Below are 72,089 nucleotides of genomic sequence, written 5' to 3'. Positions count from 1 at the left end.
AAGTTTCTTTTCAGTTGCATACTTCACTATACACATATATAAGTGAGGTACTAACTCCAACATGGTTTTTCCATGTAAACAGCAGGATCTTTAAACCGGCACGAGGAAACACACTGAGAAATCAGAGTAAGTATTTCTCCTGCAACCCATTCCCTTCTTGAAAGATGAATGAAAGTCTCTCCACATGCTCATTTTGAGAAAAATTTTTGTGTGAAAGCCGACCTTCACCTAGCTGGTTGGGAACACTAAGTTTCTTTTAAGTTGCAAAATACACTAAATACATATAAACGGGGAGATACTCACTCCAACTCGGTTTTACAGTGAAAATTGCAGGAACGTCAATCCGGCACTAGGAAAAATACTGAGAAACCAGAGTAAGTGTTTTTCCTTCAACCCATTCACTTTGTGCTAGATACAGGTACGACTCTCCACATACTCAGTTCTGAGAGATAATTGTGTATGAATGCCATCCTTTAACTACACTGTTGGGAACAGAAAAATTCTTTAAATATGCAAACTACACTTCATAGATATATGTTGGGATGTAATAACTCCAACTCGGCTTTACAGTGAAAACTGCAGGAACTTCAAACCGGCACTTGGAACAGACAGATACCAGAGTAAGTGTTCCTCCTGTAAACCGTTCCATTTGTGCAAGATGAACGAACGTGTCTCCACATGCACAGTTCTCATAGAAAAATGTGTGTGAAAGTCGTCCTTCCCTTGGATTAGGGAACACAAATATTTTTTCAGATGCAAATTACACTACATATATATACAAGGGGTGGTATTAGTTCCAACTCGTTTTTACTGTTAAATCTGCAGGAATTTCAAACGGCCACTAGGAAACAGATTGAGTAACCACAGTAAATGTTTCTCCTGCTAACCTTTCCCTTGGTACTAGATGAACGAACGTCTATCCACATGCTCTGTTCTGAGAGATAAGTGTGTGTGAAAGACGACCTTAACCTAGCTTGTTGGGAACACATAGTTTCATTTCAGTTACATACTACGCTACATACAGATATATATGGAGCTATATTCTCCAACAAGTTTACAGTGAAAATTGCAGAAATTTGAAATCGGCACAGGGAAACAGACTGAGAAACCAGAGTTAAAATTTTCCGTCACTACATTCTTTTTTTCTAGATGAACGAACGTCTCTACACATGCTCAGTTCCCAAAGATAAGTGTGTGTGAAAGCCGTATTCCACCTAGCTTTTTGGGAACACATAGATTGTTTTCATTTGCAAAATACACTAAATAAATGTATATGGGGATTTACAAGCACCTCCTCGTGTTTACAGTGAAAACTGCAGGAACTTAATACCGGAACTAGGAAACTGACTGAGAAACTACTGTAAGTATTTCTCTTGTACCCCGTTCCCTTTGTGCTAGGTTAACGAACATCTCCCCACATGCTTATTTTTGAGTGATAATTGTGTGTGAAATCCGTCTTTCACTTAGCTTGTGGGGAACACAAAGTTTCTTTTCAGTTGTAAATTACACTGCATGTATGTATATGGTGAGTTACAAGCTCCAACTCGGATTTACTGTGAAAACTGCAGAAACTTCAAACCGGCACTACGAAACAGACTGAGAAACCAGAGTAAGAATTTGCCCTACAGCCCATTCACTTTGTGCTTGATGAATGAACGTCTCTCCACATGCTCATTTCTGAGAGTTACTTGTGTTTGAAATCTGTCCGTCACCTAGCTTGTTGGGAACACACAGTTTCTTTTCTGTTGTAAATTACACTATATACATATATATAGGGGGGTACTTTCTCCAACTCGGTTTTACTGTGAAAAATGCAGGAACTTGAAAACGGCACTGGGAAACATCCTGAGAAAACTGGGTCATATTTACTCCTGAAATCCTTTCCTTTTGTGCTAGATGAACGCTAGTCTCTACACTTGCTCAGTTCTGAGAAACAATTGTGCGTGAAAACATTCCTTCACCTAGCTTGTTGGGAACACAATGTTTCTTTCCATTTGCTAACAAATTTACACACATATATATGGTGAGGTAAAATCTCAAACTCGACTTTACAGTGAAAACTGTAGGAACTTAAATCCGCCACTTGGAAACAGAGTGAGAAACCAGAGTAAATTTTTCTTCTGTAACCGCTTCCCTTTGTGCTAGATGAACGAAAGTCTCTCCACATGCTCAGTTCTGAGAGATAAGTGTGTGTGAAACCCGTACTTCACCTAGGTTGTTCAGAACACAAAGATTCTTTTTCTTACAAACTACACTCCTTACATATATATGGGGAGGTAAAAGCTCCAAATCGGTTTTACAGTGAAAACTGCACGAACTTCAAACCGGGACTAGGAAACAGACTGAGAAACCAGAGAAAGTATTTCAACTGCAACCCATTTCCTTTGAGCTCGACGAAGAAACGTCTCTCCACATGCTCAGTTCTGAGAGAAAACTGTGTGTGAAAGCCGTTCTTCACCTAGCTTGTATGGAATACAAATTTTATTTCTGTTGCAATCTACACTACATACATATATATAAGTATTACATTCTCCAACTCGGTTTTTGAGTGAAAACAGCAGGCACTTCAAACCGGCACTAGGAAACAGACTGAGAAACCGAGTAGTTGTTTCTCCTGCAACCGTTCCTTTTGTACTAGGTGAACGAATGTCTCTCCTCATGCTCAGTTTTGAGAGATAAGTGTGTGTGAAAGCCTTCCTTCAACTAGCTTGTTAAAAAACAATGTTTTTTAAGTTGGAATCTACACTCTCACCATATATATGGGGAGGTAGTAGCTCCATCTCGGTTTACAGTGAAAACTACCGGAACTGAAACCCGGCACTAGGAAACAGACTGAGAAAGCTGACGAAATTTTTCTCCTGCTACACTTTCCTTTGTACTAGATGAATGTAATTCTCTCCACGTGCTCAGATCTGAGAGATAAGTGTGTGTGAATGACTTCCTTCACTTAGCTTGTTGGGAACACAAAGATTCTTTCGAGTTGCAAACTACACTACATACATATATATGGGGTGGTGTTAGCTCCAAATCGGTTTTACAATGAAAACTGCAGGAATTTCAAACTGGCACTAGGAAACAGACTGAGAAACCAGAGAAAGTATTTCTCCTGCTACCCGTGCCCTTTGTACTAGATGAACGAATGTCTATCCACATGCTCAGTTCTGAATGATAAGTGTGTGTGAAATCCGTCTTTAAAAATCTTCTTGGGAACAAAAAGTTTCTTTTCAGGTGCAAAATACACTACGTAAATATATACAGGTAGTTACATTCTCCAACTCGGTTTTAGAGTGAAAACTGCAGGAAATTCAATCCGGCACAACAAAACGTACTGAGAAACCAGAGAACATAATTCTCCTGCAATCCATTCCCTTTGAGCTAGATGAAGGAACGTCTCTCCACGTGCTCACTTCTGAGAGATAAGTGCGTGTGAAAGAAGTCCTTCACCTAGCTTGTTGGGAACACAATGATTCTTTTCAGTAGCAAACTACACTACGTACATATATATGGGGAGGTACAAGCTCCAACTCGATTTTACACTGAAAACTGCAGGAATTTCCAACCGGCACTGGGAAACAGACTGAGATACCAGAGACAAAGTTTATCCTGCTATCTATTCATTTTGTGCTAGATGAATGAAATTCTCTCCACATGCTCAGTTCTGATACATAAGTGTGAGTGAAAGCTATCCTTCAAATAGCTTGTTGGGAACACATAGATTCTTTTCAGTTGCAAATTACACTGCATAATTATATATGGGTTTGTACTATCTCCAAGTAGGTTTTACAGTGAAAAATGACAGGAAATTCAAACCGGCACTAAAAAAACAGACTGAGAAAGCAGACTAAGTTTCTCTACTGCTACAATTTCCCATTGTAGTAGATGAACGAGCTTCTCTCCACATGCTCAGTTCTGAGAGAAAAGTGTGTGTGAAAGCCTTCCTTCACTTAGTTTGTTGGGAACACAAAGTTTCTTTTCAGTTGCATACTTCACTATACACATATATAAGGGGAGGTACTAGCTCCAACATGGTTTTTCCTTGTAAACAGCAGGATCTTTAAAACGGCACGAGGAAACAGACTGAGAATTCAGAGTAAGTATTTCTCCTGCAACCCATTCCCTTCTTGAAAGATGAACGAACGTCTCTACACATGCACATTTTGAGAAAAAATTTTGTGTGAAAGCCGACCTTCACCTAGCTTGTTGGGAACACTAAGTTTCTTTTAAGTTGCAAAATACACTAAATACATATAAACGGGGAGATACTCACTCCAACTCGGTTTTACAGTGAAAATTGCTGGAACTTCAATCCGGCACTAGGAAAAATACTGAGAAACCAGAGTAAGTGTTTTTCCTTCAACCCATTCAATTTGTGCTAGATCCAGGTACGACTATCCACATACTCATTTCTGAGAGATAATTGTGTATGAATGCCATCCTTTAACTACCCTGATGGGAACAGAAAAATTCTTTAAATATGCAAACTACACTTCATAGATATATGTTGGGATGTAATAACTCCAACTCGGCTTTACAGTGAAAACTGCAGGAACTTCAAACCGGCACTTGGAACAGACAGATACCAGAGTAAGTGTTCCTCCTGTAAACCGTTCCATTTGTGCAAGATGAACGAACGTGTCTCCACATGCACAGTTCTCATAGAAAAATGTGTGTGAAAGACGTCCTTCCCTTGGATTTGGGAACACAAATATTCTATTCAGATGCAAATTACACTACATATATATACAAGGGGTGGTATTAGTTCCAACTCGTTTTTACTGTTAAATCTGCAGGAATTTCAAACGGCCACTAGGAAACAGATTGAGTAACCACAGTAAATGTTTCTCCTGCTAACCTTTCCCTTGGTACTAGATGAACGAACGTCTATCCACATGCTCAGTTCTGAGAGATAAGTGTGTGTGATAGCCGTCCTTCACCTAGCTTGTTGGGAACACATAGTTTCATTTCAGTTACATACAACGCTACATACATATATATATGGGGCTCTATTCTCCAACAAGTTTACAGTGAAAATTGTAGAAATTTGAAATCGGCACAGGGAAACAGACTGAGAAACCAGAGTTAAAATTTTCCCTCACCACATTCTTTTTTTCTAGATGAACGAACATCTCTACACATGCTCAGTTCTCAAAAATAAGTGTGTGTGAAAGCCATATCCCACCTAGCTTTTTGGGAACACATACATTGATTTCATTTGCAAAATACACTAAATACATCTATATGGGTATTTACAAGGACCTCCTCGGGATTACATTGAAAACTGCTGTAACTTTAAACAGGAACAAGGAAAGAGTCTGAGAAACTACTGTAAGTATTTCTCTTGTACCCCGTTCCCTTTGTGCTAGGTTAACGAACATCTCCCCACATGCTTATTTCTGAGTGATAATTGTGTGTGAAATCCGTCTTTCAATTAGCTTGTTGGGAAAACAAAGTTTCTTTTCAGTTGCAAATTACACTGCATATATGTATATGGTGAGTTACAAGCTCCAACTCGGAATTACTGTGAAAACTGAAGAAACTTCAAACCGGCACTACGAAACAGACTGAGAAACCAGAGTAAGAATTTGTCCTGCAGCCCATTCACTTTGTTCTTGATGAATGAACGTCTCTCCACATGCTCATTTCTGAGAGTTACTTGTGTTTGAAAGCTGTCCTTCACCTAGCTTTTTGGGAACACACAGTTTCTTTTCTGTTGTAAACTACACTACGTACATATATATAGGGGGGTACTTTCTCCAACTCGGTTTTACTGTGAAAAATGCAGGAACTTGAAAACGGCACTGGGAAACAGTCTGAAAAACCTAGTTCATATTTACTCCTGCAATCCTTTCCTTTTGTGCTAGAAGAACGCAAGTCTCTACACTTGCTCAGTTCTGAGAAATAATTGTGCGTGAAAACAGTCCTTCACCTAGCTTGTTGGGAACACAAAGTCTCTTTCCATTTGCTCACAAATTTACACACATATAGATGGTGAGGTAAAATCTCCAACTCTTCTTTACAGTGAAAACTTTAGGAACTTCAATCTGCCACTTAGAATCAGAGTGAGAAAACATAGTAAGTTTTTCTCCTGTAAACCCTTCCTTTTGTGCTAGATGAACGAAAGTCTCTCCACATGCTCAGTTCTGAGAGATAAGTGTGTGTGAATACCGTCCTTCAGCGAGCTTGTTCGGAACACAAAGATTCTTTTAGTTGCAAACTACACTACATACATATATAAGGGGTGGTACTAGCTCCAAATCGGTTTTACAGTGAAAACTGCACGAACTTCAAACCGGGACTAGGAAACAGACTGAGAAACCAGAGAAAGAATTTCTACTGCAACCCATTCCCTTTGAGGTAAATGAAGAAACGTCTCTCCTAATGCTCATTTCTGAGAGAAAAATGTGTGTGAAAGCCGTCTTTCACCTAGCTTGTTTGGAATACAAATTTTATTTCTCATGCAATCTACACTACATAAATATATATAAGAATTATATTCTCCAACTCGGTTTTTGAGTGTAAACAGCAGGAACTTCAAACAGGCACTAGGAAACAGACTGAGAAACAGAGTAGTTGTTTCTCTTGCAACCGTTCATTTTGTACTAGATGAATGAATGTCTCTCCACATGCTCAGTTTTGAGAGATAAGTGTGTGTGAAAGCCTTCCTTCATCTAGCTTGTTAAAAAACAATGTTTTTTATGTTAGAATCTACTCTCTCAACATATATATGGGGAAGTACTAGCTTCATCTCGGTTTTGTAGTGAAAAATACCGGAACTGTAACCCGGCACTAGGAAACAGACTGAGAAAGCTGCCGAAATTTTTCTCCTGCTTCCATTTCCATTTGTACTTCATGAACGTAATTCTCTATACGTGCTCAGTTCTGAGGGATAAGTGAGTGTGAAAGCCTTCCTTCACGTAGCTTGTTGGGAACACAAAGATTCTTTCGAGTTGCAAACTACACTACATACATATATATGGGGTGGTGCTAGTTCCAAATCGGTTTTACTGTGAAAACTGCAGGAATTTCAAACCAACACTAGGAAACAGACTGAGAAACCAGAGAAATTATTTCTCCTGCTACCCGTTCCCTTTGTACTAGATGAAAGAACTTCTCTCCACATGCTCAGTTCTGAGACATAAGTGTGTGTGAAATCCGTCTTTAACTATCTTGTTGGGAACACAAAGTTTCTTTTCCGATGCAAAATAAACTACTTAGATATATACGGGTAGGTACATTCTCCAACTCGGTTTTAGAGTGAAAAATGCAGGAAATTCAAACCGGCACAACGAAACGTACTGAGAATCCAGAGAACATAATTCTCCTGCAATCCATTCCCATTGAGCTAGATGAAGGAACGTCTCTCCACGTGCTAACTTCTCAGAGATAAATGCGTGTGAAAGAAGTCCTTCACCTAGCTTATTGGGAACACAATGATTTTTTTCAGTAGCAAATTACACGAGGTACATATATACGGGGAGGTACCAGCTCCAACTCGATTTTACAGTGAAAACTGCAGGAATTTTAAACTGGCACTGTGACACAGACTGACATAAAAGAGACAAAGTTTATCCTGCTATCTATTCATTTTGTGCTAGATGAATGAAATTCTCTCCACATGTTCAGTTCTGATATATAAGTGTGAGTGAAAGCTATCCTACAAATAGCTTGTTGGGAACACATAGATTCTTTTCAGTTGCAAATTACACTGCATAATTATATATGGGTTTGTACTATATCCAAATAGGTTTTACAGTGAAAAATGGCAGGAAATTCAAACCGGCACTAAAAAAACAGACTGAGAAAGCAGACTAAGTTTCTCTACTGCTACAATTTCCCATTGTAGTAGATGAACCACCTTCTCTCCACATGCTCAGTTCTGAGAGATAAGTGTGTGTGAAAGCCTTCCTTCACTTAGTTTGTTGGGAACACAAAGCTTCTTTTCAGTTGCATACTTCACTATACACATATATAAGGGGAGGTAGTAGCTCCAACATGGTTTTTCCTTATAAACAGCAGGATTTTCAAACCGGCACGAGGAAACAGACTGAGAAATCTGAGTAAGCATTTCTCCTGCAACCCATTCCTTTCTTGAAAGATGAACGAACGTCTATCCACATGCTAATGTTGAGAAAAAATTTTGTGTGAAAGCCGACCTTCACCTAGCTTGTTGGAAACACAAAGTTTCTTTTCATTTGCAAATTACACTAAATACATGTATACGGTGAGTTACAAGCTCCAACTCGGATTTACTGTGAAAACTGCAGAAACTTCAAACCGGCCCTATGAAACAGACTGAGAAACCAGAGTAAGAATTTGTCCTGCAGCCCATTCAATTTGTGCTTGATGAATGAACGTCTCTCCACATGCTCATTTCTGAGAGTTACTTGTGTTTGAAAGCTGTCCTTCACCTAGCTTGTTCGGAACGCACAGTTTCTTTTCTGCTGTAAACTACACTACATACATATATATAGGGGGGTACTTTCTCCAACACGGATTTACTGTGAAAAATGCAGGAACTTGAAAACGGCACTGGGAAACAGGCTGAGAAACCTGGGTCATATTTTCTCCTGCAAACCTTTCCTTTTGTGCTAGATGAACGCAAGTCTCTAAACTTGCTCAGTTCTGAGAAATAATTGTGCATGAAAACAGTCCTTCACCTAGCTTGTTGGGTACACAAGTTTCTTTCTATTTGCTAACAAAATTACACACATATATATGGTGAGGTAAAATCTCCAACTCGTCTTTACAGTGAAAACTGAAGGAACTTCAATCCGCCACTTAGAAACAGAGTGAGAAACCAGAGTAAGTTTTTCTTCTGTAACCCCTTCACTTTGTGCTAGATGAACGAACGTCTCTGCAAATGCTCAGTTCTGAGAGGTAAGTGTGTGTGAAACCCGTCCTTCACCTAGCTTGTTCAGAACACAAAGGTTCTTTTTGTTGCAAACTACACTCCATACATATATATGGGGATGTACTAGCCCAAATCGGTTTTACAGTGAAAACTGCACGAACTTCAAACCGGGACTAGGAAACAGACTGAGAAACCAGAGAAATTATTTCTAACGCAACCCATTCCCTTTGAGCTAGATGAAGAAACGTCTCTCCACATGCCCATTCTGAGAGAAAACTGTGAGTTAAAGCCGTCCTTCATCTAGCTTGTTTGGAATACAAATTTTATTTCTGTTGCAATCTACACTTCTTACATATATAAAAGAATTACATTCTGCAGCTCGGTTTTTGAGAGAAAACAGCAGGAACTTCAAACCGGCACTAGGAAACAGACTGAAAAACCGAGTAGTTGTTTCTCCTGCAACAGTTCCTTTTGTACTAGATGAACGAATGTCTCTCCACATGCTCAGTTTTGAAAGATAATTGGGTGTGAAAGCCGTCCTTCACCTAGCTTGTTAAAAAACAACGTTTTTTAATTTGGAATCTACACTCTGACCATATAAATGGGGAGGTACTAGCTCCATCTCGGTTTTACAGTGAACACTACCGGAACTGAAACCCGGCACTAGGAAACAGACTGAGAAAGCTGCCGAAATATTTCTCCTGCTACATTTTCCCTTTGTACTAGATGAATGTAATTCTCTCCACGTGCTCAGATCTGAGAGATAAGTGTGTGTGAATGCCTTCCTTCAATTAGCTTGTTGAGAACACAAAGATTCTTTCGAGTTGCAAATTACACTACATACATAAATATGGGGTGGTGCTAGCTCCAAATCGGTTTTATAGTGAAAACTGCAGGAATTTCAAACCGGCTTTTGAAACAGACTGAGAAACCAGAGAAAGTATTTCCACTGCTACCCGTTCCCTTTGTACTAGATGAAAGAACTTCTCTCCACATGCTCAGTTCTGAGACATAAGTGTGTGTGAAATCCGTCTTTAACTATCTTGTTGGGAACACAAAGTTTCTTTTCAGGTGCAAAATACACTATGTAGATATATACGGGTAGGTAAATTCTCCAACACGGTTTTAGAGTGAAAACTGCAGGAAATTCAAACCGGCACAACGAAACGTACTGAGAATCCAGAGAACATAATTCTCCTGCAATCCATTCCCTTTGAGCTAGATGAAGGAACGTCTCTCCACGTGCTCACTTCTGAGAGATAAGTGCGTGTGAAAGCCGTCCTTCACCTAGCTTGTTGGGAACACAATGATTCCTTTCAGTAGCAAACTACTCTACGAACATATATATGGGGAGGTACAAGGTCCAACTCGATTTTACAGTGAAAACTGCAGGAATTTCCAACCGGTACTAGGAAACTGATTGAGAAACCAGAGACAAAGTTTATCCGGCTATCTATTCATTTTGTGCTAGATGAATGAAATTCTCTCCACATGCTCAGTTCTGGTACATAAGTGTGAGTGAAAGATATACTTCAAATAGCTTGTTGGGAACACATAGATTCTTTTCAGTTGCAAATTACACTGCATAATTATATATGGGTTTGTACTACCTCCAACTAAGTTTTAAAGTGAAAAATGGCAGGAAATTCAAACCGGCACTAAAAAAACAGACTGAGAAATCCGACTAAATTTCTCTACTGCTACAATTTCCCATTGTAGTAGATGAACGACCTTCTCTCCACATGCTCAGTTCTGAGAGATAAGTGTGTGTGAAAGCCTTCCTTCACATACTTTGTTGGGAACACAAAGTTTTTTTCAGTTGCATACTTAACTATACACATATATAATGGGAGGTACTAGCTCCAACATGGTTTTTCCTTGTAAACAGCAGGATCTTCAAACCGGCACGAGGAAACAGACTGAGAAACCAGAGTAAGAATTTGTCCTGCAGCCCATTCACTTTGTGCTTGATGAATGAACGTCTCTCCACATGCTCATTTCTGAGATTTAATTGTGTTTGAAAACTGTCCTTCACCTAACTTGTTGGGAACACACAGTTTCCTTTCTGTTGTAAATTACACTACATATATATATATAGGGGGGTACTTTCTCCAACTCGGTTTTACAGTGAAAAATGCAGGAACTTGAAAACAGCACTATGGAAACAGGCTGAGAAACCTGGGTCATATATACTCCTGAAATCCTTTCCTTTTGTGCTAGATGAACGCAAGTCTCTACACTTGCTCAGTTCTGAGAAATAATTGTGCGTGAAAAGATTCCTTCAACTAGCTTGTTGGGAACACAAAGTTTCTTTCCATTTGCTCACAAAATTACACACATATATATGGTGAGGTAAAACCTCCAACTCGTCTTTACACTGAAAACTAAAGGAACTTCAATCCGCCACTTGGAAACAGAGTGAGAAACCAGAGTAAATTTTTCTCCTGTAACCCCTTCCCTCTGTGCTAGATGAACGAACGTCTCTCCACATGCTCAGTTCTGAGAGATAATTGTGTGTGAATCCCGTCCTTCACCTAGCTTGTTCAGAACACAAAGATTCTTTTTGTTGCAAACTACACTCCATACATATACATGGGGAGGTACTAGCTCCAAATCGGTTTTACAGTGAAAACTGCACGAACTTCACACCGGGACTAGGAAACAGACTGAGAAACCAGAGAAAGTATTTCTAATGCAACCCATTCCCTTTGAGCTAGATGAAGAAACGTCCATCCACATGCTCAGTTCTGAGAGAAAACTGTGTGTGAAAGCCGTCCTTCAACTAGCTTGTTTGGAATACAAATTTTATTTCTGTTGCAATCTACACTACATACATATATATAAGAATTACATTCTCCAACTCGGTTTTTGAGTGAAAACTGCAGGAACTTCAAACCGTCACTAGGAAACTGACTGAGAAACCGTGTATTTGTTTCTCCTGTAACCGTTCCTTTTGTACTAGATGAACGAATGTCTCTCCACATGCTCATTTTTGAGGGATAAGTCTGTGTGAAAGCCGTCCTTCACCTTGCTTGTTAAAAAACCATGTTTTTTAAGTTGGAATTTACACTCTCACCATATATATGGGGAGGTACTAGCTCCATCTCGGGTTTACAGTGAAAACTACCGGAACTGAAACCCGGCACTAGGAAACAGACTGAGAAAGCTGCCGAAATTTTTCTCCTGCTACACTTTCCCTTTGTACTAGATGAATGTAATTCTCTCCACGTGCTCATATCTGAGAGATAAGTGTGTGTGAATGCCTTTCTTCAATTAGCTTGTTGGGAACACAAAGATTCATTCGAGTTGCAAACTACACTACATACATTTATATGGGGTGGTGCTAGCTCCAAATCGATTTTACAGTGAAAACTGCAGGAATTTCAAACCGGCACTAGGAAACAGATTGAGAAACCAGAGAAAGTATTTCTCCTGCTACCCGTTCCTTTGTACTTGATGAACGAACTTCTCTCCACATGCTCAGTTCTGAGAAATAAGTGTGTGTGAAATCCGTCTTTAACTATCTTGTTGGGAACACAAAGTTTCTTTTCAGGTGCAAAATACACTACATAAATATACATGGGGTGGTATTAGCTCCAAGTCTTTTTTATTGTTAAATCTGCAGGAATTTCAAACGGCCACTAGGAAACAGATTGAGTAACCACAGTAAATGTTTCTCCTGCAAACCGTTCCCTTGGTACTAGATGAAAGAACGTCTATCCACATGCTCAGTTCTGAGAGATAAGTGTGTGTGAAAGACGCCCTTCACCTAACTTGTTGAGAACACAAAGTTTCTTTTCAGTTACAAACTACGCTACATACATATATATAGGGAGCTACATTCTCCAACAAGTTTACAGTGAAAATTGCAGAAAATTGAAATCGGCACAGGGAAACAGACAGAGAAACCAGAGTTAAAATTTTCCCTCACTACATTCTTTTTATTCTAGATGAACGAACGTCTCTACACATGCTCAGTTCTCAAAGATAAGTGTGTGTGAAAGCCGTATTCCACTTAGCTTTTTTGGAAAACATAGATTGTTTTCCGTTGCAAACTACACTACATACATGTATAAGGGGAGGTACAAGCACCTCCTCGTGTTTACATTGAAAACTGCAGGAACTTCAAACCGGAATTAGGAAAAAGACTGAGAAACTACTGTATTTGTCTTGTACACCGTTCCCTTTGTGCTAGGTTAACGAACCTCTCCCCACATGCTAATTTCTGAGTGATAATTGTGTGTGAAATCCGTCTTTCACTTAGCTTGTTGGGAACACAAAGTTTCTTTTCAGTTGCAAATTACACTGCATATATGTATATGGTGAGTTACAAGCTCCAACTCGGATTTACTGTGAAAACTGCAGAAACTTCAAACCGGCACTATGAAACAGACTGAGAAACCAGAGTAAGAATTTGTCCTGCAGCCCATTCACTTTGTGCTTGATGAATGAACGTCTCTCCACATGCTCATTTCTGAGAGTTACTTGTGTTTGAAAGCTGTCCTTCACCTAGCTTGTTCGGAACGCACAGTTTCTTTTCTGCTGTAAACTACACTACATACATATATATAGGGGGGTACTTTCTCCAACTCGGTTTTACTGTGAAAAATGCAGGAACTTGAAAACGGCACTGGGAAACAGGCTGAGAAACCTGGGTCATATTTTCTCCTGCAATCCTTTCCTTTTGTGCTAGATGAACGCAAGTCTCTACACTTGCTCAGTTCTGAGAAATAATTGTGCATGAAAACAGACCTTCACCTAGCTTGTTGGGTTCACAAAGTTTCTTTCTGTTTGCTAACAAAGTTACACACATATATATGGTGAGGTAAAATCTCCAACTCGTCTTTACAGTGAAAACTGTAGGAACTTCAATCCGCCACTTGGAAACAGAGTGAGAAACCAGAGTAACTTTTTCTCCTGTAACCCCTTCCCTTTGTGCTAGATGAACGAACGTCTCTCCACATGCTCAGTTCTGAGAGATAAGGGTGTGTGAAATCCGTCCTTCACCTAGCTTGTTCAGAACACAAAGATTCTTTTTGTTGCAAACTACACTCCATACATATATATGGGGATGTACTAGCCCAAATCTGTTTTACAGTGAAAACTGCACGAACTTCAAACCAGGACTAGGAAACAGACTGAGAAACCAGAGAAAGTATTTCTAATGCAACCCATTCCCTTTGAGCTAGATGAAGAAACGTCTCTCCACATGCTCAGTTCTGAGAGAAAACTGTGTGTGAAAGCCGTCCTTCATCTAGCTTGTTTGGAATACAAATTTTATTTCTGTTGCTATCTACACTACATACATATATATAAGGATTACATTCTCCAGCTCGGTTTTTGAGAGTAAACAGCAGGAACTTCAAACAGGCACTAGGAAACAGACTGAGAAACCGAGTAGTTGTTTCTCCTGCAACCGTTCCTTTTGTACTAGATGAACGAATGTCTCTCCACATGCTCAGTTTTGAGAGATAAGTGTGTGTGAAAGCCGTCCTTCACCTAGCTTGTTAAAACACAACGTTTTTTAAGTTGGAATCTACACTCTGACCATATATATGGGGAGGTACTAGCTCCGTCTCGGTTTTACAGTGAAAACTACCGGAACTGAAACCCGGCACTAGGAAACAGACTGAGAAAGCTGACGAAATTTTTCTCCTGCTACACTTTCCCTTTGTACTACATGAATGTAATTCTTTCCACGTGCTCAGATCTGAGAGATAAGTGTGTGTGAATGCTTTCCTTCACTTAGCTTGTTGAGAACACAAAGATTCTTTCGAGTTGCAAATTACACTACATACATAAATATGGGGTGGTGCTAGCTCCAAATCGGTTTTATAGTGAAAACTGCAGGAATTTCAAACCAGCTTTAGGAAACAGACTGAGAAACCAGAGAAAGTTATTCCCCTGCTACCCGTTCCCTTTGTACTAGATGAAAGAACTTCTCTCCACATGCTCAGTTCTGAGACATAAGTGTGTGTGTAATCCGCCTTTAAAAATCTTGTTGGGAACACAAAGTTTCTTTTCAGGTGCAAAATACACTACGTAGATATATAAAGGTAGGTACATTCTCCAACACGGTTTTAGAGTGAAATCTGCAGGAAATTCAAACCGGCACAACGAAACGTACTGAGAATCCAGAGAACATAATTCTCCTGCAATCCATTCCCTTTGAGCTAGATGAAGGAACGTCTCTCCACGTGCTCACTTCTGAGAGATAAGTGCGTGTGAAAGCCGTCCTTCACCTAGCTTGTTGGGAACACAATGATTCCTTTCAGTAGCAAACTACACTACGTACATATATATGGGGAGGTACAAGCTCCAACACGATTTTACAGTGAAAACTGCAGGAATTTCAAACCGGCACTGGGAAACAGACTGAGATACTAGAGACAAAGTTTATCCTGCTATCTATTCATTTTGTGCTAGATGAATGAAATTCTCTCCACATGCTCAGTTCTGATACATAAGTGTGAGTGAAAGCTATACTTCAAATAGCTTGTTGGGAACACATAGATTCTTTTCAGTTGCAAATTACACTGCATAATTATATATGGGTTTGTACTACCTCCAACTAAGTTTTAAAGTGAAAAATGGCAGGAAATTCAAACCGGCACTAAAAAAACAGACTGAGAAATCCGACTAAATTTCTCTACTGCTACAATTTCCCATTGTAGTAGATGAACGACCTTCTCTCCACATGCTCAGTTCTGAGAGATAAGTGTGTGTGAAAGCCTTCCTTCACATACTTTGTTGGGAACACAAAGTTTTTTTCAGTTGCATACTTCACTATACACATATATAAAGGGAGGTACTAGCTCCAACATGGTTTTTCCTTGTAAACAGCTGGATCTTCAAACCGGCACGAGGAAACAGACTGAGAAACCAGAGTAAGAATTTGTCCCGCAGCCCATTCACTTTGTGCTTGATGAATGAACGTCTCTCCACATGCTCATTTCTGAGATTTAATTGTGTTTGAAAGCTGTCCTTCACCTAACTTGTTGGGAACACACAGTTTCTTTTCTGTTGTAAACTACACTACATACATATATATAGGGGGGTACTTTCTCCAACTCGGTTTTACTGTGAAAAATGCAGGAACTTGAAAACAGCACTATGGAAACAGGCTGAGAAACCTGGGTCATATTTACTCCTGAAATCCTTTCCTTTTGTGCTAGATGAACGCAAGTCTCTAAACTTCCTCAGTTCTGAGAAATAATTGTGCGTGAAAACATTCCTTCAACTAGCTTGTTGGGAACACAAAGTTTCTTTCCATTTGCTCACAAAATTACACACATATATATGGTGAGGTAAAATCTCCAACTCGTCTTTACACTGAAAACTGTAGGAACTTCAATCCGCCACTTGGAAACAGAGTGAGAAACCAGAGTAAGTTTTTCTTCTGTAACCCCTTCCCTTTGTGCTAGATGAACGAACGTCTCTCCACATGCTCAGTTCTGAGAGATAAGTGTGTGTGAAACCCGTTCTTCACCTAGCTTGTTCGGAACACAAAGATTCTTTTTGTTGCACACTACACTCCATACATATACATGGGGAGGTAGTAGCTCCAAATCGGTTTTACAGTGAAAACTGCACGAACTTCAAACCGGGACTAGGAAACAGACTGAGAAACCAGAGAAAGTATTTCTAATGCAATCCATTCCCTTTGAGCTAGATGAAGAAACGTCCATCCACATGCTCATTTCTGAGAGAAAACTGTGTGTGAAAGCCGTCCTTCAACTAGCTTGTTTGGAATACAAATTTTATTTCTGTTGCAATCTACACTACATACATATATATAAGAATTACATTCTCCAACTCGGTTTTTGAGTGAAAACAGCAGGAACTTTAAACCGTCACTAGGAAACTGACTGAGAAACCGTGTATTTGTTTCTCCTGCAACCGTTCCTTTTGTACTAGATGAACGAATGTCTCTCCACATGCTCATTTTTGAGGGATAAGTCTGTGTGAAAGCCGTCCTTCACCTTGCTTGTTAAAAAACCATGTTTTTTAAGTTGGAATCTACACTCTCACCATATATATGGGGAGGTATTAACTCCATCTCGGGTTTACAGTGAAAACTACCGGAACTGAAACCCGGCACTAGGAAACAGACTGAGAAAGCTGCCGAAATTTTTCTCCTGCTACACTTTCCCTTAGTACTAGATGAATGTAATTCTCTCCACGTGTTCAGATCTGAGAGATAAGTGTGTGTGAATGCCTTCCTTCAATTAGCTTGTTGGGAACACAAAGATTCATTCGAGTTGCAAACTACACTACATATATAAATATAGGGTGGTGCTAGCTCCAAATCTTTTTACAGTGAAAACTGCAGGAATTTCAAACCGGAACTAGGAAACAGATTGAGAAACCAGAGAAATTATTTCTCCTGCTACCCGTTCCCTTTGTACTAGATGAACGAACTTCTCTCCACATGCTCAGTTCTCAGAGATGAGTGTGTGTGAAATCCGACTTTAACTATCTTGTTGGGAACACAAAATTTCTTTTCAGTTGCAAATTACACTGCATATATGTATATGGTGAGTTACAAGCTCCAACTCGGATTTACTGTGAAAACTGCAGAAACTTCAAACCGGCACTACGAAACAGACTGAGAAACCAGAGTAAGAATTTGTCCTGCAGCCCATTCACTTTGTGCTTGATGAATGAACGTCTCTCCACATGCTCATTTCTGAGATTTACTTGTGTTTGAAAGCTGTCCTTCACCTAGCTTGTTCGGAACGCACAGTTTCTTTTCTGCTGTAAACTACACTACATACATATATATAGGGGGGTACTTTCTCCAACTCGGTTTTACTGTGAAAAATGCAGGAACTTGAAAACGGCACTGGGAAACAGGCTGAGAAACCTGGGTCATATTTTCTCCTGCAATCCTTTCCTTTTGTGCTAGATGAACGCAAGTCTCTACACTTGCTCAGTTCTGAGAAATAATTGTGCATGAAAACAGACCTTCACCTAGCTTGTTGGGTTCACAAAGTTTCTTCCTATTTGCTAACAAAGTTACACACATATATATGGTGAGGTAAAATCTCCAACTCGTCTTTACAGTGAAAACTGTAGGAACTTCAATCCGCCACTTGGAAACAGAGTGAGAAACCAGAGTAAGTTTTTCTCCTGTAACCCCTTCCCTTTGTGCTAGATGAACGAACGTCTCTCCACATGCTCAGTTCTGAGAGATAAGGGTGTGTGAAATCCGTCCTTCACCTAGCTTGTTCAGAACACAAAGATTCTTTTTGTTGCAAACTACACTCCATACATATATATGGGGATGTACTAGCCCAAATCTGTTTTACAGTGAAAACTGCACGAACTTCAAACCGGGACTAGGAAACAGACTGAGAAACCAGAGAAAGTATTTCTAATGCAACCCATTCCCTTTGAGCTAGATGAAGAAACGTCTCTCCACATGCTCAGTTCTGAGAGAAAACTGTGTGTGAAAGCCGTCCTTCATCTAGCTTGTTTGGAATACAAATTTTATTTCTGTTGCTATCTACACTACATACATATATATAAGGATTACATTCTCCAGCTCGGTTTTTGAGAGTAAACAGCAGGAACTTCAAACAGGCACTAGGAAACAGACTGAGAAACCGAGTAGTTGTTTCTCCTGCAACCGTTCCTTTTGTACTAGATGAACGAATGTCTCTCCACATGCTCAGTTTTGAGAGATAAGTGTGTGTGAAAGCCGTCCTTCACCTAGCTTGTTAAAACACAACGTTTTTTAAGTTGGAATCTACACTCTGACCATATATATGGGGAGGTACTAGCTCCGTCTCGGTTTTACAGTGAAAACTACCGGAACTGAAACCCGGCACTAGGAAACAGACTGAGAAAGCTGACGAAATTTTTCTCCTGCTACACTTTCCCTTTGTACTACATGAATGTAATTCTTTCCACGTGCTCAGATCTGAGAGATAAGTGTGTGTGAATGCTTTCCTTCACTTAGCTTGTTGAGAACACAAAGATTCTTTCGAGTTGCAAATTACACTACATACATAAATATGGGGTGGTGCTAGCTCCAAATCGGTTTTATAGTGAAAACTGCAGGAATTTCAAACCAGCTTTAGGAAACAGACTGAGAAACCAGAGAAAGTTATTCCCCTGCTACCCGTTCCCTTTGTACTAGATGAAAGAACTTCTCTCCACATGCTCAGTTCTGAGACATAAGTGTGTGTGTAATCCGACTTTAAAAATCTTGTTGGGAACACAAAGTTTCTTTTCAGGTGCAAAATACACTACGTAGATATATAAAGGTAGGTACATTCTCCAACACGGTTTTAGAGTGAAATCTGCAGGAAATTCAAACCGGCACAACGAAACGTACTGAGAATCCAGAGAACATAATTCTCCTGCAATCCATTCCCTTTGAGCTAGATGAAGGAACGTCTCTCCACGTGCTCACTTCTGAGAGATAAGTGCGTGTGAAAGCCGTCCTTCACCTAGCTTGTTGGGAACACAATGATTCCTTTCAGTAGCAAACTACACTACGTACATATATATGGGGAGGTACAAGCTCCAACACGATTTTACAGTGAAAACTGCAGGAATTTCAAACCGGCACTGGGAAACAGACTGAGATACTAGAGACAAAGTTTATCCTGCTATCTATTCATTTTGTGCTAGATGAATGAAATTCTCTCCACATGCTCAGTTCTGATACATAAGTGTGAGTGAAAGCTATACTTCAAATAGCTTGTTGGGAACACATAGATTCTTTTCAGTTGCAAATTACACTGCATAATTATATATGGGTTTGTACTACCTCCAACTAAGTTTTAAAGTGAAAAATGGCAGGAAATTCAAACCGGCACTAAAAAAACAGACTGAGAAATCCGACTAAATTTCTCTACTGCTACAATTTCCCATTGTAGTAGATGAACGACCTTCTCTCCACATGCTCAGTTCTGAGAGATAAGTGTGTGTGAAAGCCTTCCTTCACATACTTTGTTGGGAACACAAAGTTTTTTTCAGTTGCATACTTCACTATACACATATATAAAGGGAGGTACTAGCTCCAACATGGTTTTTCCTTGTAAACAGCTGGATCTTCAAACCGGCACGAGGAAACAGACTGAGAAACCAGAGTAAGAATTTGTCCCGCAGCCCATTCACTTTGTGCTTGATGAATGAACGTCTCTCCACATGCTCATTTCTGAGATTTAATTGTGTTTGAAAGCTGTCCTTCACCTAACTTGTTGGGAACACACAGTTTCTTTTCTGTTGTAAACTACACTACATACATATATATAGGGGGGTACTTTCTCCAACTCGGTTTTACTGTGAAAAATGCAGGAACTTGAAAACAGCACTATGGAAACAGGCTGAGAAACCTGGGTCATATTTACTCCTGAAATCCTTTCCTTTTGTGCTAGATGAACGCAAGTCTCTAAACTTCCTCAGTTCTGAGAAATAATTGTGCGTGAAAACATTCCTTCAACTAGCTTGTTGGGAACACAAAGTTTCTTTCCATTTGCTCACAAAATTACACACATATATATGGTGAGGTAAAATCTCCAACTCGTCTTTACACTGAAAACTGTAGGAACTTCAATCCGCCACTTGGAAACAGAGTGAGAAACCAGAGTAAGTTTTTCTTCTGTAACCCCTTCCCTTTGTGCTAGATGAACGAACGTCTCTCCACATGCTCAGTTCTGAGAGATAAGTGTGTGTGAAACCCGTTCTTCACCTAGCTTGTTCGGAACACAAAGATTCTTTTTGTTGCACACTACACTCCATACATATACATGGGGAGGTAGTAGCTCCAAATCGGTTTTACAGTGAAAACTGCACGAACTTCAAACCGGGACTAGGAAACAGACTGAGAAACCAGAGAAAGTATTTCTAATGCAATCCATTCCCTTTGAGCTAGATGAAGAAACGTCCATCCACATGCTCATTTCTGAGAGAAAACTGTGTGTGAAAGCCGTCCTTCAACTAGCTTGTTTGGAATACAAATTTTATTTCTGTTGCAATCTACACTACATACATATATATAAGAATTACATTCTCCAACTCGGTTTTTGAGTGAAAACAGCAGGAACTTTAAACCGTCACTAGGAAACTGACTGAGAAACCGTGTATTTGTTTCTCCTGCAACCGTTCCTTTTGTACTAGATGAACGAATGTCTCTCCACATGCTCATTTTTGAGGGATAAGTCTGTGTGAAAGCCGTCCTTCACCTTGCTTGTTAAAAAACCATGATTTTTAAGTTGGAATCTACACTCTCACCATATATATGGGGAGGTATTAACTCCATCTCGGGTTTACAGTGAAAACTACCGGAACTGAAACCCGGCACTAGGAAACAGACTGAGAAAGCTGCCGAAATTTTTCTCCTGCTACACTTTCCCTTAGTACTAGATGAATGTAATTCTCTCCACGTGTTCAGATCTGAGAGATAAGTGTGTGTGAATGCCTTCCTTCAATTAGCTTGTTGGGAACACAAAGATTCATTCGAGTTGCAAACTACACTACATATATAAATATAGGGTGGTGCTAGCTCCAAATCTTTTTACAGTGAAAACTGCAGGAATTTCAAACCGGAACTAGGAAACAGATTGAGAAACCAGAGAAATTATTTCTCCTGCTACCCGTTCCCTTTGTACTAGATGAACGAACTTCTCTCCACATGCTCAGTTCTCAGAGATGAGTGTGTGTGAAATCCGACTTTAACTATCTTGTTGGGAACACAAAGTTTCTTTTCAGTTGCAAATTACACTGCATATATGTATATGGTGAGTTACAAGCTCCAACTCGGATTTACTGTGAAAACTGCAGAAACTTCAAACCGGCACTACGAAACAGACTGAGAAACCAGAGTAAGAATTTGTCCTGCAGCCCATTCACTTTGTGCTTGATGAATGAACGTCTCTCCACATGCTCATTTCTGAGAGTTACTTGTGTTTGAAAGCTGTCCTTCACCTAGCTTGTTCGGAATGCACAGTTTCTTTTCTGCTGTAAACTACACTACATACATATATATAGGGGGGTACTTTCTCCAACTCGGTTTTACTGTGAAAAATGCAGGAACTTGAAAACGGCACTGGGAAACAGGCTGAGAAACCTGGGTCATATTTTCTCCTGCAATCCTTTCCTTTTGTGCTAGATGAACGCAAGTCTCTACACTTGCTCAGTTCTGAGAAATAATTGTGCATGAAAACAGACCTTCACCTAGCTTGTTGGGTTCACAAAGTTTCTTCCTATTTGCTAACAAAGTTACACACATATATATGGTGAGGTAAAATCTCCAACTCGTCTTTACAGTGAAAACTGTAGGAACTTCAATCCGCCACTTGGAAACAGAGTGAGAAACCAGAGTAAGTTTTTCTCCTGTAACCCCTTCCCTTTGTGCTAGATGAACGAACGTCTCTCCACATGCTCAGTTCTGAGAGATAAGGGTGTGTGAAATCCGTCCTTCACCTAGCTTGTTCAGAACACAAAGATTCTTTTTGTTGCAAACTACACTCCATACATATATATGGGGATGTACTAGCCCAAATCTGTTTTACAGTGAAAACTGCACGAACTTCAAACCGGGACTAGGAAACAGACTGAGAAACCAGAGAAAGTATTTCTAATGCAACCCATTCCCTTTGAGCTAGATGAAGAAACGTCTCTCCACATGCTCAGTTCTGAGAGAAAACTGTGTGTGAAAGCCGTCCTTCATCTAGCTTGTTTGGAATACAAATTTTATTTCTGTTGCTATCTACACTACATACATATATATAAGGATTACATTCTCCAGCTCGGTTTTTGAGAGTAAACAGCAGGAACTTCAAACAGGCACTAGGAAACAGACTGAGAAACCGAGTAGTTGTTTCTCCTGCAACCGTTCCTTTTGTACTAGATGAACGAATGTCTCTCCACATGCTCAGTTTTGAGAGATAAGTGTGTGTGAAAGCCGTCCTTCACCTAGCTTGTTAAAACACAACGTTTTTTAAGTTGGAATCTACACTCTGACCATATATATGGGGAGGTACTAGCTCCGTCTCGGTTTTACAGTGAAAACTACCGGAACTGAAACCCGGCACTAGGAAACAGACTGAGAAAGCTGACGAAATTTTTCTCCTGCTACACTTTCCCTTTGTACTACATGAATGTAATTCTTTCCACGTGCTCAGATCTGAGAGATAAGTGTGTGTGAATGCTTTCCTTCACTTAGCTTGTTGAGAACACAAAGATTCTTTCGAGTTGCAAATTACACTACATACATAAATATGGGGTGGTGCTAGCTCCAAATCGGTTTTATAGTGAAAACTGCAGGAATTTCAAACCAGCTTTAGGAAACAGACTGAGAAACCAGAGAAAGTTATTCCCCTGCTACCCGTTCCCTTTGTACTAGATGAAAGAACTTCTCTCCACATGCTCAGTTCTGAGACATAAGTGTGTGTGTAATCCGCCTTTAAAAATCTTGTTGGGAACACAAAGTTTCTTTTCAGGTGCAAAATACACTACGTAGATATATAAAGGTAGGTACATTCTCCAACACGGTTTTAGAGTGAAATCTGCAGGAAATTCAAACCGGCACAACGAAACGTACTGAGAATCCAGAGAACATAATTCTCCTGCAATCCATTCCCTTTGAGCTAGATGAAGGAACGTCTCTCCACGTGCTCACTTCTGAGAGATAAGTGCGTGTGAAAGCCGTCCTTCACCTAGCTTGTTGGGAACACAATGATTCCTTTCAGTAGCAAACTACACTACGTACATATATATGGGGAGGTACAAGCTCCAACACGATTTTACAGTGAAAACTGCAGGAATTTCAAACCGGCACTGGGAAACAGACTGAGATACTAGAGACAAAGTTTATCCTGCTATCTATTCATTTTGTGCTAGATGAATGAAATTCTCTCCACATGCTCAGTTCTGATACATAAGTGTGAGTGAAAGCTATACTTCAAATAGCTTGTTGGGAACACATAGATTCTTTTCAGTTGCAAATTACACTGCATAATTATATATGGGTTTGTACTACCTCCAACTAAGTTTTAAAGTGAAAAATGGCAGGAAATTCAAACCGGCACTAAAAAAACAGACTGAGAAATCCGACTAAATTTCTCTACTGCTACAATTTCCCATTGTAGTAGATGAACGACCTTCTCTCCACATGCTCAGTTCTGAGAGATAAGTGTGTGTGAAAGCCTTCCTTCACATACTTTGTTGGGAACACAAAGTTTTTTTCAGTTGCATACTTCACTATACACATATATAAAGGGAGGTACTAGCTCCAACATGGTTTTTCCTTGTAAACAGCTGGATCTTCAAACTGGCACGAGGAAACAGACTGAGAAACCAGAGTAAGAATTTGTCCCGCAGCCCATTCACTTTGTGCTTGATGAATGAACGTCTCTCCACATGCTCATTTCTGAGATTTAATTGTGTTTGAAAGCTGTCCTTCACCTAACTTGTTGGGAACACACAGTTTCTTTTCTGTTGTAAACTACACTACATACATATATATAGGGGGGTACTTTCTCCAACTCGGTTTTACTGTGAAAAATGCAGGAACTTGAAAACAGCACTATGGAAACAGGCTGAGAAACCTGGGTCATATTTACTCCTGAAATCCTTTCCTTTTGTGCTAGATGAACGCAAGTCTCTAAACTTCCTCAGTTCTGAGAAATAATTGTGCGTGAAAACATTCCTTCAACTAGCTTGTTGGGAACACAAAGTTTCTTTCCATTTGCTCACAAAATTACACACATATATATGGTGAGGTAAAATCTCCAACTCGTCTTTACACTGAAAACTGTAGGAACTTCAATCCGCCACTTGGAAACAGAGTGAGAAACCAGAGTAAGTTTTTCTTCTGTAACCCCTTCCCTTTGTGCTAGATGAACGAACGTCTCTCCACATGCTCAGTTCTGAGAGATAAGTGTGTGTGAAACCCGTTCTTCACCTAGCTTGTTCGGAACACAAAGATTCTTTTTGTTGCACACTACACTCCATACATATACATGGGGAGGTAGTAGCTCCAAATCGGTTTTACAGTGAAAACTGCACGAACTTCAAACCGGGACTAGGAAACAGACTGAGAAACCAGAGAAAGTATTTCTAATGCAATCCATTCCCTTTGAGCTAGATGAAGAAACGTCCATCCACATGCTCATTTCTGAGAGAAAACTGTGTGTGAAAGCCGTCCTTCAACTAGCTTGTTTGGAATACAAATTTTATTTCTGTTGCAATCTACACTACATACATATATATAAGAATTACATTCTCCAACTCGGTTTTTGAGTGAAAACAGCAGGAACTTTAAACCGTCACTAGGAAACTGACTGAGAAACCGTGTATTTGTTTCTCCTGCAACCGTTCCTTTTGTACTAGATGAACGAATGTCTCTCCACATGCTCATTTTTGAGGGATAAGTCTGTGTGAAAGCCGTCCTTCACCTTGCTTGTTAAAAAACCATGATTTTTAAGTTGGAATCTACACTCTCACCATATATATGGGGAGGTATTAACTCCATCTCGGGTTTACAGTGAAAACTACCGGAACTGAAACCCGGCACTAGGAAACAGACTGAGAAAGCTGCCGAAATTTTTCTCCTGCTACACTTTCCCTTAGTACTAGATGAATGTAATTCTCTCCACGTGTTCAGATCTGAGAGATAAGTGTGTGTGAATGCCTTCCTTCAATTAGCTTGTTGGGAACACAAAGATTCATTCGAGTTGCAAACTACACTACATATATAAATATAGGGTGGTGCTAGCTCCAAATCTTTTTACAGTGAAAACTGCAGGAATTTCAAACCGGAACTAGGAAACAGATTGAGAAACCAGAGAAATTATTTCTCCTGCTACCCGTTCCCTTTGTACTAGATGAACGAACTTCTCTCCACATGCTCAGTTCTCAGAGATGAGTGTGTGTGAAATCCGACTTTAACTATCTTGTTGGGAACACAAAGTTTCTTTTCAGTTGCAAATTACACTGCATATATGTATATGGTGAGTTACAAGCTCCAACTCGGATTTACTGTGAAAACTGCAGAAACTTCAAACCGGCACTACGAAACAGACTGAGAAACCAGAGTAAGAATTTGTCCTGCAGCCCATTCACTTTGTGCTTGATGAATGAACGTCTCTCCACATGCTCATTTCTGAGAGTTACTTGTGTTTGAAAGCTGTCCTTCACCTAGCTTGTTCGGAACGCACAGTTTCTTTTCTGCTGTAAACTACACTACATACATATATATAGGGGGGTACTTTCTCCAACTCGGTTTTACTGTGAAAAATGCAGGAACTTGAAAACGGCACTGGGAAACAGGCTGAGAAACCTGGGTCATATTTTCTCCTGCAATCCTTTCCTTTTGTGCTAGATGAACGCAAGTCTCTACACTTGCTCAGTTCTGAGAAATAATTGTGCATGAAAACAGACCTTCACCTAGCTTGTTGGGTTCACAAAGTTTCTTCCTATTTGCTAACAAAGTTACACACATATATATGGTGAGGTAAAATCTCCAACTCGTCTTTACAGTGAAAACTGTAGGAACTTCAATCCGCCACTTGGAAACAGAGTGAGAAACCAGAGTAAGTTTTTCTCCTGTAACCCCTTCCCTTTGTGCTAGATGAACGAACGTCTCTCCACATGCTCAGTTCTGAGAGATAAGGGTGTGTGAAATCCGTCCTGCACCTAGCTTGTTCAGAACACAAAGATTCTTTTTGTTGCAAACTACACTCCATACATATATATGGGGATGTACTAGCCCAAATCTGTTTTACAGTGAAAACTGCACGAACTTCAAACCGGGACTAGGAAACAGACTGAGAAACCAGAGAAAGTATTTCTAATGCAACCCATTCCCTTTGAGCTAGATGAAGAAACGTCTCTCCACATGCTCAGTTCTGAGAGAAAACTGTGTGTGAAAGCCGTCCTTCATCTAGCTTGTTTGGAATACAAATTTTATTTCTGTTGCTATCTACACTACATACATATATATAAGGATTACATTCTCCAGCTCGGTTTTTGAGAGTAAACAGCAGGAACTTCAAACAGGCACTAGGAAACAGACTGAGAAACCGAGTAGTTGTTTCTCCTGCAACCGTTCCTTTTGTACTAGATGAACGAATGTCTCTCCACATGCTCAGTTTTGAGAGATAAGTGTGTGTGAAAGCCGTCCTTCACCTAGCTTGTTAAAACACAACGTTTTTTAAGTTGGAATCTACACTCTGACCATATATATGGGGAGGTACTAGCTCCGTCTCGGTTTTACAGTGAAAACTACCGGAACTGAAACCCGGCACTAGGAAACAGACTGAGAAAGCTGACGAAATTTTTCTCCTGCTACACTTTCCCTTTGTACTACATGAATGTAATTCTTTCCACGTGCTCAGATCTGAGAGATAAGTGTGTGTGAATGCTTTCCTTCACTTAGCTTGTTGAGAACACAAAGATTCTTTCGAGTTGCAAATTACACTACATACATAAATATGGGGTGGTGCTAGCTCCAAATCGGTTTTATAGTGAAAACTGCAGGAATTTCAAACCAGCTTTAGGAAACAGACTGAGAAACCAGAGAAAGTTATTCCCCTGCTACCCGTTCCCTTTGTACTAGATGAAAGAACTTCTCTCCACATGCTCAGTTCTGAGACATAAGTGTGTGTGTAATCCGCCTTTAAAAATCTTGTTGGGAACACAAAGTTTCTTTTCAGGTGCAAAATACACTACGTAGATATATAAAGGTAGGTACATTCTCCAACACGGTTTTAGAGTGAAATCTGCAGGAAATTCAAACCGGCACAACGAAACGTACTGAGAATCCAGAGAACATAATTCTCCTGCAATCCATTCCCTTTGAGCTAGATGAAGGAACGTCTCTCCACGTGCTCACTTCTGAGAGATAAGTGCGTGTGAAAGCCGTCCTTCACCTAGCTTGTTGGGAACACAATGATTCCTTTCAGTAGCAAACTACACTACGTACATATATATGGGGAGGTACAAGCTCCAACACGATTTTACAGTGAAAACTGCAGGAATTTCAAACCGGCACTGGGAAACAGACTGAGATACTAGAGACAAAGTTTATCCTGCTATCTATTCATTTTGTGCTAGATGAATGAAATTCTCTCCACATGCTCAGTTCTGATACATAAGTGTGAGTGAAAGCTATACTTCAAATAGCTTGTTGGGAACACATAGATTCTTTTCAGTTGCAAATTACACTGCATAATTATATATGGGTTTGTACTACCTCCAACTAAGTTTTAAAGTGAAAAATGGCAGGAAATTCAAACCGGCACTAAAAAAACAGACTGAGAAATCCGACTAAATTTCTCTACTGCTACAATTTCCCATTGTAGTAGATGAACGACCTTCTCTCCACATGCTCAGTTCTGAGAGATAAGTGTGTGTGAAAGCCTTCCTTCACATACTTTGTTGGGAACACAAAGTTTTTTTCAGTTGCATACTTCACTATACACATATATAAAGGGAGGTACTAGCTCCAACATGGTTTTTCCTTGTAAACAGCTGGATCTTCAAACTGGCACGAGGAAACAGACTGAGAAACCAGAGTAAGAATTTGTCCCGCAGCCCATTCACTTTGTGCTTGATGAATGAACGTCTCTCCACATGCTCATTTCTGAGATTTAATTGTGTTTGAAAGCTGTCCTTCACCTAACTTGTTGGGAACACACAGTTTCTTTTCTGTTGTAAACTACACTACATACATATATATAGGGGGGTACTTTCTCCAACTCGGTTTTACTGTGAAAAATGCAGGAACTTGAAAACAGCACTATGGAAACAGGCTGAGAAACCTGGGTCATATTTACTCCTGAAATCCTTTCCTTTTGTGCTAGATGAACGCAAGTCTCTAAACTTCCTCAGTTCTGAGAAATAATTGTGCGTGAAAACATTCCTTCAACTAGCTTGTTGGGAACACAAAGTTTCTTTCCATTTGCTCACAAAATTACACACATATATATGGTGAGGTAAAATCTCCAACTCGTCTTTACACTGAAAACTGTAGGAACTTCAATCCGCCACTTGGAAACAGAGTGAGAAACCAGAGTAAGTTTTTCTTCTGTAACCCCTTCCCTTTGTGCTAGATGAACGAACGTCTCTCCACATGCTCAGTTCTGAGAGATAAGTGTGTGTGAAACCCGTTCTTCACCTAGCTTGTTCGGAACACAAAGATTCTTTTTGTTGCACACTACACTCCATACATATACATGGGGAGGTAGTAGCTCCAAATCGGTTTTACAGTGAAAACTGCACGAACTTCAAACCGGGACTAGGAAACAGACTGAGAAACCAGAGAAAGTATTTCTAATGCAATCCATTCCCTTTGAGCTAGATGAAGAAACGTCCATCCACATGCTCATTTCTGAGAGAAAACTGTGTGTGAAAGCCGTCCTTCAACTAGCTTGTTTGGAATACAAATTTTATTTCTGTTGCAATCTACACTACATACATATATATAAGAATTACATTCTCCAACTCGGTTTTTGAGTGAAAACAGCAGGAACTTTAAACCGTCACTAGGAAACTGACTGAGAAACCGTGTATTTGTTTCTCCTGCAACCGTTCCTTTTGTACTAGATGAACGAATGTCTCTCCACATGCTCATTTTTGAGGGATAAGTCTGTGTGAAAGCCGTCCTTCACCTTGCTTGTTAAAAAACCATGATTTTTAAGTTGGAATCTACACTCTCACCATATATATGGGGAGGTATTAACTCCATCTCGGGTTTACAGTGAAAACTACCGGAACTGAAACCCGGCACTAGGAAACAGACTGAGAAAGCTGCCGAAATTTTTCTCCTGCTACACTTTCCCTTAGTACTAGATGAATGTAATTCTCTCCACGTGTTCAGATCTGAGAGATAAGTGTGTGTGAATGCCTTTCTTCAATTAGCTTGTTGGGAACACAAAGATTCATTCGAGTTGCAAACTACACTACATATATAAATATAGGGTGGTGCTAGCTCCAAATCTTTTTACAGTGAAAACTGCAGGAATTTCAAACCGGAACTAGGAAACAGATTGAGAAACCAGAGAAATTATTTCTCCTGCTACCCGTTCCCTTTGTACTAGATGAACGAACTTCTCTCCACATGCTCAGTTCTCAGAGATGAGTGTGTGTGAAATCCGACTTTAACTATCTTGTTGGGAACACAAAGTTTCTTTTCAGTTGCAAATTACACTGCATATATGTATATGGTGAGTTACAAGCTCCAACTCGGATTTACTGTGAAAACTGCAGAAACTTCAAACCGGCACTACGAAACAGACTGAGAAACCAGAGTAAGAATTTGTCCTGCAGCCCATTCACTTTGTGCTTGATGAATGAACGTCTCTCCACATGCTCATTTCTGAGAGTTACTTGTGTTTGAAAGCTGTCCTTCACCTAGCTTGTTCGGAACGCACAGTTTCTTTTCTGCTGTAAACTACACTACATACATATATATAGGGGGGTACTTTCTCCAACTCGGTTTTACTGTGAAAAATGCAGGAACTTGAAAACGGCACTGGGAAACAGGCTGAGAAACCTGGGTCATATTTTCTCCTGCAATCCTTTCCTTTTGTGCTAGATGAACGCAAGTCTCTACACTTGCTCAGTTCTGAGAAATAATTGTGCATGAAAACAGACCTTCACCTAGCTTGTTGGGTTCACAAAGTTTCTTCCTATTTGCTAACAAAGTTACACACATATATATGGTGAGGTAAAATCTCCAACTCGTCTTTACAGTGAAAACTGTAGGAACTTCAATCCGCCACTTGGAAACAGAGTGAGAAACCAGAGTAAGTTTTTCTCCTGTAACCCCTTCCCTTTGTGCTAGATGAACGAACGTCTCTCCACATGCTCAGTTCTGAGAGATAAGGGTGTGTGAAATCCGTCCTGCACCTAGCTTGTTCAGAACACAAAGATTCTTTTTGTTGCAAACTACACTCCATACATATATATGGGGATGTACTAGCCCAAATCTGTTTTACAGTGAAAACTGCACGAACTTCAAACCGGGACTAGGAAACAGACTGAGAAACCAGAGAAAGTATTTCTAATGCAACCCATTCCCTTTGAGCTAGATGAAGAAACGTCTCTCCACATGCTCAGTTCTGAGAGAAAACTGTGTGTGAAAGCCGTCCTTCATCTAGCTTGTTTGGAATACAAATTTTATTTCTGTTGCTATCTACACTACATACATATATATAAGGATTACATTCTCCAGCTCGGTTTTTGAGAGTAAACAGCAGGAACTTCAAACAGGCACTAGGAAACAGACTGAGAAACCGAGTAGTTGTTTCTCCTGCAACCGTTCCTTTTGTACTAGATGAACGAATGTCTCTCCACATGCTCAGTTTTGAGAGATAAGTGTGTGTGAAAGCCGTCCTTCACCTAGCTTGTTAAAACACAACGTTTTTTAAGTTGGAATCTACACTCTGACCATATATATGGGGAGGTACTAGCTCCGTCTCGGTTTTACAGTGAAAACTACCGGAACTGAAACCCGGCACTAGGAAACAGACTGAGAAAGCTGACGAAATTTTTCTCCTGCTACACTTTCCCTTTGTACTACATGAATGTAATTCTTTCCACGTGCTCAGATCTGAGAGATAAGTGTGTGTGAATGCTTTCCTTCACTTAGCTTGTTGAGAACACAAAGATTCTTTCGAGTTGCAAATTACACTACATACATAAATATGGGGTGGTGCTAGCTCCAAATCGGTTTTATAGTGAAAACTGCAGGAATTTCAAACCAGCTTTAGGAAACAGACTGAGAAACCAGAGAAAGTTATTCCCCTGCTACCCGTTCCCTTTGTACTAGATGAAAGAACTTCTCTCCACATGCTCAGTTCTGAGACATAAGTGTGTGTGTAATCCGCCTTTAAAAATCTTGTTGGGAACACAAAGTTTCTTTTCAGGTGCAAAATACACTACGTAGATATATAAAGGTAGGTACATTCTCCAACACGGTTTTAGAGTGAAATCTGCAGGAAATTCAAACCGGCACAACGAAACGTACTGAGAATCCAGAGAACATAATTCTCCTGCAATCCATTCCCTTTGAGCTAGATGAAGGAACGTCTCTCCACGTGCTCACTTCTGAGAGATAAGTGCGTGTGAAAGCCGTCCTTCACCTAGCTTGTTGGGAACACAATGATTCCTTTCAGTAGCAAACTACACTACGTACATATATATGGGGAGGTACAAGCTCCAACACGATTTTACAGTGAAAACTGCAGGAATTTCAAACCGGCACTGGGAAACAGACTGAGATACTAGAGACAAAGTTTATCCTGCTATCTATTCATTTTGTGCTAGATGAATGAAATTCTCTCCACATGCTCAGTTCTGATACATAAGTGTGAGTGAAAGCTATACTTCAAATAGCTTGTTGGGAACACATAGATTCTTTTCAGTTGCAAATTACACTGCATAATTATATATGGGTTTGTACTACCTCCAACTAAGTTTTAAAGTGAAAAATGGCAGGAAATTCAAACCGGCACTAAAAAAACAGACTGAGAAATCCGACTAAATTTCTCTACTGCTACAATTTCCCATTGTAGTAGATGAACGACCTTCTCTCCACATGCTCAGTTCTGAGAGATAAGTGTGTGTGAAAGCCTTCCTTCACATACTTTGTTGGGAACACAAAGTTTTTTTCAGTTGCATACTTCACTATACACATATATAAAGGGAGGTACTAGCTCCAACATGGTTTTTCCTTGTAAACAGCTGGATCTTCAAACCGGCACGAGGAAACAGACTGAGAAACCAGAGTAAGAATTTGTCCCGCAGCCCATTCACTTTGTGCTTGATGAATGAACGTCTCTCCACATGCTCATTTCTGAGATTTAATTGTGTTTGAAAGCTGTCCTTCACCTAACTTGTTGGGAACACACAGTTTCTTTTCTGTTGTAAACTACACTACATACATATATATAGGGGGGTACTTTCTCCAACTCGGTTTTACTGTGAAAAATGCAGGAACTTGAAAACAGCACTATGGAAACAGGCTGAGAAACCTGGGTCATATTTACTCCTGAAATCCTTTCCTTTTGTGCTAGATGAACGCAAGTCTCTAAACTTCCTCAGTTCTGAGAAATAATTGTGCGTGAAAACATTCCTTCAACTAGCTTGTTGGGAACACAAAGTTTCTTTCCATTTGCTCACAAAATTACACACATATATATGGTGAGGTAAAATCTCCAACTCGTCTTTACACTGAAAACTGTAGGAACTTCAATCCGCCACTTGGAAACAGAGTGAGAAACCAGAGTAAGTTTTTCTTCTGTAACCCCTTCCCTTTGTGCTAGATGAACGAACGTCTCTCCACATGCTCAGTTCTGAGAGATAAGTGTGTGTGAAACCCGTTCTTCACCTAGCTTGTTCGGAACACAAAGATTCTTTTTGTTGCACACTACACTCCATACATATACATGGGGAGGTAGTAGCTCCAAATCGGTTTTACAGTGAAAACTGCACGAACTTCAAACCGGGACTAGGAAACAGACTGAGAAACCAGAGAAAGTATTTCTAATGCAATCCATTCCCTTTGAGCTAGATGAAGAAACGTCCATCCACATGCTCATTTCTGAGAGAAAACTGTGTGTGAAAGCCGTCCTTCAACTAGCTTGTTTGGAATACAAATTTTATTTCTGTTGCAATCTACACTACATACATATATATAAGAATTACATTCTCCAACTCGGTTTTTGAGTGAAAACAGCAGGAACTTTAAACCGTCACTAGGAAACTGACTGAGAAACCGTGTATTTGTTTCTCCTGCAACCGTTCCTTTTGTACTAGATGAACGAATGTCTCTCCACATGCTCATTTTTGAGGGATAAGTCTGTGTGAAAGCCGTCCTTCACCTTGCTTGTTAAAAAACCATGTTTTTTAAGTTGGAATCTACACTCTCACCATATATATGGGGAGGTATTAACTCCATCTCGGGTTTACAGTGAAAACTACCGGAACTGAAACCCGGCACTAGGAAACAGACTGAGAAAGCTGCCGAAATTTTTCTCCTGCTACACTTTCCCTTAGTACTAGATGAATGTAATTCTCTCCACGTGTTCAGATCTGAGAGATAAGTGTGTGTGAATGCCTTCCTTCAATTAGCTTGTTGGGAACACAAAGATTCATTCGAGTTGCAAACTACACTACATATATAAATATAGGGTGGTGCTAGCTCCAAATCTTTTTACAGTGAAAACTGCAGGAATTTCAAACCGGAACTAGGAAACAGATTGAGAAACCAGAGAAATTATTTCTCCTGCTACCCGTTCCCTTTGTACTAGATGAACGAACTTCTCTCCACATGCTCAGTTCTCAGAGATGAGTGTGTGTGAAATCCGACTTTAACTATCTTGTTGGGAACACAAAGTTTCTTTTCAGTTGCAAATTACACTGCATATATGTATATGGTGAGTTACAAGCTCCAACTCGGATTTACTGTGAAAACTGCAGAAACTTCAAACCGGCACTACGAAACAGACTGAGAAACCAGAGTAAGAATTTGTCCTGCAGCCCATTCACTTTGTGCTTGATGAATGAACGTCTCTCCACATGCTCATTTCTGAGATTTACTTGTGTTTGAAAGCTGTCCTTCACCTAGCTTGTTCGGAACGCACAGTTTCTTTTCTGCTGTAAACTACACTACATACATATATATAGGGGGGTACTTTCTCCAACTCGGTTTTACTGTGAAAAATGCAGGAACTTGAAAACGGCACTGGGAAACAGGCTGAGAAACCTGGGTCATATTTTCTCCTGCAATCCTTTCCTTTTGTGCTAGATGAACGCAAGTCTCTACACTTGCTCAGTTCTGAGAAATAATTGTGCATGAAAACAGACCTTCACCTAGCTTGTTGGGTTCACAAAGTTTCTTCCTATTTGCTAACAAAGTTACACACATATATATGGTGAGGTAAAATCTCCAACTCGTCTTTACAGTGAAAACTGTAGGAACTTCAATCCGCCACTTGGAAACAGAGTGAGAAACCAGAGTAAGTTTTTCTCCTGTAACCCCTTCCCTTTGTGCTAGATGAACGAACGTCTCTCCACATGCTCAGTTCTGAGAGATAAGGGTGTGTGAAATCCGTCCTGCACCTAGCTTGTTCAGAACACAAAGATTCTTTTTGTTGCAAACTACACTCCATACATATATATGGGGATGTACTAGCCCAAATCTGTTTTACAGTGAAAACTGCACGAACTTCAAACCGGGACTAGGAAACAGACTGAGAAACCAGAGAAAGTATTTCTAATGCAACCCATTCCCTTTGAGCTAGATGAAGAAACGTCTCTCCACATGCTCAGTTCTGAGAGAAAACTGTGTGTGAAAGCCGTCCTTCATCTAGCTTGTTTGGAATACAAATTTTATTTCTGTTGCTATCTACACTACATACATATATATAAGGATTACATTCTCCAGCTCGGTTTTTGAGAGTAAACAGCAGGAACTTCAAACAGGCACTAGGAAACAGACTGAGAAACCGAGTAGTTGTTTCTCCTGCAACCGTTCCTTTTGTACTAGATGAACGAATGTCTCTCCACATGCTCAGTTTTGAGAGATAAGTGTGTGTGAAAGCCGTCCTTCACCTAGCTTGTTAAAACACAACGTTTTTTAAGTTGGAATCTACACTCTGACCATATATATGGGGAGGTACTAGCTCCGTCTCGGTTTTACAGTGAAAACTACCGGAACTGAAACCCGGCACTAGGAAACAGACTGAGAAAGCTGACGAAATTTTTCTCCTGCTACACTTTCCCTTTGTACTACATGAATGTAATTCTTTCCACGTGCTCAGATCTGAGAGATAAGTGTGTGTGAATGCTTTCCTTCACTTAGCTTGTTGAGAACACAAAGATTCTTTCGAGTTGCAAATTACACTACATACATAAATATGGGGTGGTGCTAGCTCCAAATCGGTTTTATAGTGAAAACTGCAGGAATTTCAAACCAGCTTTAGGAAACAGACTGAGAAACCAGAGAAAGTTATTCCCCTGCTACCCGTTCCCTTTGTACTAGATGAAAGAACTTCTCTCCATATGCTCAGTTCTGAGACATAAGTATGTGTGTAATCCGACTTTAAAAATCTTGTTGGGAACACAAAGTTTCTTTTCAGGTGCAAAATACACTACGTAGATATATAAAGGTAGGTACATTCTCCAACACGGTTTTAGAGTGAAATCTGCAGGAAATTCAAACCGGCACAACGAAACGTACTGAGAATCCAGAGAACATAATTCTCCTGCAATCCATTCCCTTTGAGCTAGATGAAGGAACGTCTCTCCACGTGCTCACTTCTGAGAGATAAGTGCGTGTGAAAGCCGTCCTTCACCTAGCTTGTTGGGAACACAATGATTCCTTTCAGTAGCAAACTACACTACGTACATATATATGGGGAGGTACAAGCTCCAACACGATTTTACAGTGAAAACTGCAGGAATTTCAAACCAGCACTGGGAAACAGACTGAGATACTAGAGACAAAGTTTATCCTGCTATCTATTCATTTTGTGCTAGATGAATGAAATTCTCTCCACATGCTCAGTTCTGATACATAAGTGTGAGTGAAAGCTATACTTCAAATAGCTTGTTGGGAACACATAGATTCTTTTCAGTTGCAAATTACACTGCATAATTATATATGGGTTTGTACTACCTCCAACTAAGTTTTAAAGTGAAAAATGGCAGGAAATTCAAACCGGCACTAAAAAAACAGACTGAGAAATCCGACTAAATTTCTCTACTGCTACAATTTCCCATTGTAGTAGATGAACGACCTTCTCTCCACATGCTCAGTTCTGAGAGATAAGTGTGTGTGAAAGCCTTCCTTCACATACTTTGTTGGGAACACAAAGTTTTTTTCAGTTGCATACTTCACTATACACATATATAAAGGGAGGTACTAGCTCCAACATGGTTTTTCCTTGTAAACAGCTGGATCTTCAAACCGGCACAAGGAAACAGACTGAGAAACCAGAGTAAGAATTTGTCCCGCAGCCCATTCAATTTGTGCTTGATGAATGAACGTCTCTCCACATGCTCATTTCTGAGATTTAATTGTGTTTGAAAGCTGTCCTTCACCTAACTTGTTGGGAACACACAGTTTCTTTTCTGTTGTAAACTACACTACATACATATATATAGGGGGGTACTTTCTCCAACTCGGTTTTACTGTGAAAAATGCAGGAACTTGAAAACAGCACTATGGAAACAGGCTGAGAAACCTGGGTCATATTTACTCCTGAAATCCTTTCCTTTTGTGCTAGATGAACGCAAGTCTCTAAACTTCCTCAGTTCTGAGAAATAATTGTGCGTGAAAACATTCCTTCAACTAGCTTGTTGGGAACACAAAGTTTCTTTCCATTTGCTCACAAAATTACACACATATATATGGTGAGGTAAAATCTCCAACTCGTCTTTACACTGAAAACTGTAGGAACTTCAATCCGCCACTTGGAAACAGAGTGAGAAACCAGAGTAAGTTTTTCTTCTGTAACCCCTTCCCTTTGTGCTAGATGAACGAACGTCTCTCCACATGCTCAGTTCTGAGAGATAAGTGTGTGTGAAACCCGTTCTTCACCTAGCTTGTTCGGAACACAAAGATTCTTTTTGTTGCACACTACACTCCATACATATACATGGGGAGGTAGTAGCTCCAAATCGGTTTTACAGTGAAAACTGCACGAACTTCAAACCGGGACTAGGAAACAGACTGAGAAACCAGAGAAAGTATTTCTAATGCAATCCATTCCCTTTGAGCTAGATGAAGAAACGTCCATCCACATGCTCATTTCTGAGAGAAAACTGTGTGTGAAAGCCGTCCTTCAACTAGCTTGTTTGGAATACAAATTTTATTTCTGTTGCAATCTACACTACATACATATATATAAGAATTACATTCTCCAACTCGGTTTTTGAGTGAAAACAGCAGGAACTTTAAACCGTCACTAGGAAACTGACTGAGAAACCGTGTATTTGTTTCTCCTGCAACCGTTCCTTTTGTACTAGATGAACGAATGTCTCTCCACATGCTCATTTTTGAGGGATAAGTCTGTGTGAAAGCCGTCCTTCACCTTGCTTGTTAAAAAACCATGTTTTTTAAGTTGGAATCTACACTCTCACCATATATATGGGGAGGTATTAACTCCATCTCGGGTTTACAGTGAAAACTACCGGAACTGAAACCCGGCACTAGGAAACAGACTGAGAAAGCTGCCGAAATTTTTCTCCTGCTACACTTTCCCTTTGTACTAGATGAATGTAATTCTCTCCACGTGCTCAGATCTGAGAGATAAGTGTGTGTGAATGCCTTCCTTCAATTAGCTTGTTGGGAACACAAAGATTCATTCGAGTTGCAAACTACACTACATACATAAATATAGGGTGGTGCTAGCTCCAAATCTTTTTACAGTGAAAACTGCAGGAATTTCAAACCGGAACTAGGAAACAGATTGAGAAACCAGAGAAATTATTTCTCCTGCTACCCGTTCCCTTTGTACTAGATGAACGAACTTCTCTCCACATGCTCAGTTCTCAGAGATGAGTGTGTGTGAAATCCGACTTTAACTATCTTGTTGGGAACACAAAGTTTCTTTTCAGGTGCAAAATACACTACATACATATACATGGAGTTGTATTAGCTCCAACTCTTTTTTACTGTTAAAACTGCAGGAATTTCAAACGGCCACTAGGAAACAGATTGAGTAACCACAGTAAATGTTTCTCCTGCAAACCATTCCCTTGGTACTAGATGAAAGAAAGTCTATCCACATGCTCAGTTCTGAGAGATAAGTGTGTGGGAAAGACGCCTTTCACCTAGCTTGTTGGGAACACAAAGTTTCTTTTCAGATACAAACTACGCTGCATAAATATATATAGGGAGCTACATTCTCCAACAAGTTTACAGTGAAAATTGCAGAAAATTTAAATCGGCACAGGGAAACAGACTGAGAAACCAGAGTTAAAATTTTCCCTCACTACATTCTTTTTTTCTTGATGAACGAACGTCTCTACACATGCTCAGTTCTCAAAGATAAGTGTGTGTGAATGCCGTATTCCACCTAGCTTTTTTGGAAAACATAAATTGTTTTAAGTTGCAAAAAACACTACATACATGTATATGGGGAGGTACAAGCACCTCCTCGTGTTTACAATGAAAACTGCAGGAACATCAAACCGGAATTAGGAAAAAGACTGAGAAACTACTGTAAGTATTTGTCTTGTACACCGTTCCCTTTGTGCTAGGTTAACGAACCTCTCCCCACATGCTAATTTCTGAGTGATAATTGTGTGTGAAATCCGTCTTTCACTTAGCTTGTTGGGAACACAAAATTTCTTTTCAGTTGCAAATTACACTACATATATGTATATGGTGAATAACAAGCTCCAACTCGGATTTACTGTGAAAACTGCAGAAACTTCAAACCGGCACTACGAAACAGACTGAGATACCAGAGTAAGAATTTGTCCGGCAGCCCATTCACTTTGTGTTTGATGAATGAACGTCTCTCCACATGCTCATTTCTGAGAGTTACTTGTGTTTGAAAGCTGTCCTTCACCTAGCTTGTTCGGAACGCACAGTTTCTTTTCTGCTGTAAACTACACTACATACATATATATAGGGGGGTACTTTCTCCAAATCGGTTTTACTGTGAAAAATGCAGGAACATGAAAACGTCACTGGGAAACAGGCTGAGAAACCTGGGTCATATATTCTCCTGCAATTCTTTCCTTTTGTGCTAGATGAACGCAAGTCTCTACACTTGCTCAGTTCTGAGAAATAATTGTGCATGAAAACAGTCCTTCACCTATCTTGTTGGGTACACAAAGTTTCTTTCTATTTGCTAACAAAATTACACACATATATATGGTGAGGTAAAATCTCCAACTCGTCTTTACAGTGAAAACTGTAGGAACTTCAATCCGCCACTTGGAAACAGAGTGAGAAACCAGAGTAAGTTTTTCTCCTGTAACCCCTTCCCTTTGTGCTAGATGAACGAACGTCTCTCCACATGCTCAGTTCTGAGAGATAAGGGTGTGTGAAATCCGTCCTTCACCTAGCTTGTTCAGAACACAAAGATTCTTTTTGTTGCAAACTACACTCCATACATATATATGGGGAGGTAGTAGCCCAAATCGGTTTTACAGTGAAAACTGCACGAACTTCAAACCGGGACTAGGAAACAGACTGAGAAACCAGAGAAATTATTTCTAATGCAACCCATTCCCTTTGAGCTAGATGAAGAAACGTCTCTCCACATGCTCAGTTCTGAGAGAAAACTGTGTGTGAAAGCCGTCCTTCACCTAGCTTGTTTGGAATACAAATTTTATTTCTGTTGCAATCTACACTACATACATATATATAAGTATTACATTCTCCAGCTCGGTTTTTGAGTGAAAACAGCAGGCACTTCAAACCGGCACTAGGAAAGAGACTGAGAAACCGAGTAGTTGTTTCTCCTGCAACCGTTCCTTTTGTACTAGATGAACGAATGTCTCTCCACATGCTCAGTTTTGAGAGATAAGTGTGTGTGAAAGCCGTCCTTCACCTAGCTTGTTAAAAAACAATGTTTTTTAAGTTGGAATCTACACTCTCACCATATATAAGGGGAGGTACTAGCTCCATCTCGGTTTTACAGTGAAAACTACCAGAACTGAAACCCGGCACTAGGAAACAGACTGAGAAAGCTGACGAAATTTTTCTCCTACTACACTTTCCTTTGTACTAGATGAATGTAATTCTATCCACGTGCTCAGATCTGAGAGATAAGTGTGTGTGAATGCCTTCCTTCACTTAGCTTGTTGGGAACACAAAGATTCTTTCGAGTTGCAAACTACACTACATACATTTATATGGGGTGGTGCTAGCTCCAAATCGGTTTTACAGTGAAAACTGCAGGAATTTCAAACCGGCACTAGGAAACAGACTGAGAAACCAGAGAAATTATTTCTCCTGCTACCCGTTACCTTTGTACTAGATGAACGTACTTCTCTCCACATGCTCAGTTCTAAGTGATGTGTGTGTGAAATCCGTCTTTAAAAATCTTGTTGGGAACACAAAGTTTCTTTTCAGGTGCAAAATACACTACGTATATATATAAAGGTAGGTACATTCTCCAACACGGTTTTAGAGTGAAAACTGCAGGAAATTCAAACCGGCACAACGAAACGTACTGAGAAACCAGAGAACATAATTCTCCTGCAATCCATTCCCTTTGAGCTAGATGAAGGAACGTCTCTCCACGTGCTCACTTCTGAGAAATAAGTGCGTGTGAAAGAAGTCCTTCACCTAGCTTGTTGGGAACACAATGATTCTTTTCAGTAGCAAACTACACTACGTACATATATATGGGGAGGTACAAGCTCCAACTCGATTTTACAGTGAAAACTGCAGGAATTTCCAACCGGCACTGGGAAACAGACTGAGATACCAGAGACAAAGTTTATCCTGCTATCTATTCATTTTGTGCTAGATGAATGAAATTCTCTCCACATGCTCAGTTCTGATACATAAGTGTGAGTGAAAGCTATCCTTCAAATAGCTTGTTGGGAACACATAGATTCTTTTCAGTTGCAAATTACATTGCATAATTATATATGGGTTTGTACTATATCCAACTAGGTTTTACAGTGAAAAATGGCAGGAAATTCAAACCGGCACTAAAAAAACAGACTGAGAAAGCAGACTAAGTTTCTCTACTGCTAAAATTTCCCATTGTAGTAGATGAACGACCTTCTTACCACATGCTCAGTTCTGAGAGATAAGTGTGTGTGAAAGCCTTCCTTCACTTAGTTTGTTGGGAACACAAAGTTTCTTTTCAGTTGCATACTTCACTATACACATATATAAGGGGAGGTACTAGCTCCAACATGGTTTTTCCTTGTAAACAGCAGGATCTTTATACCGGCACGAGGAAACAGACTGAGAAATCAGAGTAAGTATTTCTCCTGCAACCCATTCCCTTCTTGAAAGATGAATGAAAGTCTCTCCACATGCTCATTTTGAGAAAAATTTTGTGTGAAAGCCGACCTTCACCTAGCTTGTTGGGAACACTAAGTTTCTTTTCAGTTGCAAAATACACTAAATACATATAAACGGGGAGATACTCACTCCAACTCGGTTTTACAGTGAAAATTGCAGGAACTTCAATCCGGCACTAGGAAAAATACTGAGAAACCAGAGTAAGTGTTTTTCCTTCAACCCATTCAATTTCTGCTAGATCCAGGTACTACTATCCACATACTCATTTCTGAGAGATAATTGTGTATGAATGCCATCCTTTAACTACCCTGTTGGGAACAGAAAAATTCTTTAAATATGCAAACTACACTTCATAGATATATGTTGGGATGTAATAACTCCAACTCGGCTTTACAGTGAAAAATGCAGAAACTTCAAACCGGCACTTAGAACAGACAGATACCAGAGTAAGTGTTCCTCCTGTAAACCGTTCCATTTGTGCAAGATGAACGAACGTGTCTCCACATGCACAGTTCTCATAGAAAAATGTGTGTGAAAGTCGTCCTTCCCTTGGATTTGGGAACACAAATATTCTTTTCAGATGTAAATTACACTACATATATATACAAGGGGTGGTATTAGTTCGAAATCGTTTTTACTGTTAAATCTGCAGGAATTTCAAACGGCCACTAAGAAACAGATTGAGTAACCACAGTAAATGTTTCTCCTGCTAACCTTTCCCTTGGTACTAGATGAACGAACGTCTATCCACATGCTCAGTTCTGAGAGATAAGTGTGTGTGAAAGACGACCTTAACCTAGCTTGTTGGGAAAACATAGTTTCATTTCAGTTACATACTACGCTACATACATATATATATGTAGCTATATTCTCCAAAAAGTTTACAGTGAAAATTGCAGAAATTTGAAATCGGCACAGGGAAACAGACTGAGAAACCAGAGTTAAAATTTTCCCTCACTACATTCTTTTTTTCTAGATGAACGAACGTCTCTACACATGCTCAGTTCTCAAAGATAAGTGTGTGTGAAAGCCGTATTCCACCTAGCTTTTTGGGAACACATAGATACTTTTCAGTTGCAAAATACACTACATACATGTATATGGGGAGGTACAAGCACCTCCTCGTGTTTACAATGAAAACTGCAGGAACTTCAGACCGGAATTAGGAAACAGACTGAGAAACTACTGTAAGTATTTGTCTTGTACCCCATTCCCTTTGTGCTAGGTTAACGAACATCTCCCCACATGCTAATTTCTGAGTGATAATTGTGTGTGAAATCCGTCTTTCACTTAGCTTGTTGGGAACACAAAGTTTCTTTTCAGTTGCAAATTACACTGCATATATGTATATGGTGAATTACAAGCTCCAACTCGTATTTACTGTGAAAACTGCAGAAACTTCAAACCGGCACTACGAAACAGACTGAGAAACCAGAGTAAGAATTTGTCCTGCAGCCCATTCACTTTGTGCTTGATGAATGAACGTCTCTCCACATGCTCATTTCTGAGAGTTACTTGTGTTTGAAAGCTGTCCTTCACCTAGCTTGATCGGAACGCACAGTTTCTTTTCTGCTGTAAACTACACTACATACATATATATAGGGGGGTACTTTCTCCAACTCGGTTTTACTGTGAAAAATGCAGGAACTTGAAAACGGCACTGGGAAACAGGCTGAGAAACCTGGGTCATATTTTCTCCTGCAATCCTTTCCTTTTGTGCTAGATGAACGCAAGTCTCTACAGTTGCTCAGGTCTGAGAAATAATTGTGCATGAAAACAGTCCTTCACCTAGCTTGTTGGGTACACAAAGTTTCTTTCTATTTGCTAACAAAATTACACACATATATATGGTGAGGTAAAATCTCCAACTCGTCTTTACAGTGAAAACTGTAGGAACTTCAATCCGCCACTTGGAAACAGAGTGAGAAACCAGAGTAAGTTTTTCTCCTGTAACCCCTTCCCTCTGTGCTAGATGAACGAACGTCTCTCCACATGCTCATTTCTGAGAGATAAGTGTGTGTGAAACCCGTTCTTCACCTAGCTTTTTCGGAACCCAAAGATTCTTTTTGTTTCAAACTACACTCCATACATATACATGGGGAGGTAGTAGCTCCAAATCGGTTTTACAGTGAAAATTGCAAGAACTTCAAACCGGGACTAGGAAACAGACTGAGAAACCAGAGAATGTATTTCTAATGCAACTCATTCCCTTTGAGCTAGATGAAGAAACGTCCATCCACATGCTCAGTTCTGAGAGAAAACTGTGTGTGAAAGCCGTCCTTCAACTAGCTTCTTTGGAATACAAATTTTATTTCTGTTGCAATCAACACAACATACATATATATAAGTATTATATTCTCCAACTCGGTTTTTGAGTGAAAACAGCAGGAACTTCAAACCGTCACTAGGAAACAGACTGAAAAACCGAGTATTTGTTTCTCCTGCAACCGTTCCTTTTGTACTAGATGAACGAATGTCTCTCCACATGCTCAGTTTTGAGAGATAAGTGTGTGTGAAAACCGTCCTTCACCTTGCTTGTTAAAAAACCATGTTTTTTAAGTTGGAATCTACACTCTCACCATATATATAGGGAGGTACTAACTCCATCTCGGTTTTACAGTGAAAACTACCGGAACTGAATCCTGGCACTAGGAAACAGACTGAGAAAGCTGACGAAATTTTTCTCCTACTACACTTTCCTTTGTACTAGATGAATGTAATTCTATCCACGTGCTCAGATCTGAGAGATAAGTGTGTGTGAATGCCTTCCTTCACTTAGCTTGTTGGGAACACAAAGATTCTTTCGAGTTGCAAACTACACTACATACATTTATATGGGGTGGTGCTAGCTCCAAATCGGTTTTACAGTGAAAACTGCAGGAATTTCAAACCGGCACTAGGAAACAGACTGAGAAACCAGAGAAATTATTTCTCCTGCTACCCGTTACCTTTGTACTAGATGAACGTACTTCTCTCCACATGCTCAGTTCTAAGTGATGTGTGTGTGAAATCCGTCTTTAAAAATCTTGTTGGGAACACAAAGTTTCTTTTCAGGTGCAAAATACACTACGTATATATATAAAGGTAGGTACATTCTCCAACACGGTTTTAGAGTGAAAACTGCAGGAAATTCAAACCGGCACAACGAAACGTACTGAGAAACCAGAGAACATAATTCTCCTGCAATCCATTCCCTTTGAGCTAGATGAAGGAACGTCTCTCCACGTGCTCACTTCTGAGAAATAAGTGCGTGTGAAAGAAGTCCTTCACCTAGCTTGTTGGGAAAACAATGATTCCTTTCAGTAGCAAACTACACTACGTACATATATATGGGGAGGTACAAGCTCCAACTCGATTTTACAGTGAAAACTGCAGGAATTTCCAACCGGCACTGGGAAACAGACTGAGATACCAGAGACAAAGTTTATCCTGCTATCTATTCATTTTGTGCTAGATGAATGAAATTCTCTCCACATGCTCAGTTCTGATACATAAGTGTGAGTGAAAGCTATCCTTCAAATAGCTTGTTGGGAACACATAGATTCTTTTCAGTTGCAAATTACATTGCATAATTATATATGGGTTTGTACTATATCCAACTAGGTTTTACAGTGATAAATGGCAGGAAATTCAAACCGGCACTAAAAAAACAGACTGAGAAAGCAGACTAAGTTTCTCTACTGCTAAAATTTCCCATTGTAGTAGATGAACGACCTTCTTACCACATGCTCAGTTCTGAGAGATAAGTGTGTGTGAAAGCCTTCCTTCACTTAGTTTGTTGGGAACACAAAGTTTCTTTTCAGTTGCATACTTCACTATACACATATATAAGGGGAGGTACTAGCTCCAACATGGTTTTTCCTTGTAAACAGCAGGATCTTTATACCGGCACGAGGAAACAGACTGAGAAATCAGAGTAAGTATTTCTCCTGCAACCCATTCCCTTCTTGAAAGATGAATGAAAGTCTCTCCACATGCTCATTTTGAGAAAAATTTTGTGTGAAAGCCGACCTTCACCTAGCTTGTTGGGAACACTAAGTTTCTTTTCAGTTGCAAAATACACTAAATACATATAAACGGGGAGATACTCACTCCAACTCGGTTTTACAGTGAAAATTGCAGGAACTTCAATCCGGCACTAGGAAAAATACTGAGAAACCAGAGTAAGTGTTTTTCCTTCAACCCATTCAATTTCTGCCAAATCCAGGTACTACTATCCACATACTCATTTCTGAGAGATAATTGTGTATGAATGCCATCCTTTAACTACCCTGTTGGGAACAGAAAAATTCTTTAAATATGCAAACTACACTTCATAGATATATGTTGGGATGTAATAACTCCAACTCGGCTTTACAGTGAAAAATGCAGAAACTTCAAACCGGCACTTAGAACAGACAGATACCAGAGTAAGTGTTCCTCCTGTAAACCGTTCCATTTGTGCAAGATGAACGAACGTGTCTCCACATGCACAGTTCTCATAGAAAAATGTGTGTGAAAGTCGTCCTTCCCTTGGATTTGGGAACACAAATATTCTTTTCAGATGTAAATTACACTACATATATATACAAGGGGTGGTATTAGTTCGAAATCGTTTTTACTGTTAAATCTGCAGGAATTTCAAACGGCCACTAAGAAACAGATTGAGTAACCACAGTAAATGTTTCTCCTGCTAACCTTTCCCTTGGTACTAGATGAACGAACGTCTATCCACATGCTCAGTTCTGAGAGATAAGTGTGTGTGAAAGACGACCTTAACCTAGCTTGTTGGGAAAACATAGTTTCATTTCAGTTACATACTACGCTACATACATATATATATGTAGCTATATTCTCCAAAAAGTTTACAGTGAAAATTGCAGAAATTTGAAATCGGCACAGGGAAACAGACTGAGAAACCAGAGTTAAAATTTTCCCTCACTACATTCTTTTTTTCTAGATGAACGAACGTCTCTACACATGCTCAGTTCTCAAAGATAAGTGTGTGTGAAAGCCGTATTCCACCTAGCTTTTTGGGAACACATAGATACTTTTCAGTTGCAAAATACACTACATACATGTATATGGGGAGGTACAAGCACCTCCTCGTGTTTACAATGAAAACTGCAGGAACTTCAGACCGGAATTAGGAAACAGACTGAGAAACTACTGTAAGTATTTGTCTTGTACCCCATTCCCTTTGTGCTAGGTTAACGAACATCTCCCCACATGCTAATTTCTGAGTGATAATTGTGTGTGAAATCCGTCTTTCACTTAGCTTGTTGGGAACACAAAGTTTCTTTTCAGTTGCAAATTACACTGCATATATGTATATGGTGAATTACAAGCTCCAACTCGTATTTACTGTGAAAACTGCAGAAACTTCAAACCGGCACTACGAAACAGACTGAGAAACCAGAGTAAGAATTTGTCCTGCAGCCCATTCACTTTGTGCTTGATGAATGAACGTCTCTCCACATGCTCATTTCTGAGAGTTACTTGTGTTTGAAAGCTGTCCTTCACCTAGCTTGATCGGAACGCACAGTTTCTTTTCTGCTGTAAACTACACTACATACATATATATAGGGGGGTACTTTCTCCAAATCGGTTTTACTGTGAAAAATGCAGGAACTTGAAAACGGCACTGGGAAACAGGCTGAGAAACCTGGGTCATATTTTCTCCTGCAATCCTTTCCTTTTGTGCTAGATGAACGCAAGTCTCTACAGTTGCTCAGGTCTGAGAAATAATTGTGCATGGAAACAGTCCTTCACCTAGCTTGTTGGGTACACAAAGTTTCTTTCTATTTGCTAACAAAATTACACACATATATATGGTGAGGTAAAATCTCCAACTCGTCTTTACAGTGAAAACTGTAGGAACTTCAATCCGCCACTTGGAAACAGAGTGAGAAACCAGAGTAAGTTTTTCTCCTGTAACCCCTTCCCTCTGTGCTAGATGAACGAACGTCTCTCCACATGCTCATTTCTGAGAGATAAGTGTGTGTGAAACCCGTTCTTCACCTAGCTTTTTCGGAACCCAAAGATTCTTTTTGTTTCAAACTACACTCCATACATATATATGGGGATGTACTAGCCCAAATCTGTTTTACAGTGAAAACTGCACGAACTTCAAACCGGGACTAGGAAACAGACTGAGAAACCAGAGAAAGTATTTCTAATGCAACCCATTCCCTTTGAGCTAGATGAAGAAACGTCTCTCCACATGCTCAGTTCTGAGAGAAAACTGTGTGTGAAAGCCGTCCTTCATCTAGCTTGTTTGGAATACAAATTTTATTTCTGTTGCTATCTACACTACATACATATATATAAGGATTACATTCTCCAGCTCGGTTTTTGAGAGTAAACAGCAGGAACTTCAAACAGGCACTAGGAAACAGACTGAGAAACCGAGTAGTTGTTTCTCCTGCAACCGTTCCTTTTGTACTAGATGAACGAATGTCTCTCCACATGCTCAGTTTTGAGAGATAAGTGTGTGTGAAAGCCGTCCTTCACCTAGCTTGTTAAAACACAACGTTTTTTAAGTTGGAATCTACACTCTGACCATATATATGGGGAGGTACTAGCTCCGTCTCGGTTTTACAGTGAAAACTACCGGAACTGAAACCCGGCACTAGGAAACAGACTGAGAAAGCTGACGAAATTTTTCTCCTGCTACACTTTCCCTTTGTACTACATGAATGTAATTCTTTCCACGTGCTCAGATCTGAGAGATAAGTGTGTGTGAATGCTTTCCTTCACTTAGCTTGTTGAGAACACAAAGATTCTTTCGAGTTGCAAATTACACTACATACATAAATATGGGGTGGTGCTAGCTCCAAATCGGTTTTATAGTGAAAACTGCAGGAATTTCAAACCAGCTTTAGGAAACAGACTGAGAAACCAGAGAAAGTTATTCCCCTGCTACCCGTTCCCTTTGTACTAGATGAAAGAACTTCTCTCCACATGCTCAGTTCTGAGACATAAGTATGTGTGTAATCCGACTTTAAAAATCTTGTTGGGAACACAAAGTTTCTTTTCAGGTGCAAAATACACTACGTAGATATATAAAGGTAGGTACATTCTCCAACACGGTTTTAGAGTGAAATCTGCAGGAAATTCAAACCGGCACAACGAAACGTACTGAGAATCCAGAGAACATAATTCTCCTGCAATCCATTCCCTTTGAGCTAGATGAAGGAACGTCTCTCCACGTGCTCACTTCTGAGAGATAAGTGCGTGTGAAAGCCGTCCTTCACCTAGCTTGTTGGGAACACAATGATTCCTTTCAGTAGCAAACTACACTACGTACATATATATGGGGAGGTACAAGCTCCAACACGATTTTACAGTGAAAACTGCAGGAATTTCAAACCGGCACTGGGAAACAGACTGAGATACTAGAGACAAAGTTTATCCTGCTATCTATTCATTTTGTGCTAGATGAATGAAATTCTCTCCACATGCTCAGTTCTGATACATAAGTGTGAGTGAAAGCTATACTTCAAATAGCTTGTTGGGAACACATAGATTCTTTTCAGTTGCAAATTACACTGCATAATTATATATGGGTTTGTACTACCTCCAACTAAGTTTTAAAGTGAAAAATGGCAGGAAATTCAAACCGGCACTAAAAAAACAGACTGAGAAATCCGACTAAATTTCTCTACTGCTACAATTTCCCATTGTAGTAGATGAACGACCTTCTCTCCACATGCTCAGTTCTGAGAGATAAGTGTGTGTGAAAGCCTTCCTTCACATACTTTGTTGGGAACACAAAGTTTTTTTCAGTTGCATACTTCACTATACACATATATAAAGGGAGGTACTAGCTCCAACATGGTTTTTCCTTGTAAACAGCTGGATCTTCAAACCGGCACAAGGAAACAGACTGAGAAACCAGAGTAAGAATTTGTCCCGCAGCCCATTCAATTTGTGCTTGATGAATGAACGTCTCTCCACATGCTCATTTCTGAGATTTAATTGTGTTTGAAAGCTGTCCTTCACCTAACTTGTTGGGAACACACAGTTTCTTTTCTGTTGTAAACTACACTACATACATATATATAGGGGGGTACTTTCTCCAACTCGGTTTTACTGTGAAAAATGCAGGAACTTGAAAACAGCACTATGGAAACAGGCTGAGAAACCTGGGTCATATTTACTCCTGAAATCCTTTCCTTTTGTGCTAGATGAACGCAAGTCTCTAAACTTCCTCAGTTCTGAGAAATAATTGTGCGTGAAAACATTCCTTCAACTAGCTTGTTGGGAACACAAAGTTTCTTTCCATTTGCTCACAAAATTACACACATATATATGGTGAGGTAAAATCTCCAACTCGTCTTTACACTGAAAACTGTAGGAACTTCAATCCGCCACTTGGAAACAGAGTGAGAAACCAGAGTAAGTTTTTCTTCTGTAACCCCTTCCCTTTGTGCTAGATGAACGAACGTCTCTCCACATGCTCAGTTCTGAGAGATAAGTGTGTGTGAAACCCGTTCTTCACCTAGCTTGTTCGGAACACAAAGATTCTTTTTGTTGCACACTACACTCCATACATATACATGGGGAGGTAGTAGCTCCAAATCGGTTTTACAGTGAAAACTGCACGAACTTCAAACCGGGACTAGGAAACAGACTGAGAAACCAGAGAAAGTATTTCTAATGCAATCCATTCCCTTTGAGCTAGATGAAGAAACGTCCATCCACATGCTCATTTCTGAGAGAAAACTGTGTGTGAAAGCCGTCCTTCAACTAGCTTGTTTGGAATACAAATTTTATTTCTGTTGCAATCTACACTACATACATATATATAAGAATTACATTCTCCAACTCGGTTTTTGAGTGAAAACAGCAGGAACTTTAAACCGTCACTAGGAAACTGACTGAGAAACCGTGTATTTGTTTCTCCTGCAACCGTTCCTTTTGTACTAGATGAACGAATGTCTCTCCACATGCTCATTTTTGAGGGATAAGTCTGTGTGAAAGCCGTCCTTCACCTTGCTTGTTAAAAAACCATGTTTTTTAAGTTGGAATCTACACTCTCACCATATATATGGGGAGGTATTAACTCCATCTCGGGTTTACAGTGAAAACTACCGGAACTGAAACCCGGCACTAGGAAACAGACTGAGAAAGCTGCCGAAATTTTTCTCCTGCTACACTTTCCCTTTGTACTAGATGAATGTAATTCTCTCCACGTGCTCAAATCTGAGAGATAAGTGTGTGTGAATGCCTTCCTTCAATTAGCTTGTTGGGAACACAAAGATTCATTCGAGTTGCAAACTACACTACATACATAAATATAGGGTGGTGCTAGCTCCAAATCTTTTTACAGTGAAAACTGCAGGAATTTCAAACCGGAACTAGGAAACAGATTGAGAAACCAGAGAAATTATTTCTCCTGCTACCCGTTCCCTTTGTACTAGATGAACGAACTTCTCTCCACATGCTCAGTTCTCAGAGATGAGTGTGTGTGAAATCCGACTTTAACTATCTTGTTGGGAACACAAAGTTTCTTTTCAGGTGCAAAATACACTACATACATATACATGGAGTTGTATTAGCTCCAACTCTTTTTTACTGTTAAAACTGCAGGAATTTCAAACGGCCACTAGGAAACAGATTGAGTAACCACAGTAAATGTTTCTCCTGCAAACCATTCCCTTGGTACTAGATGAAAGAAAGTCTATCCACATGCTCAGTTCTGAGAGATAAGTGTGTGGGAAAGACGCCTTTCACCTAGCTTGTTGGGAACACAAAGTTTCTTTTCAGATACAAACTACGCTGCATAAATATATATAGGGAGCTACATTCTCCAACAAGTTTACAGTGAAAATTGCAGAAAATTTAAATCGGCACAGGGAAACAGACAGAGAAACCAGAGTTAAAATTTTCCCTCACTACATTCTTTTTTTCTTGATGAACGAACGTCTCTACACATGCTCAGTTCTCAAAGATAAGTGTGTGTGAATGCCGTATTCCACCTAGCTTTTTTGGAAAACATAAATTGTTTTAAGTTGCAAAATACACTACATACATGTATATGGGGAGGTACAAGCACCTCCTGGTGTTTACAATGAAAACTGCAGGAACATCAAACCGGAATTAGGAAAAAGACTGAGAAACTACTGTAAGTATTTGTCTTGTACACCGTTCCCTTTGTGCTAGGTTAACGAACCTCTCCCCACATGCTAATTTCTGAGTGATAATTGTGTGTGAAATCCGTCTTTCACTTAGCTTGTTGGGAACACAAAATTTCTTTTCAGTTGCAAATTACACTACATATATGTATATGGTGAATAACAAGCTCCAACTCGGATTTACTGTGAAAACTGCAGAAACTTCAAACCGGCACTACGAAACAGACTGAGATACCAGAGTAAGAATTTGTCCGGCAGCCCATTCACTTTGTGTTTGATGAATGAACGTCTCTCCACATGCTCATTTCTGAGAGTTACTTGTGTTTGAAAGCTGTCCTTCACCTAGCTTGTTCGGAACGCACAGTTTCTTTTCTGCTGTAAACTACACTACATACATATATATAGGGGGGTACTTTCTCCAAATCGGTTTTACTGTGAAAAATGCAGGAACATGAAAACGTCACTGGGAAACAGGCTGAGAAACCTGGGTCATATATTCTCCTGCAATTCTTTCCTTTTGTGCTAGATGAACGCAAGTCTCTACACTTGCTCAGTTCTGAGAAATAATTGTGCATGAAAACAGTCCTTCACCTATCTTGTTGGGTACACAAAGTTTCTTTCTATTTGCTAACAAAATTACACACATATATATGGTGAGGTAAAATCTCCAACTCGTCTTTACAGTGAAAACTGTAGGAACTTCAATCCGCCACTTGGAAACAGAGTGAGAAACCAGAGTAAGTTTTTCTCCTGTAACCCCTTCCCTTTGTGCTAGATGAACGAACGTCTCTCCACATGCTCAGTTCTGAGAGATAAGGGTGTGTGAAATCCGTCCTTCACCTAGCTTGTTCAGAACACAAAGATTCTTTTTGTTGCACACTACACTCCATACATATATATGGGGATGTACTAGCCCAAATCGGTTTTACAGTGAAAACTGCACGAACTTCAAACCGGGACTAGGAAACAGACTGAGAAACCAGAGAAATTATTTCTAATGCAACCCATTCCCTTTGAGCTAGATGAAGAAACGTCTCTCCACATGCTCAGTTCTGAGAGAAAACTGTGTGTGAAAGCCGTCCTTCACCTAGCTTGTTTGGAATACAAATTTTATTTCTGTTGCAATCTACACTACATACATATATATAAGTATTACATTCTCCAGCTCGGTTTTTGAGTGAAAACAGCAGGCACTTCAAACCGGCACTAGGAAAGAGACTGAGAAACCGAGTAGTTGTTTCTCCTGCAACCGTTCCTTTTGTACTAGATGAACGAATGTCTCTCCACATGCTCAGTTTTGAGAGATAAGTGTGTGTGAAAGCCGTCCTTCACCTAGCTTGTTAAAAAACAATGTTTTTTAAGTTGGAATCTACACTCTCACCATATATAAGGGGAGGTACTAGCTCCATCTCGGTTTTACAGTGAAAACTACCAGAACTGAAACCCGGCACTAGGAAACAGACTGAGAAAGCTGACGAAATTTTTCTCCTACTACACTTTCCTTTGTACTAGATGAATGTAATTCTATCCACGTGCTCAGATCTGAGAGATAAGTGTGTGTGAATGCCTTCCTTCACTTAGCTTGTTGGGAACACAAAGATTCTTTCGAGTTGCAAACTACACTACATACATTTATATGGGGTGGTGCTAGCTCCAAATCGGTTTTACAGTGAAAACTGCAGGAATTTCAAACCGGCACTAGGAAACAGACTGAGAAACCAGAGAAATTATTTCTCCTGCTACCCGTTACCTTTGTACTAGATGAACGTACTTCTCTCCACATGCTCAGTTCTAAGTGATGTGTGTGTGAAATCCGTCTTTAAAAATCTTGTTGGGAACACAAAGTTTCTTTTCAGGTGCAAAATACACTACGTAGATATATAAAGGTAGGTACATTCTCCAACACGGTTTTAGAGTGAAAACTGCAGGAAATTCAAACCGGCACAACGAAACGTACTGAGAAACCAGAGAACATAATTCTCCTGCAATCCATTCCCTTTGAGCTAGATGAAGGAACGTCTCTCCACGTGCTCACTTCTGAGAAATAAGTGCGTGTGAAAGAAGTCCTTCACCTAGCTTGTTGGGAACACAATGATTCTTTTCAGTAGCAAACTACACTACGTACATATATATGGGGAGGTACAAGCTCCAACTCGATTTTACAGTGAAAACTGCAGGAATTTCCAACCGGCACTGGGAAACAGACTGAGATACCAGAGACAAAGTTTATCCTGCTATCTATTCATTTTGTGCTAGATGAATGAAATTCTCTCCACATGCTCAGTTCTGATACATAAGTGTGAGTGAAAGCTATCCTTCAAATAGCTTGTTGGGAACACATAGATTCTTTTCAGTTGCAAATTACATTGCATAATTATATATGGGTTTGTACTATATCCAACTAGGTTTTACAGTGATAAATGGCAGGAAATTCAAACCGGCACTAAAAAAACAGACTGAGAAAGCAGACTAAGTTTCTCTACTGCTAAAATTTCCCATTGTAGTAGATGAACGACCTTCTTACCACATGCTCAGTTCTGAGAGATAAGTGTGTGTGAAAGCCTTCCTTCACTTAGTTTGTTGGGAACACAAAGTTTCTTTTCAGTTGCATACTTCACTATACACATATATAAGGGGAGGTACTAGCTCCAACATGGTTTTTCCTTGTAAACAGCAGGATCTTTATACCGGCACGAGGAAACAGACTGAGAAATCAGAGTAAGTATTTCTCCTGCAACCCATTCCCTTCTTGAAAGATGAATGAAAGTCTCTCCACATGCTCATTTTGAGAAAAATTTTGTGTGAAAGCCGACCTTCACCTAGCTTGTTGGGAACACTAAGTTTCTTTTCAGTTGCAAAATACACTAAATACATATAAACGGGGAGATACTCACTCCAACTCGGTTTTACAGTGAAAATTGCAGGAACTTCAATCCGGCACTAGGAAAAATACTGAGAAACCAGAGTAAGTGTTTTTCCTTCAACCCATTCAATTTCTGCTAGATCCAGGTACTACTATCCACATACTCATTTCTGAGAGATAATTGTGTATGAATGCCATCCTTTAACTACCCTGTTGGGAACAGAAAAATTCTTTAAATATGCAAACTACACTTCATAGATATATGTTGGGATGTAATAACTCCAACTCGGCTTTACAGTGAAAAATGCAGAAACTTCAAACCGGCACTTAGAACAGACAGATACCAGAGTAAGTGTTCCTCCTGTAAACCGTTCCATTTGTGCAAGATGAACGAACGTGTCTCCACATGCACAGTTCTCATAGAAAAATGTGTGTGAAAGTCGTCCTTCCCTTGGATTTGGGAACACAAATATTCTTTTCAGATGTAAATTACACTACATATATATACAAGGGGTGGTATTAGTTCGAAATCGTTTTTACTGTTAAATCTGCAGGAATTTCAAACGGCCACTAAGAAACAGATTGAGTAACCACAGTAAATGTTTCTCCTGCTAACCTTTCCCTTGGTACTAGATGAACGAACGTCTATCCACATGCTCAGTTCTGAGAGATAAGTGTGTGTGAAAGACGACCTTAACCTAGCTTGTTGGGAAAACATAGTTTCATTTCAGTTACATACTACGCTACATACATATATATATGTAGCTATATTCTCCAAAAAGTTTACAGTGAAAATTGCAGAAATTTGAAATCGGCACAGGGAAACAGACTGAGAAACCAGAGTTAAAATTTTCCCTCACTACATTCTTTTTTTGTAGATGAACGAACGTCTCTACACATGCTCAGTTCTCAAAGATAAGTGTGTGTGAAAGCCGTATTCCACCTAGCTTTTTGGGAACACATAGATACTTTTCAGTTGCAAAATACACTACATACATGTATATGGGGAGGTACAAGCACCTCCTCGTGTTTACAATGAAAACTGCAGGAACTTCAGACCGGAATTAGGAAACAGACTGAGAAACTACTGTAAGTATTTGTCTTGTACCCCATTCCCTTTGTGCTAGGTTAACGAACATCTCCCCACATGCTAATTTCTGAGTGATAATTGTGTGTGAAATCCGTCTTTCACTTAGCTTGTTGGGAACACAAAGTTTCTTTTCAGTTGCAAATTACACTGCATATATGTATATGGTGAATTACAAGCTCCAACTCGTATTTACTGTGAAAACTGCAGAAACTTCAAACCGGCACTACGAAACAGACTGAGAAACCAGAGTAAGAATTTGTCCTGCAGCCCATTCACTTTGTGCTTGATGAATGAACGTCTCTCCACATGCTCATTTCTGAGAGTTACTTGTGTTTGAAAGCTGTCCTTCACCTAGCTTGATCGGAACGCACAGTTTCTTTTCTGCTGTAAACTACACTACATACATATATATAGGGGGGTACTTTCTCCAACTCGGTTTTACTGTGAAAAATGCAGGAACTTGAAAACGGCACTGGGAAACAGGCTGAGAAACCTGGGTCATATTTTCTCCTGCAATCCTTTCCTTTTGTGCTAGATGAACGCAAGTCTCTACAGTTGCTCAGGTCTGAGAAATAATTGTGCATGAAAACAGTCCTTCACCTAGCTTGTTGGGTACACAAAGTTTCTTTCTATTTGCTAACAAAATTACACACATATATATGGTGAGGTAAAATCTCCAACTCGTCTTTACAGTGAAAACTGTAGGAACTTCAATCCGCCACTTGGAAACAGAGTGAGAAACCAGAGTAAGTTTTTCTCCTGTAACCCCTTCCCTCTGTGCTAGATGAACGAACGTCTCTCCACATGCTCATTTCTGAGAGATAAGTGTGTGTGAAACCCGTTCTTCACCTAGCTTTTTCGGAACCCAAAGATTCTTTTTGTTTCAAACTACACTCCATACATATACATGGGGAGGTAGTAGCTCCAAATCGGTTTTACAGTGAAAATTGCAAGAACTTCAAACCGGGACTAGGAAACAGACTGAGAAACCAGAGAAAGTATTTCTAATGCAACTCATTCCCTTTGAGCTAGATGAAGAAACGTCCATCCACATGCTCAGTTCTGAGAGAAAACTGTGTGTGAAAGCCGTCCTTCAACTAGCTTCTTTGGAATACAAATTTTATTTCTGTTGCAATCAACACAACATACATATATATAAGTATTATATTCTCCAACTCGGTTTTTGAGTGAAAACAGCAGGAACTTCAAACCGTCACTAGGAAACAGACTGAAAAACCGAGTATTTGTTTCTCCTGCAACCGTTCCTTTTGTACTAGATGAACGAATGTCTCTCCACATGCTCAGTTTTGAGAGATAAGTGTGTGTGAAAACCGTCCTTCACCTTGCTTGTTAAAAAACCATGTTTTTTAAGTTGGAATCTACACTCTCACCATATATATAGGGAGGTACTAACTCCATCTCGGTTTTACAGTGAAAACTACCGGAACTGAATCCCGGCACTAGGAAACAGACTGAGAAAGCTGACGAAATTTTTCTCCTACTACACTTTCCTTTGTACTAGATGAATGTAATTCTATCCACGTGCTCAGATCTGAGAGATAAGTGTGTGTGAATGCCTTCCTTCACTTAGCTTGTTGGGAACACAAAGATTCTTTCGAGTTGCAAACTACACTACATACATTTATATGGGGTGGTGCTAGCTCCAAATCGGTTTTACAGTGAAAACTGCAGGAATTTCAAACCGGCACTAGGAAACAGACTGAGAAACCAGAGAAATTATTTCTCCTGCTACCCGTTACCTTTGTACTAGATGAACGTACTTCTCTCCACATGCTCAGTTCTAAGTGATGTGTGTGTGAAATCCGTCTTTAAAAATCTTGTTGGGAACACAAAGTTTCTTTTCAGGTGCAAAATACACTACGTATATATATAAAGGTAGGTACATTCTCCAACACGGTTTTAGAGTGAAAACTGCAGGAAATTCAAACCGGCACAACGAAACGTACTGAGAAACCAGAGAACATAATTCTCCTGCAATCCATTCCCTTTGAGCTAGATGAAGGAACGTCTCTCCACGTGCTCACTTCTGAGAAATAAGTGCGTGTGAAAGAAGTCCTTCACCTAGCTTGTTGGGAACACAATGATTCTTTTCAGTAGCAAACTACACTACGTACATATATATGGGGAGGTACAAGCTCCAACTCGATTTTACAGTGAAAACTGCAGGAATTTCCAACCGGCACTGGGAAACAGACTGAGATACCAGAGACAAAGTTTATCCTGCTATCTATTCATTTTGTGCTAGATGAATGAAATTCTCTCCACATGCTCAGTTCTGATACATAAGTGTGAGTGAAAGCTATCCTTCAAATAGCTTGTTGGGAACACATAGATTCTTTTCAGTTGCAAATTACATTGCATAATTATATATGGGTTTGTACTATATCCAACTAGGTTTTACAGTGATAAATGGCAGGAAATTCAAACCGGCACTAAAAAAACAGACTGAGAAAGCAGACTAAGTTTCTCTACTGCTAAAATTTCCCATTGTAGTAGATGAACGACCTTCTTACCACATGCTCAGTTCTGAGAGATAAGTGTGTGTGAAAGCCTTCCTTCACTTAGTTTGTTGGGAACACAAAGTTTCTTTTCAGTTGCATACTTCACTATACACATATATAAGGGGAGGTACTAGCTCCAACATGGTTTTTCCTTGTAAACAGCAGGATCTTTATACCGGCACGAGGAAACAGACTGAGAAATCAGAGTAAGTATTTCTCCTGCAACCCATTCCCTTCTTGAAAGATGAATGAAAGTCTCTCCACATGCTCATTTTGAGAAAAATTTTGTGTGAAAGCCGACCTTCACCTAGCTTGTTGGGAACACTAAGTTTCTTTTCAGTTGCAAAATACACTAAATACATATAAACGGGGAGATACTCACTCCAACTCGGTTTTACAGTGAAAATTGCAGGAACTTCAATCCGGCACTAGGAAAAATACTGAGAAACCAGAGTAAGTGTTTTTCCTTCAACCCATTCAATTTCTGCCAAATCCAGGTACTACTATCCACATACTCATTTCTGAGAGATAATTGTGTATGAATGCCATCCTTTAACTACCCTGTTGGGAACAGAAAAATTCTTTAAATATGCAAACTACACTTCATAGATATATGTTGGGATGTAATAACTCCAACTCGGCTTTACAGTGAAAAATGCAGAAACTTCAAACCGGCACTTAGAACAGACAGATACCAGAGTAAGTGTTCCTCCTGTAAACCGTTCCATTTGTGCAAGATGAACGAACGTGTCTCCACATGCACAGTTCTCATAGAAAAATGTGTGTGAAAGTCGTCCTTCCCTTGGATTTGGGAACACAAATATTCTTTTCAGATGTAAATTACACTACATATATATACAAGGGGTGGTATTAGTTCGAAATCGTTTTTACTGTTAAATCTGCAGGAATTTCAAACGGCCACTAAGAAACAGATTGAGTAACCACAGTAAATGTTTCTCCTGCTAACCTTTCCCTTGGTACTAGATGAACGAACGTCTATCCACATGCTCAGTTCTGAGAGATAAGTGTGTGTGAAAGACGACCTTAACCTAGCTTGTTGGGAAAACATAGTTTCATTTCAGTTACATACTACGCTACATACATATATATATGTAGCTATATTCTCCAAAAAGTTTACAGTGAAAATTGCAGAAATTTGAAATCGGCACAGGGAAACAGACTGAGAAACCAGAGTTAAAATTTTCCCTCACTACATTCTTTTTTTCTAGATGAACGAACGTCTCTACACATGCTCAGTTCTCAAAGATAAGTGTGTGTGAAAGCCGTATTCCACCTAGCTTTTTGGGAACACATAGATACTTTTCAGTTGCAAAATACACTACATACATGTATATGGGGAGGTACAAGCACCTCCTCGTGTTTACAATGAAAACTGCAGGAACTTCAGACCGGAATTAGGAAACAGACTGAGAAACTACTGTAAGTATTTGTCTTGTACCCCATTCCCTTTGTGCTAGGTTAACGAACATCTCCCCACATGCTAATTTCTGAGTGATAATTGTGTGTGAAATCCGTCTTTCACTTAGCTTGTTGGGAACACAAAGTTTCTTTTCAGTTGCAAATTACACTGCATATATGTATATGGTGAATTACAAGCTCCAACTCGTATTTACTGTGAAAACTGCAGAAACTTCAAACCGGCACTACGAAACAGACTGAGAAACCAGAGTAAGAATTTGTCCTGCAGCCCATTCACTTTGTGCTTGATGAATGAACGTCTCTCCACATGCTCATTTCTGAGAGTTACTTGTGTTTGAAAGCTGTCCTTCACCTAGCTTGATCGGAACGCACAGTTTCTTTTCTGCTGTAAACTACACTACATACATATATATAGGGAGATACTTTCTCCAACTCGGTTTTACTGTGAAAAATGCAGGAACTTGAAAACGGCACTGGGAAACAGGCTGAGAAACCTGGGTCATATTTTCTCCTGCAATCCTTTCCTTTTGTGCTAGATGAACGCAAGTCTCTACAGTTGCTCAGGTCTGAGAAATAATTGTGCATGAAAACAGTCCTTCACCTAGCTTGTTGGGTACACAAAGTTTCTTTCTATTTGCTAACAAAATTACACACATATATATGGTGAGGTAAAATCTCCAACTCGTCTTTACAGTGAAAACTGTAGGAACTTCAATCCGCCACTTGGAAACAGAGTGAGAAACCAGAGTAAGTTTTTCTCCTGTAACCCCTTCCCTTTGTGCTAGATGAACGAACGTCTCTCCACATGCTCATTTCTGAGAGATAAGTGTGTGTGAAACCCGTTCTTCACCTAGCTTTTTCGGAACCCAAAGATTCTTTTTGTTTCAAACTACACTCCATACATATACATGGGGAGGTAGTAGCTCCAAATCGGTTTTACAGTGAAAATTGCAAGAACTTCAAACCGGGACTAGGAAACAGACTGAGAAACCAGAGAAAGTATTTCTAATGCAACTCATTCCCTTTGAGCTAGATGAAGAAACGTCCATCCACATGCTCAGTTCTGAGAGAAAACTGTGTGTGAAAGCCGTCCTTCAACTAGCTTGTTTGGAATACAAATTTTATTTCTGTTGCAATCAACACAACATACATATATATAAGTATTATATTCTCCAACTCGGTTTTTGAGTGAAAACAGCAGGAACTTCAAACCGTCACTAGGAAACAGACTGAAAAACCGTGTATTTGTTTCTCCTGCAACCGTTCCTTTTGTACTAGATGAACGAATGTCTCTCCACATGCTCAGTTTTGAGAGATAAGTGTGTGTGAAAACCGTCCTTCACCTTGCTTGTTAAAAAACCATGTTTTTTAAGTTGGAATCTACACTCTCACCATATATATAGGGAGGTACTAACTCCATCTCGGGTTTACAGTGAAAACCACCGGAACTGAAACCCGGCACTGGGAAACAGTCTGAGAAAGCTGCCGAAATTTTTCTCCTGCTACACTTTCCCTTTGTACTAGATGAATGTAATTCTCTCCACATGCTCAGATCTGAGAGATAAGTGTGTGTGAATGCTTTCCTTCAATTAGCTTGTTGGGAACACAAAGATTCATTCGAGTTGCAAACTAAACTACATACATAAATATGGGGTGGTGCTAGCTCTAAATCGTTTTTACAGTGAAAACTGCAGGAATTTCAAACCGGCACTAGGAAACATATTGAGAAACCAGAGAAATTATTTCTCCTGCTTCCCGTTCCCTTTGTACTTGATGAACGAACTTCTCTCCACATGCTCAGTTCTCAGAGATAAGTGTGTGTGAAATCCGACTTTAACTATCTTGTTGGGAACACAAAGTTTCTTTTCAGGTGCAAAATACTCTACATACATATACATGTGTTGGTATTAGCTCCAACACTTTTTTACTGTTAAATCTGCAGGAATTTCAAACGGCCACTAGGAAACAGATTGAGTAACCACAGTAAATGTCTCTCCTGCAAACCATTCCCTTGGTACTAGATGAACGAAAGTCTATCCACATGCTCAGTTCTGAGAGATATGTGTGTGTGAAAGACGCCCTTCACCTAGCTTGTTGGGAACACAAAGTTTCTTTTCAGTTACAAACTACGCTGCATACATATATATAGGGAGCTACATTCTCCAACAAGTTTACAGTGAAAATTGCAGAAAATTGAAATCGGCACAGGGAAACAGACTGAGAAAACAGAGTTAAAATTTTCCCTCACTACATTCTTTTTTTTCTTGATGAATGAACCTCTCTACACATGCTCAGTTCTCAAAGATAAGTGTGTGTGAAAGCCGTATTCCACCTAGCTTTTTTGGAAAACATAGATTATTTTAAGTTGCAAAATACACTACATACATGTATATGGGGAGGTACAAGCACCTCCTCGTGTTTACATTGAAAACTGCAGGAACATCAAACCGGAATTAGGAAAAACACTGAGAAACTACTGTAAGTATTTGTCTTGTACAACGTTCCATTTGTGCTAGGTTAACGAACCTCTCCCCACATGCTAATTTCTGAGTGATAATTGTGTGTGAAATCCGTCTTTCACTTAGCTTGTTGGGAACACAAAATTTCTTTTCAGTTGCAAATTACACTACATATATGTATATGGTGAGTTACAAGCTCCAACTCGGATTTACTGTGAAAACTGCAGAAACTTCAAACCGGCACTACGAAACAGACTGAGAAACCAGAGTAAGAATTTCTCCTGCAGCCCATTCACCTTGTGCTTGATGAATGAACGTCTCTCCACATGCTAATTTCTGAGAATTAATTGTGTCTGAAAGCTGTCCTTCACCTAGTTTTTTGGGAACACACAGTTTCTTTTCTGTTGTAAGCTACACTACATACATATATATAGGGGGGGACTTTCTCCAACTCGGTTTTACTGTGAAAAATGCAGGAACTTGAAAGCGGCACTGGGAAACAGGCTGAGAAACCTGGGTCATATTTACTCCTGAAACCCTTTCCTTTTGTGCTAGATGAATGCAAGTCTCTACACTTGCTCAGTTCTGAGAAATAATTGAGCATGAAAATATTCCTTCACCTAGCTTGTTGGGAACACAATGTTTCTTTCCATTTGCTAACAAAATTACACACATATATATGGTGAGGTAAAATCTCCAACTCGTCTTTACAGTGAAAACTGCACGAACTTCAAACCGGGACTAGGAAATAGACTGAGAAACCAGAGAACGTATTTCTACTGCAACCCATTTCCTTTGAGCTCGGCGAAGAAACTTCTCTCCACATGCTCAGTTCTGAGAGAAAACTGTGTGTGAAAGCCGTCCTTCAACTAGCTTGTATGGAATACAAATTTTATTTCGGTTGCAATCTACACTACATACATATATATACATATTACATTCTCCAACTCGGTTTTTGAGTGAAAACAGCACGAACTTCAAACAGGCACTAGGAAACAGACTGAGAAACCGAGTAGTTGTTTCTCCTGCAACCGTTCCTTTTGTACTAGGTGAACAAATGTCTCTCCTCATGCTCAGTTTTGAGACATAAGTGTGTGTGAAAGCCGTCCTTCACCTAGCTTGTTAAAAAACAATGTTTTTTAAGTTGGAATCTACACTCTCACCATATATAAGGGGAGGTACTAGCTCCATCTCGGTTTTACAGTGAAAACTACCGGAACTGAAACCCAGCACTAGGAAACAGACTGAGAAAGCTGACGAAATTTTTCTCCTGCTACCCTTTCTTTGTACTAGATGAATATAATTCTCTCCACGTGCTCAGATCTGAGAGATAAGTGTGTGTGAATGCCTTCCTTCACTTAGCTTGTTGGGAACACAAAGAGTCTTTCGAGTTGCAAACTACACTACATACATATATATGGGGTGGTGCTAGCTCCTAATCGGTTTTACAGTGAAAACTGCAAGAATTTCAAACCGGCACTAGGAAACAGACTGAGAAACCAGAGAAATTATTTCTCCTGCTATCCGTTCCTTTGTACTAGATGAACGAACTTCTCTCCACATGCTCAGTTCTGAGTGATAAGTGTGTGTGAAATCCGTCTTTAAAAATCTTGTTGGGAACACAAAGTTTCTTTTCAGGTGCAAAATACACTACGTAGATATATACGGGTAGTTACATTCTCCAACTCGGTTTTAGAGTGAAAACTGCAGGAAATTCAAACCGGCACAAAGAAACGTACTGAGAAACCAGAGAACATAATTCTCCTGCAATCCATTCCCTTTGAGCTAGATGAAGGAACGTCTCTCCTCGTGCTCACTTCTGAGAGATAAGTGCGTGTGAAAGCCGTCCTTCACCTAGCTTGTTGGGAACACAATGATTCTTTTCAGTAGCAAACTACACTACGTACATATATATGGGGAGGTACAAGCTCCAACTCGATTTTACAGTGAAAACTGCAGGAATTTCCAACCGGCACTGGGAAACAGACTGAGATAACAGAGACAAAGTTTATCCTGCTATCTATTCATTTTGTGCTAGATGAATGAAATTCTCTCCACATGCTCAGTTCTGATACATACGTTTGAGTGAAAGCTATCCTTCAAATAGCTTGTTGGGAACACATAGATTCTTTTCAGTTGCAAATTACACTGCATATTTATATATGGGTTTGTACTATCTCCAACTAGGTTTTACAGTGAAAAATGGCAGGAAATTCAAACCAGCACTACAAAAACAGACTGAGAAAGCAGACTAAGTTTCTCTACTGCTACAATTTCCCATTGTAGTAGATGAACGAACTTCTCTCCACATGCTCAATTCTGAGAGATAATTGTGTGTGAAAGCCTTCCTTCATTTAGTTTGTTGGGAACACAAAGTTTCTTTTCAGTTGCATACTTCACTATACACATATATAAGGGGAGGTACTAGCTCCAACATGGACTTTCCTTGTAAACAGCAGGATCTTTAAACCGGCACGAGGAAACAGACTGAGAAATCAGAGTAAGTATTTCTCCTGCAACCCATTCCCTTCTTGAAAGATGAATGAAAGTCTCTCCACATGCTCATTTTGAGAAAAAATTTTGTGTGAAAGCCGACCTTCACCTAGCTTGTTGGGAACACTAAGTTTCTTTTCAGTTGCAAAATACACTAAATACATATAAACGGGGAGATACACACTCCAAATCGGTTTTACAGTGGAAATTGCAGGAACTTCAATCCGGCACTAGGAAAAATACTGAGAAACCAGAGTAAGTGTTTTTCCTTCAACCCATTAAATTTGTGCTAGATCCTGGTACGACTATACACATACTCAGTTCTGAGAGATAATTGTGTATGAATGCCATCATTAAATACCCTGTTGGGAACAGAAAAATTCTTTAAATATGCAAACTACACTTCATAGATATATGTTGGGATGTATTAACTCCAACTCGGCTTTACAGTGAAAACTGCAGGAACTTCAAACCGGCACTTGGAACAGACAGATACCAGAGTAAGTGTTCCTCCTGTAAACCGTTCCATTTGTGCAAGATGAACGAACGTGTCTCCACATGCACAGTTCTCATAGAAAAATGTGTGTGAAAGTCGTCCTTCCCTTGGATTTGGGAACACAAATATTCTATTCAGATGCAAATTACACTACATATATATACAAGGGGTGGTATTAGTTCCAACTCGTTTTTACTGTTAAATCTGCAGGAATTTCAAACGGCCACTAGGAAAAAGATTGTGTAACCACAGTAAATGTTTCTCCTGCTAACCTTTCCCTTGGTACTAGATGAACGAACGTCTATCCACATGCTCAGTTCTGAGAGATAAGTGTGTGTGAAAGACGACCTTAAACTAGCTTGTTGGGAACACATAGTTTCATTTCAGTTACATACTACGCTACATACTTATATATATGGAGCTATATTCTCCAACAAGTTTACAGTGAAAATTGCAGAAATTTGAAATCGGCACAGGAAACAGACTGAGAAACCAGAGTTAAAATTTTCCCTCACTACATTATTTTTTCTAAATGAACGAACGTCTCTACACATGCTCAGTTCTCAAAGATAAGTGTGTGTGAAAGCCGTATTCCACCTAGATTTTTGGGAACACATAGATTGTTTTCATTTGCAAAATACACTAAATAAATGTATATGGGGATTTACAAGCACCTCCTCGGGTTTACATTGAAAACTGCAGGAACTTTAAACAGGAAGTAGGTAAAAGTGTGAGAAACTACTGTAAGTATTTCTCTTGTACGCCGTTCCCTTTGTCTAGGTTAACGAACATCTCCCCACATGCTTATTTCTGAGTGATAATTGTGTGTGAAATCCGTCTTTCACTTAGCTTGTTGGGAACACAAAGTTTCTTTTCAGTTGCAAATTACACTACATATATGTATATGGTGAGTTACAAGCTCCAACTCGGATTTACTGTGAAAACTGCAGAAACTTCAAACCGGCACTACGAAACAGACTGAGAAACCAGAGTAAGAATTTGTCCTGCAGCCCATTCACCTTGTGCTTGATGAATGAACGTCTCTCCACATGCTAATTTCTGAGAATTAATTGTGTTTGAAAGCTGTCCTTCACCTAGCTTTTTGGGAACACACAGTTTCTTTTCTGCTGTAAACTACACTACATACATATATATAGGGGGGTACTTTCTCCAACTCGGTTTTTCTGTGAAAAATGCAGGAACTTGAAAACTTCACTAGGTAAAAGGCTGAGAAACCTGGGTCATATTTACTCCTGAAATCCTTTCCTTTTGTGCTTGATGAACGCAGGTCTCTACACTTGCTCAGTTCTGAGAAATAATTGTGCATGAAAACATTCCTTCACCTAGCTTGTTGGGAACACAATGTTTCTTTCCATTTGCTGACAAAATTACACACATATATATGGTGAGGTAAAATCTCCATCTCGTCTTTACAGTAAAAACTGTAGGAACTTCAATCCGCCACTTGGAAACAGAGTGAGAAAGCAGAGTAAGTTTTTCTTCTGTAACCCCTTCCCTTTGTGCTAGATGAACGAACGTCTCTCCACATGCTCAGTTCTGAGAGATAATTGTCTGTGAAAAACGTCCTTCACCTAGCTTGTTCGGAACACAAAGATTCTTTTTCTTACAAACTACACTCCATACATATATATGGGGAGGTAATAGCTCCAAATCGGTTTTACAGGGAAAACTGCACGAACTTCAAACCGGGACTAGGAAACAGACTGAGAAACCAGAGAAAGTATTTCTACTGCAACCCATTTCCTTTGAGCTCGACGAAGAAACGTCTCTCCACATGCTCAGTTCTGAGAGAAAACTGTGTGTGAAAGCCGTCCTTCACCTAGCTTGTATGGAATACAAATTTTATTTCTGTTGCAATCTACACTACATACATATATATAAGTATTATATTCTCCAACTCGGTTTTGGAGTGAAAACAGCAGGAACTTCAAACAGGCACTAGGAAACAGACTGAGAAACCGAGTAGTTGTTTCTCCTGCAACCGTTCCTTTTGTACTAGGTGAACGAATGTCTCTCCTCATGCTCAGTTTTGAGAGATAAGTGTGTGTGAAAGCCTTCTTTCACCTAGCTTGTTAAAAAACAATGTTTTTTAAGTTGGAATCTACACTCTCACCATATATATGGGGAGGTACTAGCTACATCTCGGGTTTACAGTGAAAACTACCGGAACTGAAACCCGACACTAGGAAACAGACTGAGAAAGCTGACGAAATTTTTCTCCTACTACACTTTCCTTTGTACTAGATGAATGTAATTCTCTCCACGTGCTATGATCTGAGAGATAAGTGTGTGTGAATGCCTTCCTTCAATTAGCTTGTTGGGAACACAAAGATTCTTTCGAGTTGCAAACTACACTACATACATATATATGGGGTGGTGCTAGCTCCAAATCGGATTTACAGTGAAAATTGCAGGAATTTCAAACCGGCACTAGGAAACAGACTGAGAGACCAGAGAAATTATTTCTCCTGCTACCCGTTCCCTTTGTACTAGATGAACGAACTTCTCTCCACATGCGCAGTTCTGAGTGATGAGTGTGTGTGAAATCCGTCTTTAAAAATCTTGTTGGGAACACAAAGTTTCTTTTCAGGTGCAAAATACACTACGTAGATATATAAAGGTAGGTACATTCTCCAACTCGGTTTTAGACTGAAAACTGCAGAAAATTCAAACCGGCACAAAAAAACGTACTGAGAAACCAGAGAACATAATTCTCCTGCAATCCATTCCCTTTGAGCTAGATGAAGGAACGTCTCTCCACGTGCTCACTTCTGAGAGATAAGTGCGTGTGAAAGAAGTCCTTCACCTAGCTTGTTGGGAACACAATGATTCTTTTCAGTAGCAAACTACACTACGTACATATATTTGGGGAGGTACAAGCTCCAACACGATTTTACAGTGAAAACTGCAGCAATTTCCAACCGGCACTGGGAAACAGACTGACATACCAGAGACAAAGTTTATACTGCTATCTATTCATTTTGTGCTAGATGAAAGAAATTCTCTCCACATGCTCAGTTCTGATACATAAGTGTGAGTGAAAGCTATCCTTCAAATAGCTTGTTGGGAACACATAGATTCTTTTCAGTTGCAAATTACACTGCATAATTATATATGGGTTTGTACTATATCCAACTATGTTTTACAGTGAAAAATGGCAGGAAATTCAAACCGGCACTAAATAAACAGACTGAGAAAGCAGACTAAGTTTCTCTACTGCTACAATTTCCCATTGTAGTAGATGAACGACCTTCTCTTCACATGCTCAGTTCTGAGAGATAAGTGTGTGTGAAAGCCTTCCTTCACTTAGTTTGTTGGGAACACAAAGTTTCTTTTCAGTTGCCTACTTCACTATACACATATAAAAGGGGAGGTACTAGCTCCAACATGGTTTTTCCTTGTAAACAGCAGGATCTTTAAACCGGCACGAGGAAACAGATTGAGAAATCAGAGTAAGTATTTCTCCTGCAACCCATTCGCTTCTTGAAAGATGAATGAAAGTCTCTCCACATGCTCATTTTGAGAAAAAATTTTGTGTGGAAGCCGACCTTCACCTAGCTTGTTGGGAACACAAAGTTTCTTTTCAGTTGCAAAATACACTAAATACATATAAACGGGGAGATACTCACTCCAACTCGGTTTTACAGTGAAAATTGCAGGAACTTCAATCTGGCACTATTAAAAATACTGAGAATCCAGAGTAAGTGTTTTTCCTTCAACCCATTCACTTTGTGCTAGATCCAGGTACGACTCTCCACATACTCAGTTCTGAGAGATAATTGTGCGTGAAAACTGTTCTTCACCTAGCTTGTTGGGAACACAATGTTTCTTTCCATTTGCTAACAAAATTACACACATATATATGGTGAGGTAAAATCTCCAACTCGTCTTTACAGTGAAAACTTTTGGAACTTCAATCTGCCACTTTGAGACAGGGTGAGAAATCATAGTAATTTTTTCTTCTGTATCCCCTTCCCTTTGTGCTAGATGAACGAACGTCTCTCCATATGCTCAGTTCTGAGAGATAAGTGTGTGTGAAAACCTTCCTTCACCTAGCTTGTTCGGAACACAAAGATTATTTAAGTTGCAAACTACACTACATACATATATGAGGGGAGGTACTAGCTCCAAATCGGTTTTACAGTGTAAAGTGCACGAACTTCAAACCGGGACTAGGAAACAGACTGAGAAACCAGAGAAAGTATTTCTACTGCAACCCATTCCCTTTGAGCTAGATGAAGAAACGTCTCTCCACACGCTCAGTTTTGAGAGAAACCTGAGTGTGAAAGCCGTCTTTCACCTAGCTTGTTTGGAATACAAATTTTATTTCTCATGCAATCTACACTACATACATATATATAAGAATTACATACTCCAACTCGGTTTTTGAGTGAAAACAGCAGGAACTTCAAACAGGCACTAAGAAACAGACTGAGGAACCGAGTAGTTGTTTTTCCTGCAACTGTTCCTTTTGTACTAGATGAACGAATGTCTCTCCACATGCTCACTTTTGAGAGATAAGTTTGTGTGAAAGACTTCCTACACCTAGCTTGTTAAAAAACAATGTTTTTTAAGTTGGAATCTACTCTCTCAACATATATACGGGGAAGTACTAGCTCCATCTCGGTTTTATAGTGAAAACTACCGGAACTAAAACCCGGCACTAGGAAACAGACTGAGAAAGCTGACTAAATTTTTCTTGTGTTTCCCTTTCCCTTTGTACTACATGAACGTAATTGTCTATTCGTGCTCAGTTCTGAGGTATAAGTGAGTGTGAAAGCCTTCCTTCACTTAGCTTGTTGGGAACACAAAGAGTCTTTCGAGTTGCAAACTACACTACATACATATATATGGGGTGGTGCTAGTTCCAAATCGGTTTTACAGTGAAAACTGCAGGAATTTCAAACCGACACTAGGAAACAGACTGAGATATCAGAGAAAGTATTTCTCATTCTACCCGTTCCCTTTGTACTAGATGAAAGAACTTCTCTCCACATGCTCAGTTTTGAGATATAACTGTGTGTGAAATCCGTCTTTAACTATCTTGTTGGGAACACAAAGTTTCTTTTCAGGTGCAAAATACACTACGTAGATATATACTGATAGGTACATTCTCCAACTCAGTTTTAGAGTGAAAACTGCAGGAAATTCAAACCGGCACAACGAAACGTACTGAGAAACCAGAGAACATAATTCTCCTGCAATCCATTCCCTTTGAGCTAGATGAAGGAAAGTCTCTCCACGTGCTCACTTCTGAGAGATAAGTGCGTGTGAAATCCGTCCTTCACATAGCTTGTTGGGAACACAATGATTCTTTTCAGTAGCAAACTACACTACGTACATATATATGGGGAGGTACAAGCTCCAACTCGATTTTACAGTGAAAACTGCAGGATTTTCAAACCGGCACGAGGAAACAGACTGAGAAATCAGAGTAAGTATTTCTCCTGCAACCCATTCCCTTCTTGAAAGATGAACGAACGTCTCTCCACATGCTCATTTTGAGAAAAAATTTTGTGTGAAAGCCGACCTTCACTTAGCTTGTTGGGAACACAAAGTTTCTTTTCATTTGCAAATTACACTACATATATGTATATGGTGAGTTACAAGCTCCAACTCGGATTTACTGTGAAAACTGCAGAAACTTCAAACCAGCACAACGAAAAAGACTGAGAAACCAGATTAAGAATTTGTCCTGCAGCCCATTCACTTTGTGCTTGATGAATGAACGTCTCTCCACATGCACATTTCTGAGAGTTACTTGTGTTTGAAAGCTGTCCTTCACCTAGCTTGTTCGGAACGCACAGTTTCTTTTCTGCTATAAATTACACTACATAAATATATATAGGGGGGTACTTTCTCCAACTCGGTTTTACTGTGAAAAATGCAGGAACTTGAAAACGGCACTGGGAAACAGGCTGAGAAACCTGGGTCATATTTTCTCCTGCAATCCTTTCCTTTTGTGCTAGATGAACGCAAGTCTCTACACTTGCTCAGTTCTGAGAAATAATTGTGCATGAAAACAGTCCTTCACCTAGCTTGTTGGGTACACAAAGTTTCTTTCTATTTGCTAGCAAAATTACACACATATGTATGGTGAGGTAAAATCTCCAACTCGTCTTTACATTCAAAACTGTAGGAACTTCAATCCGCCACTAATAAACAGAGTGAGAAACCAGAGTAAGTTTTTCCCCTGTAACCCCTTCCCTTTGTGCTAGATGAACGAACGTCTCTCCACATGTTCAGTTCTGAGAGATAAGTGTGCGTGAAACCCGTCCTTCACCTAGCTTGTTCCGAACAAAAAGATTCTTTTTGTTGCAAACTACAATCCATACATATATATGGGGATGTACTAGCCCAAATCTGTTTTACAGTGAAAACTGCACGAACTTCAAACCAGGACTAGGAAACAGACTGAGAAACCAGAGAAAGTATTTCTAATGCAACCCATTCCCTTTGAGCTAGATGAAGAAACTTCTCTCCACATGCTCAGTTCTGAGAGAAAACTGTGTGTGAAAGCCGTCCTTCATCTAGCTTGTTTGGAATACAAATTTTATTTCTGTTGCTATCTACACTACATACATATATATAAGAATTTCATTATCCAACTCGATTTTTGAGTGAAAACAGGAGGCACTTCAAACCGGCACTAGGAAACAGACTGAGAAACCGAGTAGTTGTTTCTCCTGCAACCTTTCATTTTGTACTAGATGAACGAATGTCTCTCCACATGCTCAGTTTTGAGAGATAAGTGTGTGTGAAAGCCGTCCT

This window comes from Camelus bactrianus, chromosome 11 (assembly GCF_048773025.1).
Source record: "Camelus bactrianus isolate YW-2024 breed Bactrian camel chromosome 11, ASM4877302v1, whole genome shotgun sequence".
Lineage (NCBI taxonomy): Eukaryota > Metazoa > Chordata > Mammalia > Artiodactyla > Camelidae > Camelus > Camelus bactrianus.
Note: the sequence above shows the minus strand (reverse complement) of the source record.